The sequence below is a fragment of the Corapipo altera genome, unplaced genomic scaffold (assembly GCF_003945725.1).
Source record: "Corapipo altera isolate COAL_440 unplaced genomic scaffold, ASM394572v1 48b, whole genome shotgun sequence".
NCBI classification, from domain to species: domain Eukaryota; kingdom Metazoa; phylum Chordata; class Aves; order Passeriformes; family Pipridae; genus Corapipo; species Corapipo altera.
In genome coordinates this window covers 1,726,255-1,798,343 of record NW_020884884.1, presented here as the reverse complement: position 1 = coordinate 1,798,343, position 72,089 = coordinate 1,726,255, and the positions used below count along the sequence as shown (strand labels likewise).

At 40.8% G+C, this 72,089-nt stretch overlaps 1 protein-coding gene and 1 long non-coding RNA gene across 5 annotated transcripts; both read left to right on the top strand.

The window, feature by feature from the left end:
* Nucleotides 1-32,311: 32,311 nt before the first annotated feature.
* LOC113946280 lies at nt 32,312-46,625 on the top strand. Its single transcript, XR_003527377.1, has 3 exons — nt 32,312-32,597; nt 46,223-46,386; nt 46,519-46,625. It is a non-coding gene; the product is annotated as an uncharacterized LOC113946280 (long non-coding RNA).
* Nucleotides 46,626-55,329: 8,704 nt separating this feature from the next.
* Nucleotides 55,330-58,422, top strand: LOC113946274 (acrosin-like). 4 transcript variants are annotated; one of them, XM_027641339.1, is made up of 6 exons: nt 55,330-55,521; nt 55,782-56,012; nt 56,305-56,570; nt 56,850-56,995; nt 57,464-57,709; nt 57,740-58,422. In XM_027641339.1, exons 1-6 carry the CDS (start codon nt 55,436-55,438, stop codon nt 58,226-58,228), a joined length of 1,464 nt encoding a protein of 487 aa, XP_027497140.1. In that variant the 5' UTR covers nt 55,330-55,435; the 3' UTR covers nt 58,229-58,422. The 4 variants fall into 4 exon arrangements, with proteins under 4 accessions (XP_027497140.1, XP_027497139.1, XP_027497142.1 ...); XM_027641341.1 differs by having other exon boundaries at nt 55,331-55,521; nt 57,464-57,752; nt 58,053-58,422; XM_027641340.1 differs by having other exon boundaries at nt 55,331-55,521; nt 57,464-57,862; nt 58,073-58,422.
* The last annotated feature ends 13,667 nt before the right edge of the window (nt 58,423-72,089 follow it).

The window sequence follows — 72,089 nt, the reverse complement described above, 5'->3', positions numbered from 1 at the left end:
TCCTACAAGAACTCCACATACAAAAATCACATTTTATTCAAGCTGTTTTGTATGTTCACTGTCAATGCATCCAGAACTCCCTCTTGTGAAAGCAGAAGCATTTTTAATTGTTGTGGTGGATGATCCTAATACGTATAGAAGTTGATAATGTAAAATTGTATGTAGGTAAATCACCCAAATGTAGAGGAATTATAGAAGTTTGTAAGAAACATCAGCACAATACATCTAGTTTTGTATGAAGGGTTAATTTTGACAAAAAAACAAAGGGGCAGCAAGGATTTGGGTGCACACTCTTACTGCATACATGCTTACAGAGGCTGCTAAGATGGCTGTATTGGAAATTTTTAGGGTCTGATCCTATGAGGCAGATTTCAAGTCTTACTAGTTTTAGTGAGCAGCAGGGGTTGTCAGAAACTTTCAGGACTCACACCGTTGACCTTTATACCTGGTATCAGCAAAGAAGTATAGGAGGTCTTCCAATTGGCTTTAAAGCCTCTGTTTCAAATCTAGTCAGAAGACACTTATTGCTGTAAACTATTTGCCCATCCCTAAATAAAGTGCTGCATAGATAGAATCATAGAATACTTTGAGCTGGGAAGGGACCCATCAGGATGATCCAGTCCAACTCCTGGCCCTGCAAAGAATTCCCTGAGAATCATATATGCCTAAGAGCATTGTCCAAACACTTCTTGAACTCTGGCAGGTTGGTGCTGTGACCCTGGGGACCCTGTTCCAGTGCTCAACCACCCTCTGGATGAAAAACATTTTTCTAATATACAACCTTAACCTCCCCTGACACAACTTCAGGCCATTCCCTTGGGTCCTGTCACTGATCACCACAGAGAAGGGATCAGTGCCTGCCTCTTGTCTTCCCCTCACGAGGAAGTTGTGGACTGGGATGAAGTCTCCCCTCAGTCTCCTCTTCTCCAGGTTGAACAGACCAAGTGACCTCAGCCACTCCTCGTACAGCTTCCCCTCAAGGTCCTTCACCATCTTCGATGTCCTCCTTTGGACATTCTCCTAATATCTTTCTTATATTGTGATACCCAAAACTGCACACAATATTCAAGGTGAGGCCACCCCAGTGCAGAGCAGAGTAGGAAAGTCCCCTTCCTCAACCAGTTGGTGATGCTTTGCCTGATGCCCCCCAGGACAGAGTTGGCCCTCCTGGCTGCCAGAGCACTGCTGACTCATATTCAACTTGCCATTGACCAGAACGCCAGGTCCCTTACCACAGTGCTTCTCTCCAGTCTCTTGTTCTCTACTCTATACACCAAGGGTTTCCCCATCCCAGGTTCAGAATCCAGCACTTCCCCTTGTTGAACTTCATATGGTTGGTGATTTCCCATCTCTCTAATTTACCGAGGTTTCTCTGCAGTGTCTCTCTACCCTTGAGTGAGTCACAGCTCCTCTCAATTTAGTGTCATAGACAAACTTACTTAGTATTCCTCTGAGTCCCACACACAGATCTTTAATGAAGATGTTGGAAAGAATGGGGCTGAGGATGGAGGCCTGTGGAACCCTACTAGTGACCAGATGCCAGTCTGATGTCACCCAATTCACTATAATTTCTCTGTGTCCAACCCTTGAGCAGGTACTCACTCATCATGTAACACAGTTATTAAGCTGTGTGCTGGACATTTTGTCCAGGAGGATACTATGAGAGACAGTATCAAAAGCTTTGCTGAAGTCCAAAATTATTACATCTACTGACTTTCCTAGGTCAATCAGGTGGGTTACCCTGTCATGGGAGGAAATCAGGTTTCACAATCAGTACTTCCCTCTCATGAAGCCGTGCTGGCTGTGACTGACAACTGTGTTATCCTCCAGGTGTTACTTCCCAAAATATTCTTCTCCATGATTTTATCAGGCACTGAAGTGAGACTGACAGGTCCATAGTTTCTGGGATCCTTCTTCTTGCCTTTCTTGAAAATCCAAACAGTGTTCACCAGCTTCCAATCAGCTGGGACCTCTCTGGATTCCCCTCAAGAGAGGCTTTGCGATCACATCAGCTAGCTCCTTGAGGATTCTCAGATGAATCCCATCAGGCTCCATAGATTTGTAGGGGTCCAGCTGGATATTATTACATGAGTTTGATGAAGACCCAGGTAAACATCTTCTTCCTACCGAGACTGAAGAGGTGACTGAAGCGACAGCAGACTATAGACCTCAGCTCAGCCTGGGCAGATGTGAGGAAAGGTGTAGGGAGCTTCTCTCAGCCATGCCATATTTTGGTGAGGCCTCATTCCTACACCAGGAATTTTGAGGAGAGGGATTTCACACTGAACTCTCACCATCCTGCGTGAAAACCCCTATTGGGGCCAAACCCACTGGCTGTAACTGAGGTTCAACTGCCAGAGTCTTGGCCTAAGCCCCTTTCTGTGCAGTCAAACCCACCGCTCCTGAGGTACTAATCTCACATTTATAAGACATAAATCTACACTAAAAAAAAAAAAAAAAAAAAGTACTTTTTTTCCAGTCTTAAAATTCTGCTTCTAGTAACCAAGCTAAATATGACATAAATATCCTGGACAAATATGTGGTTCTGGAAATACTGAAACCCTGGCCCCATGACACGGCTGCCGGGATTCCTGCCATTTGCTAAAAAGTTAAGCTGGGAAACACTTTGTCCAATTACTAAAAACAATGAAGATATAAAGGAATTATAACCTAAAAACAGAGGTGTTGAAAGAAAGAACACAGACTCACGTAATAGGCAATATTGATTTAATTAAGGCAGCAGAGTAAAATGTTCACAAGCTTGGGTGCCCCTGGTGTGTGTGTGCATGCAGGAGGCAGGTGGGTGTGCATGTGTAAGCAACCATGTACCACTTGGGAGTGGTTTCTGCCCAAAATCTAACATAGATATCAGAGACATGAGTGACATAAACATCAGCTCCTCTACTCTAAAGCTGCTGCAGAGAACAGTACTGGCATGGACGCTTACAAGCAGTCACGGCCTAGACCCCATCCATGGAAACCATTTCTTGTTTTGCGTGGACACTGAGATGGGCTTTAGTGCTCTGAACTTCTGAACCCTGCAGGAGATCCGAACCACCGAACCACACTTTGGCTGTTTGTGAAGAGAGTAATTTATTGAGCTCCGTCCTGGAAGAAACCACAAGATGTTCTGAAGGGCTAAATTCAACAGCTAAAAATATTCCTCCAGAAATGGATGAAATGAGAAAGACTTCAAGATTTAGACAGACGTGTGTTTCCAAGGGCAGTATTTTGTTCAGCTCTCAGAAAATAGTATTTTAGTGCTTTTGGTAACTGGAACAAAGACCTGTTCAGCCCCCATTGCATAACGTCCAAATGACCACAGAACAATTTCTGGTTGCTCTTGTCAGGTGATAAGCAACAGCAATAACATGTTTGGGAGTGTTCATTCCTCTAACGGGAACCTGCAGGCCATTTCTGAGTGATGTATGCTGGAAAGGTGAATAAACAAACAGATACATCTGCTGAAAGTTAAGTGATCTGCAGAAAGTGAGTAAAAGGAAAAGGAGAAAGAAAGAGGGGGATTTTAGGTGTTTATCATGGAAATTATGTGACCACAGACAAAATCCTGTGATTCTTTTTCTTTGTCCCTTGGTTTCTGAGCCTCCCAGGGATACCTGCACAGTATTCTGAAGATTTTCTTTCACACTCATGCAATTTAGAAACTAACTTTAAAATAAGTTTCATGAACTTTATCATATATACTAATACTGCAATGGGGAATCTAAACAAATCACCAAGCGTCTTGGGATTCAAAATAAGGTGAGTTGGTAAGAGTCCCTGTGAAAAGCAGCGTAGTATGAGAGTAGAAGAAAACTATAATGAGAACCATCTTACTTAAGTATTGCCAGAAAAACCAAACAACTATTCTCAACAGCAGACATTTTAGGGACCTTTCCACCATACTCCAGATTTTTTGGCTGGTCAGTTTCTAGATGAATCAATTCCTGTTTCTCTGGAAGTATGTTGAAAACCACAGAAATAGCTGTTAATCTTTGGGAATGCTGAAGTCCTAAGCATCTCAAAGCTCCCAAACACATTTCAAGAAGTCTGAGCCTTTTCCCACAGGAGTTCAGGGACTTTTGTTTCTAGGAAAGAGCAGTTATAAATGCACTCAAAACAGACTAGAAAAACAGACATAAAATTCAATGCAGTTCATTACTGAGCTAAAGTACTTGGGGAGAGGGGTTTTGTCACTCCTGAATCTTTAGCTGAGGTCCAGCTATTTGCTAACAATTAGCTGTGAGGAAGAGCATCCATGCACAGAAAGCAGCCAGCTGCAATTTATGTTCAGAACCCTGAAAAAAGTTTTGACTCTTTACACCATTTCAGTAACCACCCCAGTACAATTTAGGGAAACTATAGAGAGAAAACTGAAAGAGAGGATCAAACCCAAGTTTTCCACAAACAAAAGGTCCACATGCCACATTTCCACGTGCTGGAAATATATGTTTAAAATCATTGTCAGTCATTTTGTCCTGTCTAACAGAAGCACTCTCTCAATAAGACTGAGGAAATTAAGAGCTTACTGCATCTTTTTCTACTGTAGAAGAAATAGAATCCCAACAATGTTGGTTTGTTGAGGAGTTTCTGGGAGTTTCTGTACTGTCCAAATCTGATCACTTATTAAATTTTGTTTTCAAGGGACTATATTTTCAGATCAGCCAATACTCAGGAACTGTAAGGAGACTGGCTTTCAGAAACAGGCTTTCTTGTTTAAATAGCTAAGTTAAATTTCCAGGTACATGCACACTTTCACATCTGTCTACTTTGCTTAAGTGACACTTTGCTAAATTTTGAAATTTTTTTCCTGACAGGGACAATTTTGTCCCTTATGCTTTGGAAAAACTGCACTGAGTTTCTTACTCAGAGAAAGTTGATTACTTTGCTTACTGTTTTATGAAAACACTTGCTATTATTTTTGTCATTTTCTGTTGACTTGACTACAGTATATCACAAACAGGAAAAGATATTCAAATTTAGTGAGACAAAGCAGAAGTACGTAAAGTATGTAAAACAAGAGGTAAGAGGAGTTACACAGGTGAATATATTCTGCATAGGACATAATCATATACTGCGTCCTACAAGGGCGGTGTTTGACGCCAAGAAGCTTGCAAGTGTTACCAAAACACAAACATGATGATAATAATCCACTAATTTATTAATTTCTTGTAGGTTTGCTTGCTTGCTTGCTTCCACAGAACCATTTGGGTCAAAAGGGGCTGCAGAAGATTGTTTAGTCCATCCACTTCCTCAGCGAATGCTTTTCATGTCATGTCATGATAGCTTTTACTTTACACATATCTATGTATATCCATATCACTCTTTTTGTGACTGATATTTTCTTTCCTTCAGAAGCCTCACAAATATGGGCTGTCACTCTTGTCATCCATATCTTTACTGCATTGATAGTCGCATGCCATTCCACTGACTTTCTGCCTTTTCCTGTGTCCAGCTACTCTTTCATCTACATTCTCCTCTCCAAGGCTCCACTGCAGGTCCTTTGCACATCTTCATTGTTCTTTTGCCTTTCTCCAATTCCCTCGGCTACCACTTTGTATGACTTGCTTAGCTGTTACTCTTAATCACACTCCACTTTCAGACTTTTCCTTATCTGGGAGAGATTGTACTCTGCATCTGATTTTACGCTAGCAGAGGAAAATCTGGCTAGTAGGCACACATGCCCTCCTTTTAACGAAAAAAATTCCTCAGGTTCAACACAAGCACCTGTCTAAAGCAAGCGTTGTTAAAAAGCAAAAAGAATTTTAAAGAGAGGAGGGAAATGAAGGCAGCCAGGGAAAACATAGCTTCTTAATTTTGCTGCAAATTATCCTCCAGCACTCCCTTCTCCCAAACCACCTTGAGCAAACAATCAGTACGCAGCTTGCACTACGCTGGGTCAATAGTACCACACATCCAGCTGGGCCTGGCACGCAGGTGTTTGGGTTATGTGCTGCCAACTACAGGTGGACTGATTGATGTTGCGGTTGTTTTTTTCTTGGGAAAGGGGCCATGCAGGAAGGAAGGTGAGGGAACAGGACTGGGTTGGGCATGTTCTGCACTGCAAAGCTCATGGTCCATTGGCATTGCAAACCTCTCTAACAGACCCAGTGCTGTATTCAGAGCCCCTTTCACATTTCCTTATGCAACCATGAGTACTGGACAATCTGACACTTTTCCATAGGTTGGAGGTTACCTCTGAAGTGCAGTTCCCTTTGGGTGGGATTAGATGGGCAGGAGAAGTTGTGCTTGCTACCACAAATCCTTTTGAAATACGACCTCACTTCTGCAGCCCTTCTCAAACACTTACCAGCTCAGGAAGAGCAGGTCAGGTCATCACAGCAGGGGCTCCATGCAGAACACAACTCAGGAAACAGCTATTGTCCTAAATTACATTCTGTTGCCTGGGTTATTCCTGTGTTTTTGGTTTAAATAAGTACAGATAATGCCTCCTGAGTTCCCTTTTCCCTTATCCTATCTCACCAATGCATTAGAAACTGACTGTATCTGAGGGTTTCCAGCTGTCAGCAATGGAGATAGGGCTAAATCTCTTTACTAACTTTACCAGTCTCAACCTGAAATGTTTTTGTGACTGAAGAAAGTTAATGAAACCTTTCTGGTGCAGCTATTAGTCTGAGTTAAGAAAACATCTCTGCACCGCCCCATTAACATATCCTCTGAACGTTACTGCAATAACAAGCCCCCACCCCAAGGATTCCCATTCTGTTTCTTCAGAAATTAAGGTGTTACTGTAGATGAATTGTCATCTAACAATTAGCAGAAGGGCTTAATTCAGGTTTCTCTGAGATGTGATCTGTGCATTTACATGAAGAGGAGTAACGTACCCGTGACATTTGGCACTGGAAATGTACAAATGTCTCTCCAAAGGTGGTTCAGTTTCCAAAAACAAGCTGACAACTTTCAGCTGTTGTTCTTAGGATGACAGAATAGGTTAATAGAATTATACACACTGACATCAACATTATCAGTGCCTGATTAAATGTGTTTGTATTTCTTGGAGCAGAACAAATTTTATAGAAGCTTCCAGTTCTTTCCAGGTACAGGGTGGTACTCTCCAAACAAATGCTATTATCTCCCACTGTGTGTTGGGGCAACTTCCACAAGTCTTCATCTTCTTTTTTCCCTTTCATTTCCGCTTTCATTCATTGCCCCTTCTCTTTTATTCCCACTGAGGGAGGGAGGATGTTGGCAGCCCACCTTCACAACCTGTCTCCTTGCAGCTCTCTGGCAGAAGGGGCAACCTCATCTAGACAACTGTGTTTAGCTATTTAGTGAACAAAAGCCAAAGCAGTAAAGCTGTGGTATGGGCAGTTCTCAAGATCAAATCTGCTGTTTGCATGTGCATTGCCAGCACTTCTACATCAATTAATGCTTTTCTGCAGTCAGGTGTTTTTCATTAGCAAGAAAAAAGAGATTCCAGGTGATGATTTTATAAATGTGTTGACAAATGCCAATATTTTTTAATTCAAGTTATGATTAAAATGATTGCAACCTCCTAGGGAATATGCTAGGAATGCTCTTGATGTGGTTAGGAGGGGGAAATACTGGCAGAGGGTGCCAGAATGAACTCTTTGATTCTGCAGAAAAACTGGACAACAAGCCAGAAGGTAGTTTGTTCATACACACGTTGTGGATATGTGGCTTAGAACAGTTTACTGCATACACAGGTTAATAACTGAACCATGGAGTTGTATTTCTGATCCAGGTTACATTTTAAACTAAATGCTTAAGTTCAACCGCTGTCCGCAGTCTGAAGCCCAAATCCTACCCTTCTGGTATAGATACTGTTTCCTGTTATCTACAGGGTTTTCTTCTCACCATTAACAGTGTACCAAGCAGCACAACTGACAATTGCCATATTCTTCTTCTGTCATCTTCCCTTTAGGATACACACATACATGTGTTCCTGTCTTTATGGCTGCATTAGACAGGGCCACAAAGGATGGTTCCTCTCATTTAAGCAGTCTTATGGTTTCTGACAGCTCTGAGGTCTTGTTTGTACTTACAGGTCTATTCAAAATCTATGTCTTGTGTTATACTATCTGCAGCCCTTGCATACACTTCTGACAGTGGGTGTGTAGTTTAGCTCAGCTAATAAGCAAGGCTGTTCCCTGAACTGGCTTACGGGAGAAGCTCTGTCTGTGTGAAATTGTTTTCTGCCTCAACACAGACACAGTAATGGTAACATGAATCCCAACTTGGCCCCTTCATATAGTGAAGAAGTGTCACTACTGTCTAAGAAAGTGTAATACTTTATCTGGCAGTTGTTTGACAACTCCAGTAAGTTAAAGAAACAGCAGACAAGAATTTGTATGTGGGTTGCCACCAAAACACAGAAGGATTCCTTCCCTAATCAGAAAGAGCTCCTTCATTTTGTCTTCTTGATTTTTATGCTTTTCCAAAATTTTTTTAGTGTGACCCCTGGATGTTAGAAAGTCAGCATTTGGCTGACTAACCTCAACACTGGGATGGTGTCATTAGTAATGCTTGTGCTTTGAGTGCTGGATTTTTAGGTCAAGGAGTTTCACAAAGAACATGAGGTGCTGTTGCATCCAGGGTTCAGAGGTCCTGCATGAAGAGAATCAAGTAGGAAACAGCAGAGAGCTCTGAACTAAGGTCCCACATCTGCCGTACCGTTGATCAATGCTGGTATCTGTCACTCTACATGTCCCTAAAAACCCTTTTGTGAGATTCCAGTGCTGTGGCAAAGCACCTTTCCATTAGCAATTGAGAGACATAATCTGTTCTACAAGTACTACAACCCAGCAATACTATCAGCCCGGCAACCTGCTTATGTGCACATTCACAATCTTTCTATTAATAAACTAAGCTATGAAACAGCAGATTACTTTCCATAGGTGAACACCTAACCTGACAAAAAGAAAATGAGCATATTCTAAAAATATGGTGAAATTAATGTTTAAAGAAAACACCAAAACTCATTAATTGTAAGTTCTTTTGAAACAATAGGGAGAAAATAGTACATTATTTGTCAGTAGAAGTGCAAAAGAATAAAATCACTATGGAAAGAATTTTTACTTTCAAAAGCAGACAGATGCTCTGTTGTGGTTTTAGAGGAGAAGGGAGGAAATGTTGGTTTGGCCCATTTTGATCTCTAAAGGCTTGTAAATCAGTGATAATAAGCTTTCCTAGTCTAGCCTGGGAGAGGCTGTCCTGGAGTGATTCACATTTCAAAGAGCTCAGGATAAACAGTGCACTACTCTCCAGTTTGTTCCTGTGGAGTAAGCAGGACAGTACAAATTGGGGAAGACTGCTATTTTAGGGTGGACCAAATCTTCCAACAACCTCAAAGCCAGAACAATTAGTAAAGTGGAGCTCAGCTGCTTTCATATTCCGGCCAAAATCACTCCCTTGTTAAACTCTGGTAATTAAATAAAGGATAAATAAACTAAAGAAAGGCAAAGGATGACTGTTCCCTTGGTTTTCTTACTGGGTTGTGTCACAGGATCTGTTTCCTCCAGGACCCTCCAGATTTTGTCCCTTAAAAAAAGTCTGTCTATTCAGTTGAACTCTGCAGAAGGACATTGGTCCTGAGAAACAGAAAAGATTTATGGTACATAAAATTCATCTAAAAGAGGTAAATGCCCCAAACCCTTTGTGTACAGTGAAAAGCCATGAATAAAACTGTCTCAAGGTCAGTCCCACAGTGCTAGCAGGACAGAAAGCACTAAAGCTCTGAGGCTCACAATGATGGGCCAGCAATATCAACTGCTTTGGCTACTCCAACCAACACTACATCTTGCAGGGTAGACCAGAAAAACTTAATTCTTAGGTATGGAGGATGGTTTTCCAGTATAACCTAATGGCTGCATTTATGCCTATAAATAACTATATATAATATCCATGTTTTCTAACAAAACTTCATTTCCAATACAGAAGGAGGCCCAAGTGTGTCTCCAGTTGAGAGGGAAAAAAAAAAAAAAAAAGACATCCAAATTTCATTTGTATCAGCACAACTGATAAACAAAAAAACCCAAAACACAAAAACTTAAACAAACAAGAAAAAGAGATTTTTTTTCATTGGATTAGCTAAGAACAAAGAACAAAATCTCAAAGAGATTGCAATACTAGATAGACACTGCAGAGTTTTAAAGGCAGCCAGCTGGCATAAAGCAGGTATGGGCAAAAGAAAGTAAATGGTATAAGTTCTCCACCATGAAAGTACAGGGATTTTAGCATCCCTGGAATAGAAACTATTCCAAGGAGAGTAAAGGTGCATGTACACCACAACCTGCAAAGACTGCAGAGCTAGTACTGACTGAAAAGCTGTAGTGGTTACCATTTCACTGTCCCTATGTGGCTCTGGACTTTGCCATATGGATCTCAACATCATACTGCATGGCAGAGGCTCCACATGCCCTACACTTCACATCTGCTTATACCATACCTCTGCCTTAAATACCTGACCAGCTCACTCCAATCTTTTCATTAGGATCTGGAAAACTGACATAATCAAAAAATCAATTCATAGAAAAAGAATCTCATGGTAATAGCTAGAGGAAGACATCAAGGAAAAGGTGGGTCATTAGTAATCAAAAGCTATGATTTTGCATTCTGTGTTTGGTCTGCATACAGCAAAAAAAGCACCTTGGAAAGAATGAAACTCTCCCTCCCTCATATTTATGTTAAGGTGTGCCCAGAGACTGCAGTCAGCATTGAAAATGTGTTGTGCTAGACGTTCCACAAACATAGCAAGAGATAATCCCCCATCTGAAAATAATTTGAAATCTAACCAAAAATACAAAACAGAGAGAGGAGAAACAAAGACACTGAGATGGAAGAACTTGGCAGCAGTTAGACGAGTCAGTGGAAGAGCTGGAGAGAGAGTCATGCCTCCTGCCTTTCAAGTGCCCTCACTGCTAACTCATGCTCTAGCATGAAGTCAGGCAGTTTATATGCCACAAGCCTATTGCTTGTAACACTGTATGTACAATTGCTCTCTGAAAGGCTCAGGAAAATCACACTTCTTTCATGAAGGCATAAAAGAAAGATCAAAAGACAAAAATAGATTGTGTGGAAGGGTGTTGATTCACATTTTGGAACAAAATTCATATTCAGAGCATGAAAAGCTTTAAGGTAGCAAACAAAACCGAATTATAAATATTTTGTTATCCGTGAGATTATATCTATGTAAAAAAAGACCTGGCTCTTGGTCTATAAGGTCTATAGAATAAAAGAAAGCAAAAACTGGTCCCCTTTCTTCATTTCTGGTTTTTTCACTAGAAGAACAAGGAGATTATTACTGAATTACAAGGCAATAAATTCTGACACAACTACTTTATGGGCATATGCTGAAAAAATCTTGTGGAATTTGCTTGTAAGGGAGGTCATGAAGTCAAAGAAAAGTTGGTCTTTTAGGAAGGGCTGAATAACTTCATGAGTCATTACCACTAACTCTTGGTATTATGCAAGAAAATGTATAAAAATCTTGTTTAGAGTACCAGATGATTCTTCAGATGATTCTTTTAACAGAATGAAGGACTGTGACTAAGGCATTGGGAAGAAGAGTTACTGTGTGATATTTATGCATTTCTCCTAGTCTGGTTTGCTATTACATGTTCATGGTCTCCTTTTTTCCGTGAGTTTACCCCTTTGGGGAGAGATTTTATCCTAATGCTGACACCCCAACACAGCAAATGTGCTTACATACTGTTTCAAATATACACTCTATCTTTCCATCACTAAAAAATCCAAGACTTCTGTGCTCTACCTCTGAAGACTTGGCAGCATTATATTTTACACCATATTATTGCTGACTATAACTGCAGTACATCCCTTAAAATTACGCCAAAATTAAATATCAGGTGTGAAGTTTGTCATCCTTACAATGTCAGGTGCAAGATTTGTCATTCTTACAACATTCACTCAAAATATCAAGAGAAAGTGAAAACAGAGATTGACATCATTTATTACACTTTCAATGAGCAAGTTGTATGCTGCCACCAAACCCACTGTAGACATCAAACAGTAGTTTGTGTTTTAGTAGTCTAAAACACAAACTCTGGAGATGATGAAGTATACTGTATTTCTAGAAAGCTCACCTGGGTGCTCTGTAGTGCCTCTGGAAGAATGTGCTTCTTCCCACTGACAATCTATGGAAAACTATACCCCTAAACTTAAATGGTCCTGAACCTCATATTCTTTGGCTGCCTAAAGTGATTTAAAGTAAATTATGCAGATACCCATGGGTGTGTCTGCTGCCTCTCATTTTACTCACACAAGCAATATGACTAATTCTATTTTAAGGCAAATCAGTCCCGTTAGGTCATTCAGTCTGCATCCTGTATAAAACAAGACAGGGAATTTTGCTCAGTTCTGTAGTGATTTCAATGAATGTTACTTGAGAAAAGTCTTGCTTTTAAACTGCTCAGTCCGACTGCCTCAGAAACAGTCACTCCAACAACCACTGTGTCAACACAGATTTTTATCTAGACATTGGCACTTCTTCAAAAATCATTTTAAAAAAGTTTGGGAGTGACAGGGCTCCTACACCCTCTGCAGAACCATAGTAGGAACAGACCCACTCATTAATGATGACTCAGAAAATATAAAGGCAGAAATTATGTCTCCATTTTACACAGAACACCAGAGTTTAATCATCACCACCTTCTTAAAAGCTAAAACTTTATTTTTAAGACATGAATTCTTAAAGGGCTCACCACATGCTATAACAAAGTTGTGTAACTGTACTTTGCTTTACCCAAATGAGTTCACATTGTGTAAGATCAATATCGCTCATTTCAGCAACTGATTTCCCTGTGGATCTCAGGAGAGGTAGACTTCAATACTTTGTGACTGTCTTGGAATCTGGATCATGATAGGGATAATCAAGATTAGGCATCGTCCCTATCACAAACCTCCTTCCCTCAGGAAGCCCCAAGTTTTCAGAAACTATGCTGAATTGAACTCCAAATGGGGATGTGCTTTAGTGTGGATATCATGCCACAAAACTTACTCCAATTTCAGGGACATGAACCCAGTGAGTAATTTCAGACAAACTACAGCAGCCTAAAAAAGAACAAAGGGCTGATGTACATAAATAATAACTTCATCCTCTGAGACTGAAGGCACTAAGAGATGTTGAAGAAAACATGAGGTTTTTCACCTTAAATAGAAAGGCTAAAACATCATAGGCTGGAATAGCAGAGTCATTCTGTGGCAGGACAGAAGCAAAACACTATCTTTCAGCTGACCAGAACTCAGAGATCTCTCCTGTCCTTGGAGCAATTTGGGCATGAAGCCACAGCCAAACCCTTGGTCATATGGCTGACATTTGGGTTAGCCATTGCCAGCTGATACTGAGCTCTGACTAGAAATATTTTTTTCTCCAGTCTTAAGTCTGCCAGCCTTGTTAACACCCTGCATAGTCCCAGTTCTTTCCCAACCTGGGCAGAGCAGACGCCATTACTCTTTTTACCTGGAGTGGTAGATGAAAGTATGAATTTAGGCAGTCTGTCTGGAGTAAAGCAGAAATCACACTATCTGAACATTTTCATTTCAAAGGGTTGAGCGGTTGCTTTTCTTCCAGCTACTCAGTTTTCTCATCTTTTTAGAATTCAGTTTTCTCTGCTTGGCTTTTGCTTAAGACAACAGTTTATGCTAAGTTTGACCACAAACAGTTAAGCCATTTCTGAGAATGTTGACAGAAAAGTACAAGCATAAATTTGTGCTTTTTTTTATGTTGGCAACATTTTTAGTTTTGAACAGCTCAGCAACTCAGCAGGAAGTGGAAGAGAGTTAAAATTTGACCCTAGGTCAAAAATGTTTTTTGATGATACAGTGAAAATCTGCTTTTCTATCACCACGTCTGTAAGACACAACGCTTGAGTAGCAGCTGATCATCCAGCCAATGGGTCATTCTGGTTTTCATTGTTTTAGTAAGACCTAAGGCCATGAAATTGTTCTTAACTAGCTCCGCTCTGAATTTTATGATGTGGTAAAATCAGTTATTTAGGAACTACTGGGTACTATAGTGTACCTTTTTATTGCTGTCTAGGTAGTACCACTCAGGTCCTTGCAAACTGTGTCATTCAAGTTCTTGAATGGATGATTCAATTAAGGGTTGAAGTTTCTTTAGGCCAAGATTTAATCAAACTACAGCAAAGTATGATTACTTCTTCTCTAAAAGAAGCTAACTATATCAATTTTGCCAACACATCCTCCTTCAGCTCTTTTATTTAATCTTATCCAATTATAATCTTAGCTCACGTTTGTTGGAGTTACATAGGAAACCAGAATTACACTTGTTCAGGGAACCAAATGTTAAATGGGAAGAAAGGGGATTTTTTATATGCTGTCTTGCTTTGTGAGAAGCACCTATTACTTCATAGCTTTCTTGTTCACCAGGTGCCCACATGGGTGAGGTGAGACACTCAGACCACCAGCTTTGCCATCTTAAGATCTGCTGGCAGGACATAGATATAAATTATAACTCACACCCAGTGGGAAGCAACATGCAAACACAAGATAAAGCAAAGCGTACGAAAGCACTGGCAGAAGCGTGGGTGTTGAGAAAGTTAGCAGTTTTCTTGTCTGAAGGAACCAGGCCAGCAGATAATTCTTTGGAGTGATTTCTTCCTCCTAGAAAGTACTTAAGTGACCTTAAGCTGCTGAGCTGGCAGCAAGAACAGCTCGAGTTCAGCGGATGTGCATGTCTGCACTGCGTGATTCCACCACAGGGACCCAAGACCTTGGGAAGCAGCTTTAATTGAATAAAGCCATCCAGGGCATGGACAGCACTTGCGTTGAATTGTTGGAACAGCATGAACTGAAAGAAGCGCTGCGGCCTAAAAGCCATAAAACTGTACTGACCGCATCTTCCAATGATTTTTTGGCGCTGAATTACACAAAGTTGTCTTTTCTTGTTGTGTTGCACAGATATATGACACAGATTATTCCTTCATTTTTCAAAAGATCATACATAAAAATTATCTTCAGAATGTCCCTAGATGTACTGCTGGAAAGAGTAGCATAAAATCCCTTACAGAAAGGGTTTTCCCTTTTTATCCCTTTGCAAAGAAATACATATTTCTATCTCTTCAGTTTGAAATGAATATTTATCCAGAATGTATACATACACACATATATAATTTATGTGTTTATATACGTTTACATTAAGCCTATTTTTCGAAGAGTTCTGAAAACTATGAGAAAAACTACTGAAGGAAATCTTCCTTGCATTTTTGTCTTGTTTCACCATTCTCAGTGTAGCAACCTTGGGTTCCTGTAGCTTTTAGGTTGACTACAGGATGAACTATTTGAATTATCATTGATAATAGCTCACATTGACAGTACCGAGTGCAGAATAGTCAGTAAAAAAAGCTATCAGACCCCTTTCTTTTTATTTTACATCGCCTTATAACTTTCATTTTCATTAAACACATTTTTAATACTACACAGGTGCTCGAAGCAAGAATGTCTATACCCAGCTTAATTATATATGGTTAACAGAAAAATACAAGAAACCACTTAAATTTTAAATCTTCTACTGTCTACACCAACATTACAGGAAATGTTTAGAAGAAACTTCCACATGGAGTTGTGCAAGATAAAGGTTCTTGTGCCTTTTTCTGACTGCTCATAGAGTGCTATTTCATGGGGTAAATGGCATAGCATATTGTAAAATTCAAATTAGCACATAATATGCAAATAATGAGAAAGTTTTTGTATCAGACAGCTGGTATTATAAATAATTATAAATCCTAAATGTTTTCCCTATAACTTTGTTTCACATTACCTCTCAAGTTCTTCCCCCAGTGAAATGAAGGCTAACAAAAGGAAATAGACAAGACTTGTAGTATAAACCAGCTTATAGTTCCTCTGTCACTAAATAAAATCATGCAAGAAAAATGAAAATGTTACCTAAGCTTATTTAAACAGTACTATGGGTCATACATTATTCATGTTTAACTTCAGTGTCAAAATACTTGCTGAAAATTTTGCCTCTATATTAATCCTTTTGGCTAAAAACAGGTTCTGTGATGCCATTCCAGCAACACTGGTAAAAAAACGTGCACTGTTTGGATGAGTAAAAGCAGTAACAGATGGAACTTTCTAGTGTAAGGTTCTTGTAAGGCCTTAGAACAGCTTGATGAAACATGCTGCGTTATAAAGAGCAAGTGAAAATTAATAAAAAGAAGTGAAATGCTGACTATTAAGTCAACAACTGTTATGCAGCAAGATACAAGAGTATCAATTCCATGATCCTTAGATACAGTAGTAGATGCAGTTAAGAAGGGGCTGGATGCTCCTGAGTGTTGACAAAAGGCTGCTACCTCTGTCCCCCACTGTAGAAGGAGGCCTGTTGCATCTACATCAAACACCCTTATGGAGTCTTGCAAGGGTGCAAGTCTCCCTGAGCATCATCCCAGAGGTGCAGGCTGTGCCTGCCCCAGGAGATTGCATCCCTGGCACATTGAGGGAAGCACAGTGGAGCCGTGAGTGCGGTTACAAGTCACACTGTGTAGCTTTCAAAGATGCTCACCATCAGATTCAATAAATAATAGTTAAGCTTCTTTTCCTGGACCTTCAAGAAATATCTCAGTGTTTTCGGAAGGTAGAAGGTTATTTAATTCAGACGTTCTTTTTCAGCACAAATTACGTTTATCTGTGAAATTGCCCTTCATCTTTATCCCAACTGTCTTCAATGGACAAGTTAGGGAAGTTACTACTGGATAATTTCCTGCTTCATTACAATGCTTTAAAGCTTAATTTATATTCACAACTATGCTGTATATAAAAAAATCATGGTAATGAAAGTTAACCTGTAACATTTCAACAAAGTCAACAAATATTGTTTCAAGAACCTCAAATATAAGTACTTAATAAAAACACTTCTGTAAGTCCAAACTTACCCATACTTGAAAGGCTGCTCGGTCAGATTTTTAAACCAAGATTGTCACTGAGGTACCTTAGAAGCTGTGGGTTTTAGAAGCATATTTTCATTTCTTTCCATATTTTTCTTTCCTTTCCCCTAAAAGCATTTTTCTGCTCAACGAAACACAAATAGTTGATCTTTATCAGAAAAAGACAGAAAGATATTCTGGAGAGCATCTAATGAACTTTCAAACCACAATTTCTTTAATGAAATTTCTTCCTTGGCTCCAATTTTCCATCTTATTTATCATACAAATACAGAAAAAAAATTAGATGTAAAAGCATAAAAGTATTTTTGGCTCTGTTACTGTATAATGCTGCATGAGCTATTTGACTACGAACAACTGTAAGTGACATTGAGTGAAACACAAAACATCAATCCTCCTCGTGGGAAATAAACTAGCCACTGTTTGTAAGTGTGAAAATTATACACTCTCACTCCTCCATATTCCATTCTATTGCACTGTTTCTTTGACAAGCAATTCATGCTGTCAGATGCCTCTGGAAGTTCTACAATGCAACTATACAATTTTTCAAAGCATATATGATAGGTACATTCCTAATTGCACACTGCTTCTCAAGAAATCATGGACTGTCATTAGAAAACAGTCGGTGCAGCAAATGGCTGTTTAAGTGTTGATGTTGCAGTAGGAAATCTGAAGGAAACAAATGCATTTAGTTTGCAATTCTGCATAGGAAAAAACCTCCAACAATGAAGACTAGACCTTTAAATTACAAATCTATTCCTCTATAAAAGCAGCAATTCATCACTTTTATCTTGTTCAGCCTAATCTAGGATTTGTCTCCTTCCTGGCCTAACCCTAGATATCTGAACCAAGTTTTCAGATGCTGGGATGTTAGACAGGTCATGTAAGATTTCAGAAACCCATCCTCAGTTTGGGATTCTTACTAGGAGCAAACCCCAGGGCTGACCCTTACAGAACACAGTTATATGCAGTGGCAATTTAGGGGGGAGTTCCTCCTTAGCTTTTATGCACTCTGCCTCAGGAAAATGAAATCTATTTTCAGACACAAGAGTTAGACTGATAGGAGGCTGAGGGAAAGCTGTGCTTAAGAAGAATCTGCGAGTGTTTGTTACTTGGCCTTATCAGGAAGCTCTACCCATTTTCCTTTCCACTTTCTGGCAAATGTTGGCGACTTTGGCTTAACACCTGGAACTTTTATGGTGATATATAGGATAGACAGAATACCTTCTGTCAGGGCCTTGCCCTTGGAGTAATCTGCTCTTCGTGAAGATACACACAGTACCAGCTCCGTTCAATGAGACATGTAAGGATCTTCTCCTGTGTCTATCACCATGACATATGAGCATCTTTATGAGGGTTGCAACTATTTATCATAGTTTCTGTGAAATGGCATTAGTTACCCCTTTTGACTGAGACAGAAATTGAGATATAAAGAGAATACGTCTTCAATTTCAAATGTTAAGAGCTTAAATACTTATCAAACATTTCAAGTAGGTTTGTTTCCTTTTTGGTTTTAGTGAATTGATGTTTCTTCTCATTCACACAGAGGAATCACTCTTCTTCCGGCAATAATTTCCCTATGTTTGTTGTATGGAAAAAATGAATTCCAAGAGTGTCAATTCTATGAGCTCTTTACGAGCTCATATTTTACTTTATTTTAGTTAAAGATTTTGCTTCAAACTGAAGACCTAGACAATGGAAAAGGAGGAAGATCCAACTGATATTCCATATTAACTTTAATGGACAACCATCTCAATCCTTTCTATGTTGCAATCCAACCTGTTTGTCCTTTTCTATCTGCTTAGTCTCTCATACACTGCAATAATATAAATAGCATTTTAAAAAATGGATTAATCTGGTGGCCATTACAAGAGGTCAGGCTGTGGACACCATGAGCTTCAGACTGGAGTGCTAAGGGAGTTACACAAGGGAGAGATCTATGCAACCAGAATAGACTCTCTCAACTCCTTCCAAATGCATTGATGATAGATTGTGTGCTCTTTTTATTCATGTACACAGTGATCTCAGCTTTATTCAGCCCTGTCTTTTGAGTGCAAGCATTTTAATGTAATAGATTTTAAATAACCAAGAGGAGTAGGTAGCTCACTAGTCTGATAAATTGTCTCATTTTTGATAAACATCTTCCAGGGCCAGTCTTTGAAAGGGATTCAGTGTTCCATTATAAAGACTAGGGAGTCAGGAGAATAAATTACTTACTCTCACTTCTCTATGCTTCGGGTTTTCAGTTTTCCTTTCAAATACATCTGGTGAGAGTCTCATTTGCAACCTTTGCCTGCTGCTGAGTGCTGAAGACCTCTAGCAAGGAAGCTGTAGTCTCTGAAAAGGCTTGTGTGTAAAACAAATGCCACTCTTGTTGCTACTGTTGAAGAGCTCCTTCTGTAAAAGACCTGTGTAGCAAGTACGCACAAAGGGATTGTTTGACACCATCAATGGGTGTGTTTACCAGCTCATGATGCATTCATGCCATATATGTTTGCAGATGTTCTACAGCCTGATTTATGAATATCTTAATTCAAGGGGCATCTGTTGCAAACAGTAGAAGAGGGCCCCCTTGACATAGTTGCTGCTACATTAGCTCTTGAAACTTAAACAGGCTGTGCCTGCAGTATTCTCCCCAGTCATCTCTCTTGATGCATGTTTCTACTTTCCAATTTTAAACTTCAAGCTGTCTGCTGAAGAATGACTCAGAGAAAGGATGGGTGACTTACTATGGAGGAAATTAGAAGTCCAGTCATAGTCAACCCAGACTTTTGACCCTGAGCCTGAGTCACACTAATTGTATGTGCTGTAAACCCCCCACACACAAAAACATGCACATAATCAAACAATTACTTTTTTAAAAGTGTCTGGACTTTCATGAAGGTCTGACTCTGGCTTAGTCTGGAACTGAAAAAGGAGACAAAAGAAGAAAAGGCTCTTCCTGCAGTTTTTCCAGTCCTGTTTAAAGAAAAAAAACTGCACAAAAATCTTGGCTTTACCATAACAGTAACATTGTGCTTGGCTTCATTGGGCTACTTAGGAGTCCAAAGCCTATTAAGTGTGTTTGGGATTCTCAGCTGATATGGTAGGAACCAGGCTTCTCACTTCAAAAGGCATTGTCACAGTTCGTCTCAGTCACTGGCATTCTCAAAAAAGAGGGCAAAAGCTACAAGGGTCTGAGGGACAAGGTGGTTTTCTGCCTTATGATTTTTTTTCTAAATAAAAAAAAAAAAAACCTGTGAGTAAAACCCTTACCCCATATAAAATTTCAAAGTGCTTTTAAAATCAGATAAAGAGCTGCTTTCCCCACTTGATGAAGGGGAAACTGGAGGAAGCTATGGAAAAGATACACTTGCAAAAGGTCTCAAAGAGAGCAACACTAAAAGTAAGAGCTTCTGCCTCTCATAGGCTACCCACCAATGCTCTGTATACTGTGAAACACTGGCCTCTCCTCAACCAGGGAATATCCAAAGCAAATTATACCTTTAAGATGAATCTTGCTGATTCAATGATAAAATGATCTGTCAGAATTTTTTGTGCTACTGTTCCTTTACTTAAAAGTTCCTTTTAAAAGGCCTTCTAATTTGGCCCCATCTGTTGTCTCTGACAGACAAAACCTCTGATCATCTTAAGGGTAAAACTTGGGTGATGTATCTCTTTAATTTACTTCTCTCTGCTTAAAACTGAACACAAAGAGAATTTTCTGTTGGTGATGTAAATCATGAAACATATAGGAGATAAAAGACTACACAGTCATAGTTGCTGGAACAACTCCAGTATTTAGAATTTTCTTGGGTTTAATCTTTTTTCTCACCATTTTAACTTCACAACATCTGAGGCAAACTAGCTCTGTGTAAGTTTCTCTAAATGCCATGATAATGAAAAAGAGAAAGAAAGTTGTCTGCAATATCCCAGAGAGGTTGTGAAAATCAGATTGGAAATTGTGTCTTTCAGAGTGTGCAGGGATCTTCTCAGCTAAACTCGGTGGGAGGTTACATCAGGCTAACTGAGAGAATTACTTAACTCTTTTCTTAGAAATGTTTCTCCTCTTCTCTCCCCTCCCTGCAGTGTATACACAGTCACCATCTCCTCTTCACATAATCTTTTTCAGAAGATTAGAGAGGAAGTCAGAGTCCTTTAGAGGCTCTCAGGACCCATCCTTGATGAGAGGCAGGCCGACCGACTATCCAGACCTTTCTCAGCAGTGCTGTGCTTTGTAACTCTAAGTGACATTTAAGACAGGTCTGAGGAAGGAAGGTCAGACCCCAGGATGGGAGAGGCAAGGGGAGATGCCCCTGCTTCTCACAGAGAAAACGTATCCATTGCTTCTCAGACACAATTTTTAATATCTGCCTGCAGCAGCACAATTATACCCAGGGTCTCCTTTGCAGTAACAACAATGAGGAAAGATGTACTTTATTACTGTTAAGAACTGAATGTCATTAATCAGTTAGCACACAGCTGGGCCTGCTGGAATCAGTAACTGCTTTCAGCCCACATCCAACAATTCCTGGGTCAGCCTAAAGGAATAGTCCTGCAGCGTGGTCCCAATATTATTTCTTTTGTTTTACTTCAGTTGCAGCAGTTGCAGAGAGCGCTTCACTGTCTGGATGACATAGCAGCACTACCCTCAATTCTCATCTCTGACAAGGAAGATTGTAAATCCCTTAATACTCTAATGAAGAAGCATTTTAAAAAAGAAAAGTGAGCTTTAGAAACTTTAAATGGGGCCTAGTATGGTTGCCTTTAGAAAGAGCAAGCCTTCAGCAAAGTCCCAAGTAGAGACGTCTCTGCCACTCCTGACATCTGAATTCTTCCAGAATCAGAAGGGCTTTTTTAGTTTCATATCAAACCTGGAAAAAGATTAAAAGTTTATTGTCTGCTGCACTTTTGTTGGGGTTAAATGAAAAAGGAAAGACAGAAAAATCATGAGTTTACCCTCTCCATATACTTTAAATCTAACAAACTGTCTGCTTTTCATTGTGACAGTGGGTATCCTTCTCTTCTAAAACTGTTTCTATCAGTGTAGCCCTGAACTTTCTTTTATGCTGCTGCAAATCAGAGTAGAACTGTTATGATAAATTTGAGATCTGGCCTAACATGGATCTATTCCATAGACACAGACATTTATTCAATTATATGAGATCTACTTCTTTGGATGACTTTCTGGGAATAGGAGAGCATGGATTTGGAAGAAGTTCTATTTCTAAGAAGATCAAAACCCTAGGGATAAGATATTCATAAGACTGCAACCACTATATATTTAAACAAAAAGAACATCTTCTGCCCACAGTGAAATGTGCTGATGGCTCACCAAATGAGGTATCTGAACATTGGTTCAAAGTGAACCACTTCTATAGCACTCAGAAGATATTATAGGAGTTTTCTACATCTATAAATAAGTGACCTGTAGTGCAATCGACTGTTTTCTGGAAGTGAAAGTCTGGTGAATACTTTCGTGGCTGTTTGCTTAGAAAAGGTTTCACCTGTGAGAGTTAAAGCAGTCATCCCAAAAGTGCTGAATTCTTTCCTCCCTTTTATTAGCATTCCAGTCAGCAAAACCGTAGACTAGTCATACCCTACTAGTCAGACTACCTGAACACAGAGCAAATAGTTCATGACAAACTTCCAAATCTGAAATGAAGTGACTCACAATAACTGAACAAACTGAATAGCTGGCTATTCATAAATGACTTACAAAGAGAACAAAGGTTAACCTTTGGAAAGTCATTTAGTACTCATAGTTGGCCATGATCTCTTTTTTTGCCTTTTAAAATAACAAGAGTGATCAAAAAAGCAAAACAAGCCTTGAAAGACAAGCAACCTAATCTCAGAGAGATGAATCTTTAGATCATGCATGAAACACCATTGCTGGCTCGGCACAGCAATTACTTTGTGCAGTTCTATGAGAGATGGGAGCTGTGAGCCAAAAGTAAGAAACAAGGCCAGAACCAGCACCAACTTGCCACTAGCAGTAAAAAAACATAAAGAGGCTGCTTTAACTATGTATTTCCAAATCCACAGCATTCTCCCTCTACCAATTACTCCAGCTTTTGTACTCTTATTCTACCTGACTCCATATGGGTCTTTATGGTGTATTCAGCTGAGCCTCTGAGCAGCTTTTTATAGCGCACCAAACAAAGTCTCTCCTTTGTAATCTTTTACTTCATCTATCCTTTCTTCCAGAAAGATGGTATGTGGGAATTGAATATTTGAGACACTCTTGAGCATGATTCATGATTCCAATTGAGTAATACATAACTATCTTTCTCCTCATCTCTTGCATGACTTTTCTGATGTTTTGCTACCAATGTAGGCTTTCATATCTCATCTGAATCTAGCCTGGGATTCTGAAGAATTATTGGTGAATAATGGTGTTACAATTTTCATCTTTTTATAGAGAGTACTTTCTCTGTTTAGAACTATATAATGAAGGCAAAACATTTGTGATACATACAATACTGAACCTAAACTGCACATGTGTCTGCATGACCCTGCCCAAGGATGGTCTGTACCTACCTGATGTTGTGAGGGAAGACACCATTAAAGATCTAGACCATTGTGGGGGTGGAATTTCACCAAGGGTTTTGTAAGGGTCATCTGTCTTATTATTACAGCTACATTCATGATTGGTGAAGCAAATGATTCTGTCTGTCAGTTATTAGTACTCCCAGAGCTAGCAAAAATAAACATATCCAAAACACTGTCATCTTTTGATTTCCTTTCACGTGTGTTTCAAAAGCCTATGTCTTTGGAGTTAGTTTAAATCAACATATTGAATGGATTTTAATTACATATTTTCTTCTTCTTCTGCCACAGAATATAACATTAAAAAGACCTTAATGCGCACTTTATATTTATATATGTGTGTGTGTGTGTGTGTGTGTGTGTGTGTGTGTGTGTATGACATTTCCTTCGCTTTTCTCTAATTTCATAACATGTGGAATCATGGAAATTCAGCTCCCACCTCATTCAGTTTGATTCATCTCTGGGGATGGCATTGCATTTATCTATCCATCACTTCAAAGGTTTTGTTGTAGAGGAGTTGGAATGTATCTACAGATTCACTTGACCGAGATGAGTCTGCACACTGCCGTTTAGGTAGTTAGCAATAGCTACAGATGCTCCCATGGATCCTTTCCTGATATAGTGAGTTGTGTTGTGTCAATTCATGGATTCAGCATATTCTTGGCCTGGGTCGAAGTATAAGGACGATCACAAATAAATCTAAAGTCTGGTAATCTAAACCATCCTCTCTACAAACATCAGATCAAACTCCATTGAAAGTCAACAGCCAAACTGAGGTGATTCAGTTTTATGATCTCAGACAGTTTGTTGACAGCAATATCTAACCTCTTAAAGGTCTCTTAGATGTGGCCTACTAGCAAAGCTGTTTCTGAAGTAACAAGATTGAATCCTGACAGATCAAGAAATCTCAGTGTTTTACCATGAGCAGCACCTGGATTTGTGAAAGGCACTTTACATAAAATAAAACAATAAATCTTTAACTCTGCCCTTCAGATTACAAAGAACTAAGCCATGATGAGCAGCATGGGTACTGTTTAGATAAAAGAGGAAACTTCACGTGTTCCTGCCTATAGAGGACACAACAGAAGTAAGATTCCATTCCCCCAAATTACCTGACCAAACCTTGTATTAATTAGCGCTTGGATAGCAAGGTGCAGGTTTACTCAATGCCCTAAGAGATCTTAACTTAGGATATTCAGGTGGAGGAGGGGAATTAGAAACTTCCCTTAATTGTTCTGCATGTATCTAATGAACATTACAGCTTTGTAGAATTTTGGCAACACATACTGCTGGGGTATTATTTTAAACTTTGCTTCCTAAATCAAATAGCCTACTGTTTCAAAGCAATTTTGTTCACTATCCCAAGTATTAGCTGAAGCATTAACAAAGTGGACCACGGAGGGCTGTGACAGAGACGGCGTGTGGGCAGCACTTTGCTAATTTGACCTCTCTTCACAGAAATGAGAGGAAACTGTGATCTGAAGCTGACATTTCCTTAGAACATCGCCCAGCTTTCCTAACACTGGGACCACAATTCACTGATAACAGGGCTTTGAAGTGTCTGGAGAAGAGCCAGGAAACATTGGAAGTATTCTTCAGAGAATATCTGTTTCAGATTACCCCAATTTATAGTAAGCCACACATGCTAACTTTAGCATTTCTTCTGCCTCTAAAGCTTTTCGTCTTCTGGATGATTGATCTTGAGCCTTTTCCTTTGGCTCGGTACAGCAACATTTCTTGTCCAAACACTGCATTCCTACTTGGCATCCAGTTTCTTCCCCACCGTGTGTCACTAGGTTCACTTATCTTTCTCATCCTCTGACCCACATTAACTTTTGTAAATATATGATTTTGCTGGAGTTGAAGTAGAACCTGTGGCAAACACCGTACTGAATGTGGCTAAAAAACTGTTTGTTGTGGTTGTTTTATTTTGTTCATTCACACCTGCAGCACTGAGTCTTCTAGTTCTGCACTTCCCCTCCTCATCATCAGAGGCCGTAGAAGGATAACTCATAAGCAGGAGTTAGGTTTTTCTGTCCCATTTGAATTTAGTTGGGGTTGTACACCCAGCTTTCATGGCAGGTAATGCAAATCAATAGCAGCAGCTTTGTAGGGCAAACCACTTGTTGCTGAGGATCTGACATCCACAGTTTCCTCATGCTAAGTGTTACCTGATCCCAGGTACTGAGTGCTCATTTGCAGCCACATGATTTTATGTGAATGTCTCCCAGTTTGGTTTCATACAGAAAGAAACCGGATCACAAGCATCACAACCTTGTGCTGCTGCAAGTTAATGTTAGTAAGAGGTGACAGCTGGTAAGGTTCTTCTGATCCAGACTGTAAGGCCAATCAGAAGCACCATTTTATTCTTCTGAATTCTTGGCTAAAAAGGGTGCCAGAGCAATCATCCTGCACAGCGAAATACAGAGCAGTTACAGCAAGTTGTGGCTCTGCAAGCATCCGTCACTTGTCTAGCCACCATACAATGTCTGTGGCTCTGACTGAGCACCTCCAAAACAAAGTATGATGCATACATTGCCTGCTCTTCAGCCACACCATGGGGCTGCTGGCAAACCTGACTATCACAGCCCAGCCTAGACATGATTTCTAGGGCATGAATGTTGATAGCTAAACAGAGACCGTAAAGTCCACTTGATAAGTCTGTCAAACAATCAATACCAGCATGGTTTAGCATCTAACCCATAGTGTAAAAGAGTCTATACCTGCAATGAAGTTCTGAGACACTCTTTTGCCTCTTCCCTGGCTGGAACTTAATGTCAATTAATGTTACACAGAGCAAGAAAAGTTGATAGCAGGCTACTCTACTATCAGGTACTTGTCTTGGGAAGACAAGTCAACATTTATATAAATTCTTGCTTTCAACACATCATATAAAAATGACGGAAGTCATCCATTTGAAAAGCTCCCTTTGTCAAGTACAACAAAAAATCTACTTTCCAATAGGAAGACAATATTTCCTTTTATCACTACTGTAAATAGCTCAGGATGCTTTGAAATCTAAACAAAGTAGAAATTATGATTTGGGCTTCCAGACTGGTACATTTTGGGTTGCTGTTTTTAGACCTGTCATCTACTGACTTTGATAATTTACTCTGTCAGTAGTAGCATAAAAAGATTATCTGAAATGGTAGGAAGACCAGCTCATTCTTTGGCAGGGAAGGGACTATACACAGGTAATTGCTTGTTCATCTTCCTCACAAGCCATGAAAAAAGCACTCATCAGTTTGTGCATCTCACTAACATCAAGGTTTGCGTGCACTGCAGTCAGGAACTGCAGTAGGTTGGCCATTGCTGTCTGGAAATTTGGTAGTGTTCTGGAAATTTAAGAGAGTCTTTTCAAAATGGGAAAATCTACATACAGTTTGGGGAAAAAACAAAACAAAAAAAAATACCAAACAAAAATTTCCAGAGAGCTCCAATTAAATCTGAGGTCTGCCACTAAGCAAAAGACAACCTCACATACTTCTCTGAACTGGGACTAATGCCCCATATTTCCTACTCTTCAGCAGTCTCAATCTTATATAAAATACTGTTTCTACCAGTTTGGTGGGATTTTTCTTTTTAAAAAAGGTTACTGCTGAACATGAATACAGATATTCACCCGAGTGCATAATGCCATTAAGTTTTGGGAGAGCACAACTTCCCTGCTGTTATCATGTGTTCCTCTCATTCTCTTTTTCTTGGGAAATTAGACTATGATTTCACAAGATGCTGCCTCCTGAAATTTCTGAGTTTCCCTTACTATCACGAAAACAGCCAAAAAAGTAATAATTTTAGAAAAGACAAAATATTGAGTGAATCCATTTTCTATACTGAAGCAATATTTTGAGACCAAATTTACCTACATTTATTTTCACTGAAAGAATGTCTCTCTTGATGCATTTTATTTTGAACTGAACAAATATCTAATTACAAAAGTGTGATGGATGAGAGCTGATCTCACCAAAAGAACTGCAAGTCTTTCATTTCAGGTTGACCTGACACAATGTTGGGATTTTTTCCTTCCATTTTTCAGCTCAAATATAATTGTTCAGACAGTCATTTGGTAGAAGACTAAGGAAAAAATTGGCTTGGCTATCAAAAGCAGTTGTGGAAGCAAGCACTCCTGTTGGGACACAAATCTATTGAGATAACAGGTACCTTACAGTCATAAAATGCACTCTCCAGCATCACCTAAAAAGTTCAGAAAAAGACTGTCCCTCTTCCTGATTTTGATTGCCATCAAGTACAGTTTCCAAATTTTACCAGTTACAGTGCCTGAAAACTTTAAATTGATGACAGTCTGAGACCGTTGTTAGATTGCTGTCAGAATGACAATTTGGCACTGAGACTCACTTTCAGGACTTCCTGTTCAAATTCCCTAGATGAAGGTAAACTAGCACTAGAGAAGAAATGGAAGGTTCCAGGCAACTGGCATGTGTCTGCTTGATCCTGGTGGTCTTGCTTCACCATGTGTGTGGAACTTGATACATTTCAGTACACTACAGTCTGTGAAATTTTACTGAAACTTACAACCCAGAATTAAACTACCTTCTAAATTGCAAAAGCACATTACTAATGATGACAAGCTTCCCACACTGCACTTAACTCTTTTCAGAAGCTACCATCTAGCACATGAGTATGTCATAAACTCCCTGAGTACCATGATGTCAAGTCAGAGAGGAGTGGTTTCACTGAGGTCACACAAAGGTTGCACATGGAAGGTGAAAACAGAGTTTAGTTCTCCTGTGTTCCAGTAAAGAGCTTTGACAACAGACCATCGTCTCTCGCTGATGTCAGCCTCTGTAATAAATGATGTCTCCTTGGTGGGGAACTGCCCAACCTGACATCATTAGCAGATCTGGAATTGCTAAAAGGTTTAGGGCTTCATCATGTTTTGCTTTTAATTGAGCATGAAGCTGTCTTGGCAATAAGACCATAAAAAGCCTTACACCCAAATAAAATCTGTTTGCATTGGCTGGTCTTCATGAAGTGATTCAGAACAACAAAGCTGCAACTTCTTTCTTCATGTCCGCACAGTTGTCAGGACTAAATATTGTGGGCTGCATGCCTTTGAATGAGATTAATTGCACAATGTTTGTGAAAGTGCAAAGCATTTGAAATGCATCTTGTGTGGGAAGAAAACAAATGGATCGGCCCTCCTCCCCTTTTTGAATCATTTGATCCCCTATTTGGATCACTATAAAAACAGATAAACTGCTGAGTAGGACACAAATAAGTAGGGTCATTCTTGCAGGGAGCTGTGCTTATGTCATGTTCACCCTGGATAAAACTAATATATCCTCATACAGCTTTGGAAAGATTTCTTCTTCTTTCCCAAAATGAATAGTTGACAGTCCAGGAGAGAAATCTTTAAAAATAAAAGCACGTTTTTAAGTTTAGGTAAATAACACATTAAACCTTGAATTTAAAATCGTCTTTAATGGTACCATTTTTCCAGTGATCACTGTTCTTGCTAGAGCATGCCACTCTTAGTACCCCATGCTTTTTAAGATCAGAATTTTACAAATACTGAAAGATGTTTCCTCCATTCCCACCTGACTTCTGGTTCCTCAGCTCATGAGGGCATTCCACATGATCCATATGCCACATGCTTTAATTTCCAGAATGTATATTATCCATAATTGATTTAATCCCTCAGCATTGTGAACTGTAATTTTATAATAAAATAAGCGAGTTGTGTCTGTTTCTTGTTCTCCTCAGCCCCACAATACATGCATTTTACACAGATGACAAAGACATTTTAGTGTAACATCATCAGATTTATTCAGTTAAGAGCCCTGTTCTACCACACAGATTTTTACTGCTCATTTCAGCAAGAGTAAGGTCCCAGTCTGCAACTGTGCACTAATAGAGAATTTTCACAAATTTCTTAAGCCTATCTGTGAGGTGCCTTCAAAAGGAGTGCCTTGCCTTTACCCCATGAGAATCCTTGTTGACTTCTCTGTACAAATTCCAGCAACAGTGTGGCCCTGCAATCAGCTAGATCAATCAGCTGAGCTAGAAGAATGGGAGCTCTGCTAAAAAATAAAATAAAATAAAATTTAGAAACAGGTTCTTTAACCAGATTATCTTGCTGCAGGATTGCTATTGCCAAAGCATGGGATAGGCATGAGTGTGAGCACACAACTAGGTGCGCTGGCAACAGCGGAATAGTCACTTCCCTTACAGCTTGAAGACAACTCAGCCTTGGAGGGTTATCAGTAAGAAACGTATATTTCAGATGTACTGGGCTGAATCCTTTGCTGATAAGTCAATAAACTTAGGTCATTGCTAGAAGGGTCTGGACTAAAAATTTTTCCTATTATAGCTAGTCTTCCCCTGAAGCTGAATATATTAGGTAGTTCTCCAATATAGGTGAAATATATCCTCACCACTCCTGTTTTCATAGAGGGCAAAGCAAGAAGATGTGTTCTTAACCGCACGCCTGACACAGCAAAACACATTGTGCTTATCTGTTCGTCAGCCCACAGCCATGATTCAGCTGCAATTATGACTCTTTCCCTGAAATAACAATTTCATCTATCATTATTATCATTATTATTACTTATTACTGCACTATTTTTTTAAATGGCAAATACCATCTACCTTTGTGGAATGTAGGAAGGCTGTTTTACTTTTGATATTAGAAAGTTCTCTTTCAAAGTAAACATTGGCTGAACCTCAGAGTTGGTATACTGTTTAGGAATGCAGTCTTGCACAAAGCCAGAGGCTTTTCAGGGTGTTACAAGAAACCTCAGGCATTGCAGTCATCCCCAGGAATCAGATGAAAATGCTGTGTACACGTGTCAAAATGCCAACTTCAACTGTGTGAATATGTCAACATGACTTGAGCTGGTAGGAAGGCAGGAGCTGTATGAAACAATAAAAAGCATTGTTCAAAAGTCTGTTTTCTAAAATGGATTAACTGCATTAAAAAAAAAACTTGAAAAAATAACACACAAAAAACAAGACAAAAGAAAAGCTGAAATAGAACTCAAGAATGAGACCCTACTGCTGCTCTTTCAAACAAGGTTAATAATTACGAGCACGCAAAGAAAGAAGTCTGGAGTGTCCTACACTTTGTTCATTTGTAATTAAGACTCCGGTGTTATTTTCATTTTCACTCCATCCCATATCCTTTGCTTAAAAGTCAGAAAGTCTCACCAGCTGTCCCAAGATGGTCTTAGAACAGACTTTGTGGAGGAGAAGCAATCATTTCTTATAGGACACAAACTTTACACTATAAAATCTCCAGATCTAATCACTGTTTCTTCTTTCCACAACGTAGCTACTCTCTTCAGCATTATGGGGACTATTCTCCTTACCATTAACATACTGTAGAATAGTGACAAAACCTAGCTCTGTCCTGTCAGGTCCCTGTACTGTCATGTCCATCCAGGTGCTTGGAGACCCCGTGTCCCTTTGCAGCAGTGAACTCGGTCCTGCTATTCAGGAGCTGGAGAGGTAACAGAACAGCTGGAGAGGAAAAGGAACTAACAGCACTTCCACAGTCTCAGGTCTCTTTGCACAACTTGACAGCTCATCTAGAAAAACCAGAATATATGAAGAGATGGAAATTTAAGCTCCTTATTCTCAAAGGGTAGTGTCTTAGGCCTCCAGAGTCATGACATCAGCAGTAGAGCCAGGCAGAAAATGTGAAAGACATAGAAGACAACTTTTCAATAAAACCATTAGGAACAAAAGATATTTTAATTCTGAGTTGCTGTCCCAGCCCCTTAAGAGCCAAATATCACAGCTACCCCTCTTCCTCCAAGATAGTGTTTAAGCCAGGCTTTATTTTGCCATGATGCACTTTGGTGTCCACCTCTCAGAGGTGAGGTTGGCAATCAGAAGGCATTCTCATCAATGCTTGTCTTGATGAGATAGCCAAGGTCAGAGGAGCCTGGCTCAGAGGTAACCCAAGCACTGCAGCAGTATGCCACAACCAAAAGGATGCTGAAAAAAGCTTGGAGAATCTTCAAGGTCATATGTTTTCTGTTCTGATCTCTGTTTTCCGTTTCTAGAAAATAACCCAGCATTTTTTTGCACATGCAAACAAAAACACATTTCTGTCCTGTATTTCTAACAAGACTTAGTAGTAATGATGACTCAAAGCTGAAATTCATGATCTAATTGGAGACTGAGCCTCTCTGACTGATAACAGTAACATGAATAAGATATATTTGATGATGCTTTCTGGCTGGCAAGGGAAGGATAGACAATGTTTATGAGCCTCTCATTTGCACAGTGGTATAATGTAATGATGGAAGGCTAGAATTTGTCTAAGTGAAAGGTAAGATGCAAGATAGTTCCACATCCAACCTTCAGGCAAAAAGCAGAAGTCTATCTGCATAGAGACAGTAATGAAATGGCTCAATTGTCAAATAAAAAATTAAAAAGCAGACATTTGTAGTTAGGAAAACAATGGGAAAATTAGATAGATGTGAACAATCCTGTCTGGAGTAGTGAACCGGCATAGCAGCTAAAATCAATTGGGTAAGATGTTTAACACGAAGAATCAAAACTGGAAAAAAACCCACCCATTACAGATTGACCAAGAACTACATATTCTTGAAACTCAGCATGACTACAGTGATTTGGAAAGTGAGAAATCATTTGGAATGGGATTGAATGGAGACCCCACATCTCCTGGTGTAATTATGCTAATTCCACAGAAGCTTACCCACTACAAATTATCATTATAATTTCTTTAAAATGTGAAATGTGGTTCCTAACAGATGCTATGAAGGTGTCAAACAGATCCTGCTGTGAGCAGAACTGCATGACAAGTCACATGAAAACTATCTGTTTCGGCAGCATAACCAGCAGAACATGCAATCATGAGTTTTACATTTCATGTTTCTCACTGAAATTAGGTAACACTGGAAGAAGAAAAGTAGCAATGCCAGAAAAATGGGTTGTCTAATACACTTCGTGGCAAGAGTTGTTCAAAAGATTGCGTCAAATCCATTCTATCAAAGGATTTTTAGATTAGAATTGTTATGCTGAGCACCAGTGAAGGACTTCTGGCTTCCTGATGTTTGATTCTCCCCACAACAATATGTCCTGGAAGTCCCCTAGGGCACTGAGACCTCTCATTCCTGCAAGATAGCCTGATAGTATAGGATGGAATGGAACAGGATGGAATTAGAGAAAGTTGAGGTAAGCACTTTTTGTGACAGTTTTTCTTCTCATTCTTCTATTTTTTTGACTCTAATCTAATATTCAGCCTCTGAAAATATTAAAGAAGGTAAATCAAATGTTGGACTTGTGCCTCCTCTATAAAAAGTCAGAAACATTTCCCTGGTTTAATACATACTCTTATTAAAAATCTTCTTAATCAAACAAATAAGAGGAATTTGAAATAACTTATAAAATGGGTAAGTAATGCATATAGATGGCATAGATATTGTTACAATCACAAAACTAGCCAAATTCTAGCATCTCAGTTCAGAAGGGCAGGGAGAACTGTACCAAGCATTAAAAAAGACAAAATCCATAATGCTTCTGTGAGACAAAACGTCCAGTAACAAGAAGTAATAAATTCAGGTCCCCTAAAATATCCTGCTTTGGAAGCCAAACTATTTAATTTGATTTTCCTTTTTTAATACATTTTCATTTGCATATATATATATGTATATATATTTGCTTTCAGAGGGAGGGAATCATTGTTTTTTAAATGCAAGAATTCCAATACATAAATAAAATTTGGCTTCAAAAACAATCCAAAAAATCCCATGTTCAGATAATGAAATGTTATCTTTCAACCTTACTGAAGTACAAGATAATTTTTTTTTATTTTATTTTTAATGAAACTTCACTGAAACAAATTTTAAATTTCCATTGGAAATTTTTCAATATCCTCTGCCTAGTCAGATATACACAATTCCATCTCTGCAAAGTAATCTTAGCTTTACTTCAGAGCACTTTCAGATGTCAAAGGAGCAGGGAGTAGTTCTCAGAGCAGCCTCCTGTCTGTCAGAGTGTCTTTAGCACTGGTTGGCACGGAGGCAGATTTTGGCCCTTTTTCATCTAACAGCTATTCAATGCAGCATATTTGTTATTCTTTGCTGCCAAGGAGACAGTCTGCTTTTCATTTCCTCTGAAGAAGAGCGTAATACTATGAGTAAAACGTCAGATATAATTAGGCAAAATGGTTGAGTGCCTGACTGAGTGGAGATATGGAACTGTCCTGGATATGAAAAATAGCCATACACCTGAGATAGAAACAAGAGAAAGAAGAAAAGTGCTGCACTCCCAACTGGAGCATGCAGAGGCTATCACATGTTACCCTTTTCTTGTGCAAGTAGGATATTTCCTAGGGATTGCACAAACTGATTAGGTGTCCTCTCAAAATATCTGGCAAACAAAAAAATTAAAATAAAATAAAATAAAATAAAAAAATTAAAATAAAATAAATAAAATAAAATAAAATAAAATAAAATAAAATAAAATAAAATAAAATAAAATAAAATAATAAAATAAAACAAACCACACACACAGATCCTGCTTTTTCCCTACGCAATGAAATAATATGTACCTTGAGATGGAAAACCTGATTTCTACACATTTATAGGTTTGTATACAACCTGGACACAATTCTCCAGTACTTTATGCCAATTACATATGCTTGCATGTGAAAAATGTCCCTTAACTCACAGAATGAGGAGTTTGTAAAAAGTCTTTTGCTGCTAACAGCAAATATTAATCGATTCATTACTGTTCACAAGAAGTGAACGTTTTGAAACAAGAAAGTCTAAATTCTCATATTCCTCTGAGCCATCACATGCCTCATAGACCAGGAGGTTATGGAGGGCTGGAGTACCCTCATGGAAATGCAGGGATCCTTCAGAAGAAAGCAGAGGAGTCAGCTATCAGGTAACTGAAGCTCCCACTTCATCAAAGCTGGACAAAGACCTGCAAGGTGCAATTAGAAGTACTACCAGTCCATCAAAACTCAGTAAATAGAGTATTGCTATGGCTAGTAAGAGACCACAGGTTTCATACTGACTCTACAAGCCTTATCTGGACTTGTCTCAGCCTGCCTAGAGCTTTCTTTAGCTTTATTCCCTTGTAAAAGTAACTTTTTAATGACCAGGTAGCAATTGTTTTATCTGTTTTATTTCACTTCTCTTTGGTTAATTATGTTGTCCAGTCATCGTTTCTATAGATCCAGTTGTAATAAACAGCTTTTATGTACTAATGAATGAAGTAAACTTAAATATTGTCAACAAGATAATTTAGGTGTAAAGGCAAGGTATGGTAGCAGAAAGCTTAAGGGTGAGGACACAGGTCACAGTGTAGATGAGCACAGGTGTGGGATAACAAGAGAGAGGTCATAAGACAGCACTGGCAGCTCTGGGGATGCAACTGTCTCACTAATCAAAGACCTGCTGACTCAAAGAATGTGTAATACTGCTATTTAGGTGAATAAAGTGAACAAAACCAGATGTACTCCAAACAACAAATCTGGGTGTAATCTGGAGATGCAGACTAATGAAAAAAACCTCTAGTGTTAATATATGCTAGAAAAAAAAATTCTAAAAATAGTCTCAAATGTACCCTAGAGTAAAAGGAAAAGGCCTTCAACACCACCTACATAGCCCTATGTGTGTATAACTTAGGACACTGATGAAACACTAACTCCTCTTCTAGACAGAAGCCAGTGAGCCAAAGAGCAGGGGGAGGGAATGTGCAAAGGAGTGTGCATACAGCAATTTTAACTGCATTGTTATTGAGCTATTGTCTGGAATTGTACTCTATTTTCCTGTCCTTTAATATTTAGATCTGGACTAATAATTATTCATTAATTATAATGATAGCAATTCAGTCACACAAATAACTTTTGACATTACAGAAAATACATTTTCTTCCAGCAGAACAAAATTTTGAATGTAATGCTACTTTTCACTCATGGATGATCTTTTTACTTACCCTGGACACCCACGGATGTAAGAAAGAGCAGCATGTCATTCTGCATTAATGTGTGACAGAGCGATAAATTCAGCACTGACAGTGGGAGAAAGATTGCCAGTTTTTCTTACAAGGACATACTGGCATCTTGTTTTCTGGGCTGAAGTAAAGTGACTCTGCTTGTGCTTTCCAAGCCTGACAGCTTCAAACATGAAATCATACCATCGCTGTTAGCCCAGCAGTGAGCACAAGCCCTGCTGAGAGCCAGGTTCAGACTACCCCAGGTTCAGCACGGCCCTAACACAGCCACAGCACTCCCAGTTTACAGCTGGCTCACATCTGGCTGCTTCAGAGAACAGGCTTCTCTCTGCCTGCAAATCAGCTCAGAGTCATGCTCGAAGATACTGCCCAGAAATCCAAAACACTCATGAAAACTTTTTGTATTCCCCATTTCCTTTCTATTCTTTCTCTCTTTTGCATCAGATTTTTGGGTATGGCTCCTCTCCAGGAGGGCACATGAACACTTTACTAGCAAGAACACTGCCTACAATTTCACTAGTGGCTTAGGCAGTGACGATATTAGTAAGAAATGCTATGTGGAGCTTTCTGTGACAGGATGGCCATTGCTAATCATCCCAAAGCAGCACTGGAGGTGAGGAAGAAGCACACCTCAGCCCACTACAACTCAGCGCAACATGGTCCTCAAGTGGATTACCTTCTTCATTAAATGTTCCTGTGCAGGACAATGCCTTTCAGCTACAAGAGGCAGTCAGATCTGTTGCTCATTTCAAGAGTATGTTACCTGGATGAGCAGTGACTAGGGGACACTTTCAACTGCAGCCAAAGAGGATGATGTGGGTCAGCAATGAAAACTGATTCAGTCTAATAATTGTCATAGCTGAGAATGTCAGGAGGAGATTTACAATGGTTCTGCAGTCTGGCTTTAGCCTTTAAAATTTAGGGTGGGGACTGTAAAGAAATTGGCAGCTGATAACAGAAATGGAATGAAATCAAAATATCTATTCTTTGTTTATTCATCATCTTGAAATATTTATAATGGTCCAAGTATCCCTCCACCCACCTCACACTAGAGCTTTTAAATATGTGTCCAGATTCAAGACTGGCAGCATCTTGAGTCCATCTCCGGATTAACCCAAACTCTTCTACTTTGACCATTAACAGATACTTTAACAAAATGAGACCAGAACCTAAGCTAGCATCAGCTTCGTATTCGCTGTCTAAACCCAAACTAATATTAGGTGTTATAAGACTAAAATAATCCCTAATGAACCCAGGAAATGGCATCCTGAATGAAGTCATGCAAGGCCTGACTCCAGCCAACAGGCCTCTGTTCTACATATATATATATATATAAATACATACATAAAACAAATTTGGGGCCAACTGCCCTTAACAGAGCAATGTATACTACGGGACCTATCTAACTGGATTTCAAGACTCCATCTGACTTAGGTTTCTCCATTCTCTAATTATTTTCTTTAAAAAGAACTGTACACATAGAGTCCATATTAAAATCATGAATGTCCATAATGCTCCTAGAGTTTACATCTGCAGTTTTCTTTGTTCTCTTTAAGGTGATAGCTGCCAGTAGGAAGATTACATGCTGCCTTGAATTTTCCCAGAATATTTCTCCTTGGATCCAGCATTATGGTTCAGCCTCTTGTACACATGGAGAGGGCAGCTGGAACATTTCAGATACAGATGTGAACCTCCCCAGAGTTAATTATTCACATTATTGTTTGCATCTTAGATTTCAGTTACCCAGCTTGTATTAAAGTCCTACATACTATGCACTAGCCTTGGTGTGCCAATACCTTTTGGGAATTTCTGGCTGTAACTACTGCTTCATATGTATACTCCCAGACACTTTTTGGTTTGTGCAACTGGTAGTGAGATTGTGAACATATACACAGAAAAAAAAGTCTACTGGAAAAGCAGTTATTTAAACAATTAGCAGCATAGAGGAGATTAAGGATAGCTCTTCTAAAACACTTTAGCTGCATTCCTTGTTCTCCATCATCCCCATGCATTCCCTCCCATTGCTGATCTGAAATTCCTAGCTCTGCTGGCAGTTGTCTTTGTGTACTGTTTTTGCTGAAATTGCAAGACACTTTGTCAAAAGGTTTTTGAAGGATGACACTTTTTCCCAGACCTGAAGGAACAGCTAGATCGTTCCCTCCCACATCCTCCATGCACTTGCTACAGAAGATCTGTGTGGTGTTTATGATGATCTATTTCAGAATTCTTTAACATTGGACACTCTGGCCTCATAGTCTGACAACTGATTGATAAGCCTTCTTTTGTGGGCTGAGAATGACTGACCTTTTCCTCTGGGATTCCCATTATAGGGTAGCCCTGTGTCCTCTTTCTTGGCCAAGTGCCATGGGAAAGACAGTTTGCAAAGACAGCTCAAAGAATGATGTATGAATTTAAAAAAAAAGAAAAGAAAAAAAAGAGGAAGAAGAAAGCTTTGAAAATCATTCAGCATGACTGTGCAGAGATAGTTTAATATACATGAGTCTTTTTATCATGTAAGAATTCTTTCTCACATCTCTGTGTTGACCCTGAATGTTAAGATGAGCCTTGCTTTAAATAGGTTTCCCTGGACATGTCTGATCTCTAAGAACTCTTTAAAAACAGTTATCCACTGGGATCAAACTCCAAACAAAATCCATCACACTCAAGGTATGGATTTCCAACTTCACAAGCCATTAGTTAAGCTGGAAGAAGAAATTGCAGAAACTTAGGGTCTCCCTAAGCTCTTAGTTATACAATCTTGTCAATGCATCAGAGGCCAGTGAGACCATTACTCGGGAATGGCTAATGGGACGACAATAGGAAGGAAGAGCCAGTTGCTCAAGATGTGGGAAAGTCACGCATGATCCCTGAGAAACTTCTTAGATTCCCTCTTATTTAATGAGGTTCTTTTCCTTCACCAGTTACTGCAAAGGTATGGATTCATGAAACAGCTGGTAGCTTATAGAGCTTCATTACCTGATTCATATCGATATCACATTCCCCCATAACTGTGCAAAAGTCAAACTGAAACTCTGAGCTTCCAGAAAGGTTAGATAAAAAGAAAAAACAAAACAAAACAACCAACCAAGCAAACAAAAAACTACTGCAATAGTTTGAGGTAGGAGGAATAATGAAAATAATATGGCAAAACTTGATGATGCAAAATATTCAGTCCAACTTCTGTACAAAAGAGGTGACTGCAGTTATCCAGACCTAAAATTTTCATGCTAGACAAGGGCTCCTATAGCATTTGTTACATATCTAGTCATTAAATACTTTCCATGAACAACAATTTCTCAGAATCCTTCGATGTTGAGGACCCCAAAAAACATTGTATAAGTGGGAATTAAGAATTTAAACATGTAGACACTTTTTCAATCTCTGTTTGCATGTTTCAGTTACTGGATTTTTTGCATGGATTTCTGTTGGGTTTATCCTGGACTTGTTATATTTATATTAGGTAGAAGTATTTCATTAGTTCTATGGCTTAGGACCTGTCACAACAAGGGAGAACAGAGGGAGGTCTGGGAAAGCGTTAGGATACCCATTGCCTTGGAGTATTGCTCAGAAATCTGTCAGTGTATATTTTGTCAAGTGTTCAAAGATGGGCACAGATCGAGGGAGATTTTTTCCCTCTTACGCATTAACCAAATACTTCCCCAGACACAGGAAGATGATCATCATACTATTCCTGATGAAACCCAGGTAAACACAGTGCCCATATTGCTTACAAGTTCAAGCATTTAGGGAAGTCTGCAGAATGGAGACCTGAATCTAGAAACATTAATATGTGCTTATTAATATAAAGTCCAAACATAACACCATTCAGAGATCAAGTCATCTGTTGGGAGGTGTGTTTACTATCTGTTGGCCATGATCAGCAGACCAGAAAACTTGTCATTGCCATAAAGACCTTTGTGATTCTACAAAGAGGAATCATAAAAAATGAAACACCCTGCAGTGTCATTGCCACAACCCATACTGGGTTCAGTTGTAGGGTGGTCAGACTTTTATGCGAGATCAGTAAATTCTGGGACCTGTCAAAATAACTCATTCATCCAAAGGTCTGCTGAATGCGCTACTGCTTTCAAGCAACCCTAGAAGATCTGCCAAGGAGGAACTTTATAGGTTGGATAAAATAATACTAAATCCTATGATGTGGGTCTAAAAAAAAAAGAAAATTCAGCCATATCAGAATTTGAATTTGAACTTTACACATAGGTGGATCACCTGATGCTGAACATGATCACCTGTAGAAACATTTAACTCTTCTTTTACCTCATATGATTTCAGGTAGAAATGAGTATATTTAAATCTAGATTTAAATTTTTACCAAGTGTAAGGGTTAGATGTGTTTTCTAGAAGGGTCATGACAAGGCACAGATCTGAACTACCTGGAAGTCCTTATTCAGCTGTAGATTTTTTAAAAATATATCAAATCCAGCTATTTAAGTTGTCAGAGCACCAAGCTCAGAATCACAGGCATTTGTTTGAAATCCAGTCAGTATTAGCAACCAAAGTGAACAACAGAGATACAATCTAATACATTTTCTTTCTTCTATAATTCTTTTTGAAATTAGAGGTAACTTCATGAGTTAGAGGTCTTTATGAGCTGAGTTTTGGATTTCTAGAAGGAGAGAATAAGTAATTTCACTGAACAATCAATAACAACTGCAACAAAAGCAAAATGACAACAGTGGATGGGAAAGAGTGGGGAGAGGGGTGCTTTAAGTCTTGAATTCTTTTATGTTGGCTTTTTCCCTGCAGAGACATTGACATCTCATATTTTTTATAGTGCCTGACAACATCATTTTAAACCAAGACACTGCTTCATCTGACTGGCCCAGCAAGTGAGACTAGTGCTGTTTCCAATAGGACTGAAAACAGTATCAGACTTTCAAGAGGGGTAGTATGCTGTGCCAAGGACTTCATCCAACTGGTAAGAGGGTATTGTCCACAGAGGAAGAAAGAAACCAGTATTCTTTGGTAAAGGACCCAAGTGTACCTGACAAGCAGGGGCACCTTTCTCCAGCATCAAAGGCAATGGTGCAGCACGAAATTCAAACATCTGAGAATCTAATGGCTGAAAATTAAAATAAGCTGTCAGTCTGCTAAAAAAGATTTTTAATTCAAAATAAATCAGACTAACAATTTGCAGATGTTTGGAAAGAAAATGTTTAAGTTACTCACTTTCAGAGCCTGAGCCCTCCTTACCTTCAGTATTCTGCTTGCATTTCAATGGTTGTGGTGGCTTTCTCCCACTGCCTGCTCTCTCTTTATGCACAGCACAAACCTCATCGGTCGGCAGGTCTCGTACTCACCCTTGACCTTAAAATCACATCATTTCTATTATCTTCAGAGTTAAGCAGTGGAGATCAGGAGAGAAACTCAAGAGTTGATTATTCCTTAACAGAAAGAATTTATGAAGCCAGAATATATACATATATATGAATATATGTCAAACAAAGAAAAAATCATATTTGGAAAATAGCGATTTGGTCAAAATGTGAAAATCTTAAGCAGCAAAATAGAGCCTTAGAGAAAGGAGTAGAGGACACATCTCTTCAGGGATTTATGCCAGCACTTTCTAAAAGCACATGTACGAAGCCCACCTGTGCTAACAAGCCAGAAAAGGAACCTCGAATAAAATCCTTTAAGCTCCCATCTCAGTTCAATCCTTCCAGCTCAGAGACAAGTGGTATGGCAGGAGGATAGGAGGAAGACAGGTCATCCCCCATCACTATGCTACTGGCTTTTCCTCTCTGTCCTCTGTCCAACCAAACCTTAGGTGATGAAGGACATGGCTACCATCTCTTTCATCCACCAGTATTTCTTAAAATACGCTACCCAGTTTACACCTTTTCTGCTGCCCAGATAGGGTCTTTCTTCACTTTTTTCCTCCATGATCAGAATTTATGGGAATTTTTTCAGTATTGAACATTTTAATTTTTTTTTATAAAAGCTTATAATAATAATAAATTTAGCTCCCTGGTGCATCCAGCTTCCTCACTGAAACTGGAAAACTAAATTTCTCTTTTTCAGATGGTCATTTTCCATTTTGAAGTTTTCACTTGGCAAAAGTACTCAAGAAAAGAAGGGTCAAGAAATGTATCTTCCTATAAATTCTACTCCTGAATGTGGCAGGGGTGGGAGATAAAGTCCCAATAACTTACTATGAGCATGTATTATATTTTTAAAAATGGATGAGAATATAAAAGCTGAGAAAATTTAAAGTTTTTACCAAGCATTTTGCCTCTCTGATGAAAAAAATTTTGTATTAGTATCTTTACGCTAGCGTTGGTCTAGTAAAAATTTTTCTTCCTCTGGTTCTGTAACCTGGGAAAAGACCAAGAAGGGAAGGAGGGTCTGTCATACAACCAGTTCATCCTGGAGGATATGAATGCAGCTGGTTGTGTCAAGGCACTGGAAGAAACATTGCTCAGATGACTGAGGCTCAGTGCACTGGTTTGTCCCCGGTGAACATATCACTGTGGGTCTTTCTTCAAAAATTAACTTTGGAGCCTAAATCACTCTTGAAACATGTTCAAAATTACCCTGGATGCATTTTACAACATCAACAGTAAAATTGCAGAGAAAACTTTTCCAAATCAATCTCTTATGCATTTGTGCCACCTAGTGAACAAAACCAAGTTGAAATGCTTTTGTGAGGGAGAAGACAGATTTGACATTTCCAAAAATGCTTGCAAACTGGTTCTCAAGAGTGCTTTGGTAGTTCACTGGGTTACTGCCTTTGTCCATCACTGGTGGACTGCCAGTTTCAAACCCTAGGACTGCAAATGAATGTGAACTGGCAAACCAGAGACACCAAAAGATTTTTTGTGTCATAGGAAAAAAATCAAATAGCTGGATCTTACTCTCATCATCTCACAATCCCATAAGTGACATTAGCAGTAAGTGTGTGCAACACACTTACATTAGCAGTAAGTGTGAGCAACTCAGACTTATTCTGTTTTCAGGTATATAGAGTGTAACACCCAAATTAAAACAACTAGTGTCCGCTGTTCTGCAAGGGGAACCTTAATATTACTCAAATTAATATCCACTTGGACTCTAAAACCATATTGGTATTATCCTGGGACACAGTTTCCTATATAGTCATTGCTATTTTGGGACCATAATACATTATGAAGACATAGCATTATTCATAGTAATAGCAGCCTTGAGGCCCCAGCCAAAAATAGGGAAACTTGAGCATAGCAATGATTTACAGTTTAATCCAATAAGAGGGGGGAAAAGGAGAAATCCTCATTTTACAGATGAGAGTGATGAAGTTACTAAGTCGGGCAGAGCATGCTTATGCTGTGTTTTTTAGGCCTGGTGACAATAGTGAGTTAGTGTCTGAGTGTATACAGTGTATATATGCATACCTATAAGGTTCCCTTGTCTCTGGCATCATGTTCCTGCATGGCTTCCAGGACTGCTCAGACCAGGGGCTTGCAAGGATTCAAAATCTACATAAACCTCCTAAAATGTGAGTTGATTTTGATTTAGTTTGTGTAATTTAAAGCTGTGGGCCTTGTTTCCAGATTCCAGGCCAAAATCCCTAACCAAGTGTTGTTTTGGTATTTTGCTTTCAGTCAGTGTGAATATTAAAAAACAGCAATCAGATCCTGTGAAAGATGTTGGGTTTGTTTATCAGTATTTCCAATGTAGCAACTATCCTAGCACTAACTTTCCTCCCACAGTAATAAACTCACTTGCACAATAAGCAACAGGTCCACAAGCTATGAAACAGTGCCATCTAGTGCATAATAGAGGATAGAATAAAGAAGCTTTTTTCCCAAGGGAAAACATCCTGAAGGTAACTGCTGCTGAACACATATTTAGTACACAATTTCCTGTTTCAATTGTCTGTAAAATTTAGGTCCGGAGTATGCAAATTAATTTCTATCTGTTCAACTTTTCAGTTCTTTCATTTAAGTCTTATGCAGAGAAAACATTTTCCTTACAACAAATTCATAGCCACCCCAAAATTAGGCATATATTTATCACAGCAGTATCAGTTTCACAGCCCATGTATTGAATTCTACTAGCAAAGAGTAAAGCAATCAAGGAAAAATCACTAGTGGGTCTCAAGTAATGAGACTGGTTGTGATTGCTCATTAAAACCTTCTGATAAGGCATTTAAAAGATCTAAACATACAAATTTACAAACCACTGTTTTGCTTCTGAGAGCAACACTGTAATTAATTCAGAAAGCCTAAAGATGCCGGTTATAGCACAGAAGACTGTAAAAATAAAAACTTCCAGAGCAGCACCAGATGATCTTCAGCACACCTGCAAGCAAGCTCATACTAGAGAAACCAGTGGATCATTTCCCCAAATTCTCCACATCTCTGCCATGATAGTACATAGTGCTATGCAAGGAAAACGAGATGGTCTACTCTAAGACTTTAATCTATAGGATTATGCTGCATTGCAAAATAAAACCACTCTTTACGTTGGACAATAGCCAAGTTCCTGCTCGAGGTACGATACATTGCAGTGTGTGACAGTCATCGAAAAGGGATGTATGTCCATGTCCCCATAGCCCCATCACAGAATGGTCATTCTTCCTTAGTACTCATAGGAAGCTTTCTTCATCTTCCTGCTCCTGGATCTCCCCTAGATTCTTCAGGATATTGTTTACCACTGTGACTTAAAAGGTGTGTATACCCCATAAGGAAGTACAACCTGTTTATAAGGGATAAAATACCAAGTTTGTCATTGCAATCCTCTGTTAAAAGTTGTATTATTTTTGGACCCAGATATACATTAATGTCTTCAGCCACACTTGTCTGAGCAGTGATTTCAGCAATTTTCACATGGTGTATTATTCTTGTCAGAAGTATTACTATGCAAGAAATGTACAGGCTGTTACACTAATAATTCAATAGGCAGATGTCTTCCTCTGAACCTGCAGTGATCCAGCTTATCCACGTCAGCAGGAAGAACCCTGGTCCCCCTGGAAGTCTCTGCCACTGCACAAGGTGCACAGTCTTGACTGTTTGCCCTGATTTAAGGATTCTGGGGCTGTTTCAGCTAGACCAGAAATGTCAGCTCAGGTGTCTTGGATTAAGTCCAGGTATATAATTGCATTCTTCCTGTCTACATTTCCCTTTTGCTTTTTGTTGGATAAACTATTCCTCATGCTGCAGCTTAAATTGTGTTTTGCTGCTCTGTATGCTAAAAAGCTGCCATATTCCACCCCAAACTTGGCTGTATTTAAAGGATGGATTAACTGTTCTTTATGTATGCAGTTTGGAACTGAAGTGCATGGTCTATTGTGTGTTTTAGGATCATTGTTATTTAAAATAGTGGTTTACCACTGGTATCTTCTCCTTCTACTCAAGTCTTGAAAAGTATATGAAAAATAGACCACTGCAGAGAGTGGGTTAACATCCACAATTAACCAAAAATCAGTGTTTGGTTAGAGTCTGATCATTGCGACATTTTTCTGGAGGGGGCTGGGAGGGAAATGGCCTCTTCAGAATTAAGGAAAAAATAATCCACTTACATCATAGAAAGCTGGAATCACATCAAAGGCTGTGAAAGCTCAGAAATTGGCAGCTTGAAATCCGCTAAGAACTGAAATGAATTTATACCTTTTTTTAATAAAGCTGGAACAATGATTCAAACAACTTAATCCCTTAGCAATTTCACAACCTTTTGTTACTCTTCAGAAGTCCCTCTCTTGTCATGGTGTGTCAAATCACCCATTTAAATCTTTTGCATATTTGAGACCAAATTCTGCTCTCCTGAGTGTTTGATGCTGTTGAATTCAATTGCACTGCAGATGTGCTTGGGAGAGCTGCAGAGCTTGGCCTCTGGCCTTGACACAGAGGGAATGCCAAAGTGGGGCAGCACAGCCTGAGGACAGCACACAACTCTGTTCTCTGCATATCTGTGTTCTACTGTAGCCCTTGAGAGAAAGTCAATTAGCCTTCATTTTTAAAATGGGAGTAACACCAACCTGCTTTCCAGGAGAGCTGAAAAGCTTGAGCACAGCCATGTTACAAAGCCTGTTTGGTATCAATGTGCAAAAACAGGCTCACTGGCCTTTTTGATTTAAGTGCCTATATATATACACATGATCTCTTCAGCCTGAAATTGTCAGTAGAGCATCATGTAGATGCAGGATGACTGATGTAGCATCTAAGTTCCTATCTAAAGTGTAGGGCATGGTCTTCTTGGTGCCAGAATAGATCCTCTGCTGGACCTGTGGTGCAAAAAATGCTCATACCAAGCTCCAGGTAGTGAAAGGGCACTAAGGCACATGCCTAGGGCCCCTTCAAACCAAGAGGGGTATGAGTCTCAGCACAGAGCAGTGAATAAACCAGATGTGATCCCAGTCTATTCCCCCTTTTGAAGGTACCTCAGTGCATAGCCAAGAAGGTAAAATGCATGAAGAAAAGAAGTAAAAGGAGCCCAATACTGTAGTTAGGCATTTGAGGTGCTCAGCTGCAACGAGAGCGACCTGGGCTGTTTAGTGGCCGATTGGGTGTTGCATTAGCCACTGGAGATAAAGAAAGCAAATAACTGAGGAAGCAGTGGGATCAGCAGCCCTAAATTACCCCCTTCAGATCAGTAGCTTGACCACTGCTTTAGGTGCTGGTTTCAAGCTGTTAACTGTAACCCTGATGCAGCCAGACCAGCTCCTGCTGGCGCCAGTGTGATTTCTGGAGCAAACACCACACTTTCCCTGAAATCATGAGATGAAGCTTTACACACACAAGCACACACATGCCTGTGTTAGTTTTCTACAATGTTAATCCTGTTTGATCCCTGCATATTCTAGGTATAAAGTTACTTTTGCACATTTACTCTGTTGACAGCAACCTTTACCAACCAGCAGTCCTCTGTTATCTCCCTGCAAGAGCTCAGGACTCCTGTACTGCAAAAATAACCCCTTTGAACAAGAGTTAGCTCCTCTGCAGAGTTGCCAGTACTGGGAAGGCAATGTACTGAAGAAGCTCCCAAGTGTACCTCAAAAACTCAGGTAGTAGGAGCAGAGTTTTGGTAGTGCTTCTTGATTGCTTTAATCTCCTTCCTTAAGACTTTGTGATCTTTTACCTGTCCTTGTCTGTGAAAGAAAAGCATTTTTTCCTCATGTGTTTACTCTGTCTGGTAGGAAGCATACAGCTCTGGCAAGCTCTGTGTATATTCAGGTGGACTGCATCACTTTGGGAGCCAGGAAGAGGGACAGAGAACACCCCAAGCAGCTCTGCTAGAGCAAGGTGAGACACAGATTGTTCATGGCTTCCAATTTGGACTATTCCTGAAAGCCAAGATGTCCAGTTCCATACACTGAGCATCATGACAGTACACAGAGGGAGGTAAATCTCTGTGGAAGGCCATGGCCCCTAGAAACCTCATCTGCTACCGATGAACATCTTGAAAGATGATGAAATAGATTAAAAACTTGCCAAAATCTCACAAGAGCCCTTGCTAATGCATTTCCTTCTGGTTTAAATATTTAGTGGAGCAAGGGCTAGAACCTGGTTCTCCCAGATGCTCTCCATTGGAGAGCATCAGTCTCCCAGCAGTTGGGTCATTCTCACCCGGGAAGCACTTATGGAAAACTTTAATTGGTAAAATTTTGGTTTATTTCTACAAACACTTAAAAGCAATAGACCATGTTAGTGAACCAGGGCTTAGCCTCCCTCTAGTTTTAAATTCAAGGTCCTAGTCTGGTTGACAGTCATATTCAAATGACAGTGACTGCCCAGTAGCAATGTCAAGTGAAGGTGCTTTACAAGCACGATAATTACAGCAGTTAATTATTTGCACAATGTCATAGGTGTGCATAGCAATACATCGTTTAGACAAGTCCCTACCCCAAGGACCTTACAGTCTAATCTGGACGGACACAGTACAAATAATTAAAGAATGACCCATGGAAGTAAGAGCAGAAGCGAGTCTGCGTTCATAATCGCGTTCGTCTGCTATTATGACTGTGAGACATGCTGACCCCTCTGACTAGCTCGTGTTGTTGCAGGATTTGTTTTCCAAATACGTGGCAGGCACAGCAGCTCTGGAGGCGCAGCAGGACGGGGCAGCGGCTCCGCTCCGTTCCTGAGGCTCTGCCGCCCTCCCGCGGCCGCTCCCGCTCGGCCCGCTGGCCTCGGCAGGCGCTGCAGCCCACCCTCCTCTGAGAATGTCATCTCGTATTGGTGTGCATGTGGCGCGCTGCAATCCCCAGTATCATTACTCTGCCAGCTGAGGTACCCCTCAGCCCCTTGTGTGTCTCAGAAAGTGAAAAATTTTCCATCCAGAAAGCATAATTTACTGCCTTTTCCTTCAGAGCATAGGTGATTACAGAATCATAGAATCACAGAATATCCTGAGTTGGAAGGAATCCACAAGAACCATTGAAGTCCAGCTCCTGGCCCTGCACAGAACAGCCCCAACGATCATGCCATGTGCCAAATTCTTCTTGAACTCTGTCAGGCTTGGGACTCTGACCACTTCCCTGGGGAGCCAGTTCTAGTGCTCAATCACCCTCTGGGTGAAGAACCTTTTCCTAATACCTAATCCAAATCTCCCCTGACACAGCTTCATGCTGTTTTTTTCGGTGTTGCCGCTGGTACCCAGATCATGAAAAAATCCGATACAGAAGTTCAAGGCCATGGTACTGTGTGGTCAATAACACATATCCATACAGGGACAAGCTAACGCCCACAGCAGAACTATGAATTTCTGGAGCTCTTATCTACATTACAATTCAGGCTTACATGAACCATTTAAAATGAAACAAACAACATTCAAATAAAATAAACAGCATTCTCAAGCCAGAGAAAGGAGAGGTAGCTTTTGAGGAAACTCAAAAGTAAGTTCTCCACTGACTAGTAATTTTCCAATTTCTAAACAAATCCTTTTTTTCTAAGAATAATAATCCATCGTCATTGTTGTTGTCATTGTTGTTATTGTTATTGTATTTTATTGGGGGGGAAGTATTTATTTATTTACATTCCAGGCCTCCCTAATATCTCCCGTTTCCACTGGAGACTACAAATAGAAGTACCATCCTGCAGAGGAGGAAGGTGAGTCCTGCCCCAGCAGGATCCAGTCTGGATCCTGAATAAGGTAGAAGAGAAACTTTTACAGCCTTGGTGCACTCACACCTGAAAGGCTCTTTCAAATGCACGTATCTATTCTTGTGCAAGCTGAACAAGAATTCCCTCCTTTGACATGGGTACCCTCTTTTGATTACCTACTATGATTATGTACCATGATTAGTTACAAATGCCAGCAACATCTTCTGGATTTCAAAGAGCTAACTCTGAAAAGCAGAAAAGCTGCATGAGTGAAGAACTGAATCAGCTCACAGCAAATGAGGAAAAAGACTTCGAAGGACTTGGGAAGATTTCTTCAGGAAATTTGAAATAGCAGCAAGAAAAGCCACAGAATTAGTACTTTGCCAGGGAAATCTTCCCTTTTTCTTATAAGCACCCCCGACAAAATTTTTATGGGACCATGAAGAATTCTTGCTTGCATTTCCATGAAATAAAAAAACAAACATATTTACAGGACCCAACAGGTCCTTTGTCCATGCATATGCCCAGAAAATGACAGTTCAAAAGCCTGGGTTATCCCAGTCACACAGCTCAAAGGAAGAGATCAGGGATGTCCTAGCCAGCTGAACAGCAAATGTTTATTGCATAAGAAAATTGTGGTGATGTAAATATTGTTAGGTTGCCAAGGAAATTGTAAAAAACTTCACACCCTCCATAAATGTGTACACATCTTTGGACAAAGACGTCTCTATGGCTTTGGGACAGAATGTGAGAGACATGCTGAGCCTTAAAATATGCTTGAAACTTTACAGTGTGATATTGGAAAATCCAGACAATCCATTAACCTTTTACATATGTATGCATACACATATTCATATATGGACAAAACCAGCAAGCTGAATAAAATACTCAACACCTACAATTTAAATGGACTTTATACGCACACCTGCTCTTTAAAAATATTTTTTCCATTATTACTGAAGTATACTTTAAATATGCATTTTATGAAACAAATAGCAAAATCCCATCATAAATATTGATCATGTAAAAATGAAAGTATGAGGAAGATACAAATTGTTCCAAACTCAACACAAAAGTGTGAAATACATTTCACTTGCTCAGAACAAACCAGCATAGGAAATTTCTCATTTCTGTAACAATTCTGTCCGTTTCTGTCTCATTTTGTTTTTCTTCTACTTCCTCACCTCAAGACTGTGAAGAAATACCCTTTATACATACACACGCACTCTTACCATACTCTTGATTTCTCCAAACCCCAACAGAAGAATCACCTACAAGTAATTATTTCCAGTTTCCAGAGAAGCTTCCCACAGTAATTACCCTCCCATTAATGATTTATTACTTTTTATCCCTCGCTTTTTAATTTGTACCCTAGAATGCCAAGCTTAACATTCAAAATTTATTCCTTATTGCTTAAGTCAAATCTGTACATTTCTTTACCTATGGCAGAGACAATAAGAATGGTGACAATTGTTCTTCAGTACAAGAGCAGACTAGTTTATGCATCCCTCACCTAAAGACGCTATGCATCACCTGACTAATGCAAACACAAAGCCTGTTTCTACTAAGACTGTATTACAGGCTCTTTATGTAGTATATGAGCAATATTAGGCACCACAGAATAATGCTCAGCTGCAATAAGGATGAACCTGAAGAACTGAAGCTATAGATGGCAGGAAATCATGCAGAGCTTCCCACGCTAACATCAAGCAGACTGAATCTTTGACTTTAGGCTTGTCACAACTGCACCGAATTGTCCTATAAAAATACACTAAGGATCGCAGTTTCCTGAACTGTACTCAACACAGTCATATTTCTAGGGAAAGCTATGTTCATAATTCAGTTGGCAATTAAGTTTTTTCCCATTAAAATATCATCATGTGCCTCTTGGAATGCCTGAGCCTCACATTGTGCATCATGCAGAGTAACATCGTGCTACACACATTAGAATTAGCAGTGACCTGTGTTATCTGTGTTACACATCTGTGTTATCTTGCCATGCAACAAAAAACAAGTGTGATCATACCTGGCAAATCAGTGTGATCAGTTGTGTAGTAAATCATTTCTTTTCTTGATGTATTTTATCATTTGAAGGATGTAGTTTAGCAGAAAACAGCAGTAACCGATCTTATGAATACATATGACATGTAACCTAGCTTTTCCCAGCCATTCTATGCTTACAGACAGTTGGAACTCATTGGAAAATATTTTACATTGAAGACAATCCAGTTCCAATATGGAGCAAAAATTCAACCACTTAAGATTTTTCTAAAAAATAGAAATTTCCAGCATCTCTTTTTCTGTGTGTAAAGAAAAAAAAATATTTTGCCTATGAGAAGAAAAACAATTAGCATTTTTTTCTCCTCTCTCACCCCATTTCCTCAGAAAGTTCCAGAGGTGAGCTAATTGAGGTGTGTCCCAAACATAAAGCACTGCCAAAAGTCAAGGCCAGTATGTTCTTAGCAGAAATTCTGTTTGCTCCTTTGGAGGATGAAACCACAAATATCAAGTGAGGGTTCCCAGATAAGTTTCTGGAAGTCTGGAAGACCCAGCATTGTTGTCAAAGTTTTCTGACAAACCCGTGCTGAGGAGAATTCTGATGTACTTTAAGAGCAGTGAAGATCCTGACGTATCACCCCAGCAATGTAGTCAGTTGCTCCATTTAGGTTGGTATCATCCCTATTACAACTCACCAAACCTAGCATTTCTCAAAATAAAAAGCCATGTGAAATCTTAAAATGTTTTACCATACCTACACTTCATGACTCCATCTGTAGAAGAAAATCACTGGAAAAAAACACAGTCACCTATAGAAATATTTAGAAGTGTAACTTCCAAACAATTCTCCTAATTCAAAATGATTTACATCTTCTTGGATGCTTCCAGCTAAGAAATTAAGCTAACTTGTCAACATCAAACTAAATAAACAGCAGATTGTTCATTACAATCTATTAAGACAGATTTTTATTTATTCTTAAATTTCCATGGTGATTCTTTGAAACAGTTGCATTCACAGCTGCTCTTCAAACATCCACATCCAAAATGTGGAGATATCAGGAAGTCAGCTAAGATTTGATGTTGTCTCCCCAAAATAACCGAAGAACATAGCATCTTATGCAACCTGGGTAGCACAAAATTTTCCAGAATTTGAAAGATAACATACGCATAAAACTGTTTCCAAGAAACATATTTGCAATAACCTTAAGCAAATATTACATGAAAGAAAGCAGACTCTGCAACAAAAAACACAACTAATTTTATAGTAAAAGTCTACTCAAATCAATCATATCAGAGCACATACATAAAGAGAGCTCACATGATCCAGGGTTACAAATATTATTCAGTATTGCTAACACTCACTAAATACTATTTATAATGTCCCCCCAAAAAAATGGAAAAAAAAAAAAAACCCATGTGATTGCTTTAACACCATAAATATTAAAATGCCCATCAACCTACAGAGTTACATGTCTGCAGCTGAAACATTTCTTAAGTGACCTGGGAATGCTCTCCACTTATCTTTTGTGTCAAAGTATGAGTGTAGAATAACAGTCTCCATGGGCAATAGGTGAAGAGTTATAATATTGAGTATTCACAACTTTCCTGAACTTCCAAGAATGTAATTTAGAAAGTTTTAATATGTTTAGATAGATGACTGGAGCCATGTGAATTTGGCACTTTCTTGGGCACAGTTCTAAAATTCAGGAAAGGAAGTGTTCTTATGTAGCTGTCTCCTTTATGAACGTCTGCCCAATTACGGTTGAAAAGAGACATCCAAATACACTCGAGGTTTTCAACTGGGTGGCAAAGTGTTCTCTGCTGAAAATAAAAAGGCCATTGCTGCAATTTGGGCTGCTTTTGGCTGCAGGATCCTCTTTCATCTTTGGTATGTCAGAAGCTTCTTTCAAAAACTAAATGTCCAAAACATAAATGTGTGGATGAAAGGGCTGAAAATGGAAGATTGGTGAGAAGAAAAGAAATTAAGTTGTTTTTAGAGTTGTTTTTGCTCAAGAGACTTTTGCAGTTGGTAATGCTAGGCCTGGGAAAGATCAGTGTGGGAAAATCCCATTTATTACACCTACTGATGCTTATCCTCTGCCTTTTTTTGAGATGTAGGAGATAACACTTACTCAACACAGTTGAGGTCCCTGCTGGGAGAGAGGGAGACCGTAAAAGCACAGGGGAGAACACAGCCTTGAAGTTATGCATATGCAAAAGGTATTGTTATAAAAGCACCAGAACAGGTCTGCTGCTGCACTCTTTCACCCACTGCATGATTTTAGCAGTGTATTTAGGGTGTCTGACTTTGGAATAAACTTTTCTTTAATACCTTAGCCATGGTTTGGCCATGTGGGTTTACTTGTGTGCATATCAATTCTTACAGTAAACATTTACCTTGGGCAGCTATTCCAGTGGTATCCTGCGAATGACTCTTGAATCTACTCTCAGGAGCAACTAGCCTTGGCTTTAAAAACCAAAATAGCTTTTTATCATTGGCTCCTCCCAGTCAGATACATAATCACAGAAGCAAATTTAGAAGCCATTCTTGGTTTTTCCTGATAGGTCAAGTGTTCTCACTGATACATCAGGACTTGAAGAATTCTGTATGACCAAAACAGTGCACCAGGCAATGGTGAATGCCATAATTGAACTGCTCCAGTCTCATAGCTTGAAGTTCTCTCTGCTGAAGCATATTTTCCTACTCTTGCATTCTTTCCTTAACAGAGGATACCTTTTTATTCTTGTGAAGGGATGAACTTGTGACTCTGAGATATTGAGATATTGACCAGAACTACTCTACTTGAGATATAGAGGAGACTGCTCAGATACTCAGCAGACCCTTGAATGTCAAGATATCCACTCTTATTCAGTGAGTCAGGAAAACACAAAAACTTAGTGGGCTGAGGCTAGAGATAGTCCAATGATTACACTCCCTCTAGCTATAGTTCATTCTATAAATCTATTAGTGAATTCATAAAAGGCACATTCTGAGGATCTATGCCAATTGCCTCCAAAAGACAGATTACAACAATTCACATGCAGAATCTGCATGAAATTACCCTGTAATATTTGCTTATTAGCTCTGGAAAAAAAAAATAGACTGGTGAAATCTTTACACACACATTCCCCCAGGAAAATTATTTTAAAATGTTAAATTTCAATAAATGAAGAAGTGCTTTTCTTCAGTTCTCTCCTTAGAGAGTACCCATGTATTTTCATAAGATGGCCAAGATTTGTAAGCTTCCTGTTTTCTGCATTATGAGGTGTAAATGGTAATTTCTCCTTCTTTTAAGGAGCATTCTCATCCATATTGAAAGGTCCTCTCACAGCTACCTTCTACCTTCTCTTTCTAATGTTAAACACCAAATCCATTCACACTATGATTAATCTTACGAGACCGTGTTTCTTACAACCCTGATCCTTCTCAGCCTTATTCTCCAAAGGCCTCTCATTAGCAGGTATCTTACACTAAGAGTGAGCCTCAGAAACTGACACAGTGTCAGTGGAAAAATAACAGGACACTCCAGCCCAGGTATGGCTCTGGAAGTGGTTTTCCCTCGGCCACCAGTAATGCCACAGAGAATAACCTCTGGTCACATCAGGGGAGAGAGTGTGGGGGCTTTCTGGAGTCCACAAACAGTTGCTTGCTCTTGACAAAGGGCTATGCTGTCAGAAAAGGAAACAGATGTGTTTCCTTACACAGTCCCCTCTGCTGTAATTTTTGGCTGTGATTACCTGGACACACATGAAACCTCGGAAAGTGAAGTTCTTGGAGTGGAGATTGAAATGGAATACTTTAGTTAATATAATATGACAATTTTAAAATTAAATTACTTTTAATTTTATATTTCCTCTTAAATGTTCATTACCCTAGTGTGACAAACTAAAGTTGTGTCTGGACCACAAGGGAATAAGACATTTCCATACATGTAACTATGGAGTTTTACCAAAATTATTCTGTGTTTACTCCTTGATGTTTAGGCTCAGGGGAGCCAACCTGTCTGTTGTTGAGATACTGACAGGGAAGATTGCTACAGGGCTTGGCCCAATCCCCTCTCTCTCTGCAGGGGGGTGAAGGTGCCACTGTACTCTTCGCAGCTGCCAGTCCAGGATGAGGAGGATGGAGTCTGTCAGAGGGTGTTGCTGTGGCTGTCTTGGCCAGAGTGGACTGTGCTGCATCTTTGTTTCACTGCACTTTGTACAGGAAGGGTGACACTGCTTGGGCACACTCAGCTTTTTGGGTTTGCACTTCACTGCTCAGCCACCATGTCTGTAACATGATTGGCTCCTCCACACCCAAACACACACATGCTTCCTGCAATAGCCATGTTCCCTGGTTGTATGTGTTTGGGGGTGGAGTTGGTGGTAAACAGCTGCAGAGAGCAGAGTGGCAGTGAACTTCCCAAAGAGGCTGCGATGTAACATCTGGTGTCTTCCTGGGAGCTGTCAGCAGGCAGTGCTGGGAGCCAGGCACTGCTGCCTGCCCTGGGACCTGCACACCCTCATCTCTCAAGAATAGGGGCCTAAAGAATGCTGGAGAGGGACTTCTTACAAGGGCAAGTAGTGATAGGACAAGGGGGAATGACTTTCAAGTGAAAGAGTGTAGGCTTGGATTAGATATTAGGAAGAAATTCATGACTATGAGGGTGGTGAGGCACTGACAGAGGTTTCCCAGAGCAGCTGTGGATGCCCCATCCCTGGAAGTGTTCAAGGACAGCCTTTGAGCCAGGCTCGGAGCAAGCTGCTCTAGGTGTCCCTGCCCAAGGCAGCAGAGGTTGGAACTAGATGATCCTTAAGGTCCCTTCCAGCCCAAACCATGCTATGGTTCTATGATTCTATGTTGCTCCTGCCCCCATCCCCACGCCAGAGGCCCCAGTGCCCAGAACACAGAACCCACCACGCTGTGACATCAGCCCCGGGGACGAGGCCTTCACGGGCAACGCGGCTGCTGCGGGCACTGCATCTGTGGCTGTGCTGGTGCAAGGAGCCCTCACTTCTTGCAGCTGACACATGCCTCTGGCAGCCATGAATTGGCTCTGCCTCCTCATCCTGCTGGCCACATGCGGGCTTGCGCACGGCACCTGGGACAACTGTGGGTAAGTGGCCCCACACTGTGGGAGGGAGCTTGGGCAATGCTTAGGAGGGGCCGCAGGAGTGGGCCTGTTGTCCCCTGTGGCTATGCCAAGGCTTCCCAAAAGCCATGGGGGAGTCTCAGTTCCTTGCCAGCAGCCAGATGCTGACACGGACAGACTCATACCCCGTGGGCTCTGCGGGTCTGCTGGTGGGGAGGGCAGACGGCTGAGCTTCAGCCTGAGCAGCAGCACAGAGCAGGGCAGTAATGACTTTCTGCTTACAGACCGGTGTGCGGGCTCCGAGCCATGGGTTATGACTACGGCGCCAGTGCTTATCAATACAACTACTATGGCATGACACGTGTCGTGGGTGGCACAGGTGCCTACGAAGCGTCCTGGCCCTGGCTCGTCAGCCTCCAGCATCAGTGGATACCAGACACGGGGCATTTGTGCGGAGGGTCCCTCGTCCACCCGCAATGGGTCCTCACGGCAGCTCACTGCTTTGACGATGTCACGTAAGGAGGAGCAGGGAACAGGGGGATCCTCACAACACCAGCAGGTGCCCTGTCACCAGCACCATGTCTTAATCCCATCCCCTTTGCTTGCTGTGAGCCCAGCTGAGAGACTGGGCTCAGGAGAAGGCTGGTCTCATGCCACTGCTTCCTAGCAGCCCCAGCTCACCATTCCCACAGCCTAAGGCATACTAGGGCAGTCAGTGCCCCATAGCACTGAAGGCTGGCAAGTGCTGGGCTGCTGCAGTGCATGGCTCTGCTCCCTCTCACCCTTTTCTCTGCTTCTGCCTTCCAGCAACATCAGCCTGGTGTACGTGGTGATCGGGGCCACCCAGTTGACTCAACCAGGCCCTGGGGCACAAGTCCGCTACATTAAGCAACTGCGCCTTCACCAATACTATAATAAAGTCAACATGAAGAATGACATTGCCATGCTGGAACTGGACCATCCTGTCCAGTGCAGCCCCTACATCCAGCTGGCCTGTGTGCCCGACCCGACACTGAGAGTGTCAGACCTGGTCTACTGCTTTGTCGCTGGCTGGGGTGCCACCACTGCAAGGGGTGAGTTTCCAAGAAGGACTTGTGCTCTGAGGGCAGTCTCAGCACCCTGGGGAGACAGGTTGGGCTTCCTGACAGCAGAGGCCAAAGCCAGAGTCCTGCTGCAGGACGGTGCCTCTGGACAAATGAGCTTGGCTTACGCCCAAAGTCACACAGCAGGGACACAGCACTCCAGTGCCTCTCCAGAGGCCAAGCCAAGCTGTAGCGATGGGAATCAGCCTCAGGCAGGGCAGGAGAAATGGCAAGGAGCTACTGAGTGCTCATTCCTTTCTGTGCTCATAGCTTCAAGAACAAGCGATCTCCTGCAGGAGGCCCAGGTCCACCTCATCGATCTCGAGCTCTGCAACAGCAGCCAGTGGTATGCGGGGAAAATCCACAGCTCCAACGTGTGTGCTGGTTATCCACAGGGCATCATTGACACCTGCCAGGTAGGAAGGAGTGTTTGTTGAGGCACTCGGCCCCCAGCAGCACAGGCAGCCCAGTCAACACTGCCCAAACACAGCCCCGGGTGGGCCTTGACCGGCCAGTCGGTCATTCTCCCAGCCCCACGTCCACAGCGCTGCTGAGGCTGCCCTCCCATTCTCCATCCATGTGTCCTTGCTCAGTGCCCCCATTGGTCTGTCACTCTGCCCAGAAAGTCCATCCAGGTAGGCCTTGGATCCAGATGCCAACCCTGGAACATCCATCCTTTGCACATACAGAATCACCGTGCAGACATGAGAGAGAGCCCTACCTTGCAGGACCCCAACCCACTCACAGTCACTTGGTGTGCTGTGAATACGTCCCTGGCACCTTGCTCTGCTGGGAATACAGCTCAGCTGTGGGAGAGAAGGAGACAGCCCCATTGCTGACTGGGACATCCCAACATGACCTTAATCCTCTCTACTCCACTGCAGGGGGACAGCGGTGGTCCTCTCATGTGCAAAGACAACATCGCTGACTACTACTGGGTTGTTGGAGTGACCAGCTGGGGAAGAGGCTGTGCAAGACCAAAGCAGCCTGGAATCTACACCTCCACTCAGTACTTCTACAATTGGATGTTGGCTGAGATGGCTGCAAGCCCATATAGAAGGACTTCTCTAGCAGCACAGGTTTGGGGTCCTTTTCCAGCTGCCCCACAACCCACTCAGTATCCATGGATGAGACCAACTGCCGCACAGCCACCATGGACAAGACCACCTGTCACACAACCACCATGGACGAGACCAACCGCTGCACAGCCGCCATGGACAAGACCACCCACCACAAAGCCACCATGGACGAGACCACCTGCCACACAGCCACCATGGACAAAACCAACCGCTGCACAGCCACCATGGACAAGACCAACCGCTGCACAGCCACCATGGACAAAACCAACCGCTGCACAGCCACCATGGACAAGACCAACCGCTGCACAACCACCATGGACAAAACCAACCGCTGCACAGCCACCATGGACGAGACCACCCACCACACAGCTACCATGGACAAGACCAACTGCTGCACAGCCACCATGGACAAACCCACCTGCCTCAGAGAAGCCAAAGCCACTGCCAAAGCCAAAGCCAACATCATCGGACCAAGTTAGCTCCTGCCCATATCCAGACGATGAGCTGGTGAAATTCTTTACTCAGGCGAAGGATCTCTTCGAGGAGATCTTTGGGGAAAACCCAACTTGAGCAGCAGGACAGACAGGATCCAGTGTGAGCTGCAGTACACCATGACCGTTTCCTGATGGTGCAATGCCTGCTGATCCAAAGGCCACCTCAGTGCCAAAAGCCTACTCTGTCCTTCCTACACTCCTCTTCTGCATGCAGGCAAACATTGAAGTTGACTTAGTTGTTGAAATAAAGTTGCCTATGTTCACAGTTAATCATGTTTTCAGTCCAATTCTGTCTCTTGGGAAAAGCAAGGACGTCCATGCTCAGCACATGCAAAATGAGCCTGAAGTCAGACAGGCGGGCACAAAGGTACAGATTCATTCCAGAAGCCTGGACAGACAGAAGGGTGCTCAAAGCCACCATGGGATGGAGGAGACTGGCACATCAAGGCCAGGAAGCAGATAGGAAAAAAAGTTTAGTAAGGCTCCAGTATTTGTTGAAAACTCCTAGCAGACATTGCTGCTTCATTGTACTCAAGATAAATTCCTCCTATGTTAATCATTTGTGAGAAGAGTGTTGCTGTTTTACACCACTGACACTGCTCCTGTATGCAACTTCCCCCTTTCCCCAGCGGAAAGAGGGATTGCATTTTGCAGTGTGGCTGTCAGTGCTCTTGCATTTTTCCATTCTTATGGTCCAATTTTGACACACCGGAACCTGAGATGCACTTTGTTTTCTAAAACTGTGTCAGAATGAATTTACAAAAAATAATTAAAGAGGAAAATGTAGGGGAGGGAGGTGGAAATACTGAGACCTTGAGTCATGGCATCTGTCAAACACAAGCAAACCTCAAATACCAAACCTTGGGGTCCTTTGGGGCTGAGGGAAGCCAAAGGCTCTCACAGCTGAGCTGCTTGCACCCAGCCCCAGCACTGCTCCTGGCTCGTTACCTCCCACCCAGCCCCCCAGCCAGTCCTTCCCCACTCTGTCCCAGTGGGGCCCCACCAGCTTTCCCCAGAGCAGACCTCAGCTCTGGTGTCCTTCCTCCCCAGGGAAAGGACCTCAGCTGTGCTGTGATGGCCCTCTGTGCCCCAGACACCTCCTGTCTGCCAGCTGTGCTCTGTGGGCAGCTCTGGGCCAAGCCCTTGCCCTCCTCGGGGTATCAGAGATACTGGGCCCACACCCTTTGGAAGCACCTCACCTGCCTGGCTCGGTGCTTCTCTCCACCCCTCCCGGACAGGGATGGGACACCTCCAGCTTCTTTGGGCAACTTATTCCAGTGCCTCACCACCCGCACAGTGAAGAATCTCTCCCTTATCTGCTCTGAATCTGCTCTGAATCTACCCTGTTTCCATTTAAAACCATTTCTCCTTGTCCTATCTGTACGGACCCTACTGAGAAGTCTAAATCAAGTAAACCAATACATTCATATCCTTAATCAATAATCTGCTAAATCACACTTGGACTCAGTGGAAGTCATCCTCTGCATTATGCCTAGCACCAAAATGCAAAGCTGCTGGGGAGAAAAAAAAAAAAAGAAAAAAAAGACTTAATAATGCCATGTACCACCATGGCATGAATTCCACCTGTTCTCCATCTCGAGGCACCACATTCCAAAACATCCTTCTGCCCCCATGCATTTGTAGCCCATACCCACTTTCCATGTTGCTGCATCCCTCAGTACACACTTCCAACCTTCCTATCCAAGTCACTTACAGCTCACACAGGTGAAATTCAATCTCTGCTAATTTTCCAATTAATTCTCTATCCTGCTTTCCAACATTCTCACCCCAGCTGACATGAAAAGCAGGCACCTAGTTTTACATTGAGATGGCAGAACAGATGAATGCTTAATGACCTAAGTAGTTCAATTCATTGATGATTATTAAATCCTAGAAAGGTTTCCAAAGTGAATAGCAGGCAGGTTCACACCACACAGGCTAAATGTGACACCATGAGCTTTAGTTTAGAATTAGTGAAAAACTTGCTAATGTTTGATTTCCTTCAAGGGAAATAGATGGTTTCAACAGACTCTAAAAATGCTTTTTTAAAAAATCCTATTAGTCATGCCTAACTCAGCTAAAACTTAGCACAAATTGAGTCTGTTTCCTGGAGTTCTTTCAGCTACCTACAGAGCTGCTCTGCCAAACTGCCCTGTCTTGAGCCTGCTGTTTTTGAATCTGTTTCTTGCAATATCCTGGTCATCGGAGTGCAATAAAACCTTCAAAGACTGAATTGTTACCTGTACTCAGAAATGCATTACAGGTTTTCATCCTCAACCTTGGAAAGAAACAGTCTTGTTCAATAAGAATATTTACCAGAAATTCTTATAGATTAGGTAGATAGATAGGTAGATAGATAGATAGATAGATAGATAGACAGATAGATAGATATGGAACTAAGCGGATTTTTTTCACTTGAAACCAAAACATTACCAGTGCATCAAAAATTTCCCCATCAGGTCCACTTCATGGTAATCTTGGGAGCATGTGATGAGCACATTGTTGACATGATTTTAGAAAGCAAGGCAGAGTTTTGTAATTGCCTATTGCAAGGTTAGATTGTACCCCTAGTTCACTGCCAGGGTATAACCTATAATTAAAAAAAATAAAAACAGTGACCCAACAAAAACTCTCAACATCAGGGAAACCCTGTGGGTGATGTATTTCGGGATGGTCTATGGGTTCTTTGGATTGTTGGAGTCAACAGCCTGCCTAGGAGTACATTTGAGGCATATAACAGCACTCCCCTGAAATCCATGGTCTGTCAGGTCAGATCTCTTAGACGATCTACATAATTGCATAAATTGCTTTCACTTCCTGTTCTCTATATACAACTCAAAAAAATCAAAAAACAGAGTTTTCTGGATTTCTTTCCCCATCCACGGCGTGGGGCTGGCCCAGTTCTAGTTCCTTCTCCATCTGAAGAACCATTGCGACGCCTTGAGGGATGGGGAAAGGGAAACTCCAGGGGTATCCCAGGGCTTTTTCAGGCCCTGAGCCTGGAGGGGAGAGGTGCTTCCCCCTCCCCCCCCGCACGTGGCCCCATGGCCGGCAGGGAGACAGGTCACAGGACACCGGGTGTGGAGAGGAGGCAAGAGAGACTTTATTGTGGGGGATGTTACATTTATAGGGTTTAGGAGGATTCACAGAGTAACCAATTAGAAGTCTCAAGGGGTTTGCAGGAACACCCAATCACAGGAAGAGGTTAACAAAGGCCAATGGGACACACCTCAGGACACCTTCCCAGGACATTCCTGCATGGATAACAAAGGGGGTGCTGGGAAGAAGAAGCATGTCTTTGCAAAGACACCACCAAAAGCCATTTTAAAACCTGTTTAAACCACAGTTTTCCCATATAATGCAGGTTTAATGCTACAGAGTTTAGGCATCATTAGCCCATATAACCTATTCCATAACACAGACATGTCATTACATTAATTAACGTACTAATGCTGATTGCTTAGGACTGCATAGCACATTAGGGCAATTAGTACTGCAGTGATTTGAGTTGGAAGGAACTTCAAAGGTCATCTAGTTCCAATCCCCTGTCCCTAGTCAGGGACACCCTCCGCTAGACCACGTTGCTCAGAGCCCCACCCAACCTGGCCTTGAACACTTCCAGGGATGGGGCATCCACAACTTCTCTTGAAAACCTGTTCCAGTGCCTCACCACCCTCACAGTAAAGACTTTTTTCCTCATACTTAATCTAAAACTACTCTCTTTCAGTTTAAAGCCATTTTCCCTTGTCTTGTCACTACGTGCTCTTGTCCATCTTTCTCATAGGCTCCCTTCAGGTACTAGAAGGCCACTGAAGTTTGCAAAAACAGATTGTATGGAAGTCAACTTTTAGAAATCTTCAGATAAGCAGGCAGTGCATTGCAGACTTTACTGATATTTCCTTTACCTGTCCCAGATGGGGCACTAGGTTTTAATTTACCTGAGTTTGAGTCCCAAATACAGAACCAATTTCGCAAATGAATTCTGTAAGAATCTGATCCAGTTCTTTCCAGTAAAAGGTTGCTGCTAAACTTCCACATTTATTAATGGAACAACCACATGCAACGATAAGGTGTCCACACACAGTGAAGGACAAAACCAACAACATGCTCTACCTGCAAGCTATGTTCTACTTCAAAGAATCACTGCAAGATGCCCCTGACCAGAGATAGAGAGGTCAGCTGTGATTCTGCCCAGATGTAAGACTCACTGCTGCCTGAACTCACATTGTTTTGCTGTCTGTGACATGGAGTATTCTTTACAGGATTTCTATGAGCAGATGAATTCAGCACAATCTCTGGAAAAATAATTCCCATGAAGTACAGTTAAAAGAGTCATGAGAAGCCCTTTGTTTCCACTGTACGTTGGGAAAATCTACAGACTAGGAGAGGAAAAAAATCCCAACTCTAAAAAAAATCCCCTCTACAAAAATAAGTGAGGAACTTCACGAGTGTCACTCACTGTAACTGTACTCATGAGTTTTACCAGTGTGTTGAAGTATAAGCTTGATGGAATACTTCAGTAGTTCTTTTCAAAGTATTTTTCCACAGAGACTTGTATCTTTATGCAATTGTAGTTTTCATAACCAATCCAAACATTCTGTGATTAATACTCACAAAGAGTTGGTTCCATACATTTTGATGACTTCATAATACTGTGAAGCAAACCACAAACATGACAAACTCCTTAGCTCAGGTACAATTTAAACCAAACTAAAAATGCCACAAGATATTAACTTCGCATGTGACATCAAGGGAAGTTACAACAGTTGTCAAAGCTTAGAACATCTCTATTCTGAAGCATTTAATAAGCAATGCGTAAGAGTGGAATTCTCCATTCTACCCACAAGGGTAGAACCAGTTCCACTGTTACCTAAAACCATGTTATTCCTCTCCCTATTTGAAACTGCTTTATAATTTCAGGGCACACAAGACTGTGTAGCGGCACCAAGTCACCACTGAGCCTCAAGATGCCATCTTTCTTTTCTGCCCCCATGTCTTTCATTTTTTCTATCTTTCTGTCTCCAATACACACTAGTTTTCATCTAAAACTTATATTTTGGGAATATAAAAGAAAGAGCATTGCTATTTTATCCCCCAAATAATACAGATTTAGTCTCACAGTCTCTACCAAAGCTTCACAGAGCAGCAGCATGGACAAGGTTCATGAGTGGCACAACTTATTGGCACAGACCTTCTGTGTAGCCACACACAAAGGAATGAAATTGGCACTGTCTGCCTGACCCTGCCTTCTCGCATCTCAAGAAAAGTATGAAAACAGACACGTTTGAAAATAAAAACATTTGAAACTTTCACCTTGAAAAGAGCTGTTGGTGATGTGGCTGCGTGTCTCAGAGAAGTACAGCTGAAGAGGTCTGCCCTTGGCCAGGCACCCCAATGGGTTGAGACTGGAACTTGCATCGGGTCAGGAAAGGTGTGGGTTTTGTGGCTCACCTGGCAGAGCAGGCTCCACTGTTTGCTCAGGACACCCCACTGAGTGGAAGGCACAGAGCAGCCATGTGATGGAGAACCTGGAAAGGGAAGCACTAAAGTAAGACATGGGAAGGCTTGAAAGGAGGTAGAGCACAAACCCCAAAGGAACCAGATTTCAGTAGTGTCACTCCTGTCTACAGCTGTCATAGAATCATAGAATCATAGATTCATAGAATCATAGAATCAGCCGGGTTGGAAAGGACCTCTGAGATCATCAAGTCCAACCCTTGATCCACTACCACCATAGTTACTGTCCCTTCTTCCAGTGAGACATGATATAGTCCAGCAACTGGAGCTATGATCCAGTGGTGGCATAGGGTCACCTGAAGGTTTATTCAAAAGTTGTCAGATTCGTACTTGCACAAGGGAACACTTAATGCAACACAGGGTTACAACACTGATCCTACAGGAAAGCGTAGAGTGATAGACCACCAGGTCACATGGAGAGGAGCTTGTTGCAGGGCTGCCACAGCCTACTCTGCAAAGGTTTTTCACAGTAACAGCAACAAGAAAGTGTTCATTACAAATTATTTCTTCAAGGCAGCTAAAGGCAACAGACACCTCAGACCTCCATCAGACACTGCCTAGGTACTTCACACATTTCCATGCCCAGGCAGAACACACAGAGGCTTCAGTGCATATGCCTTCTCCTTGAGGAAGAAATCACAAGAGTTTTGATTTTTTCCCCTGATCATTCAGAAGGTACTTCATAAATAACTAATTCTTTTTCTCTTACAAGGGGATTAAATGCATAAGTATCTCCCAAGGAGATGATAACATGTAAAAAACAATCTCATTATTTCAATGAAAAAAATCTAAACAGTACTGGTTTAAAGAGTTTTGCAAAGTCACTGAATGAGCATTTTGTTGATGTTTATCACTTCTCCTAAAAACTACCTCAAAATCTTATTGCAGTTGGAAAGTTTAAGAAAATATGGCTGTCTCTTTCATTGTTTTCTCTTTTTTCCCTCCCAGTATTGTGCAACTTTTTCATTCATTCCCTCGTTAGGCTTCCCGCACTGCCAAGCAACACCACCGGTTAATTTTCCAAGTGTCCACTAGAGGGTTCATTTCCACAGGGCTCAGCTGCACAGCACGCAAACTTCTTCAGCAGCATCCGCATCCCTGTCAGTCAAATCACACCATTGCGAGCATCTATATGCCTTTGTGCTGTTATAGGGTAGTTATATTTCAGCAACAGCTCGGTTAGCCGAACTGGAGATTAAACCACCGTTAAGGGATCTTATTCACTTCCAGGTGCAGGCAGGACTGCGCCCTTGGAGCACACACCCACCACCCTCCCCATGCACCCCACTGGGGCAGCTGGGCTGGCCTGTGAACTTGTACAAACCTCAGTGCCACCAGCAGGCACTGAATCATGGCAAGCCTCATGTTGTTGCAGAGGTTTATTAACCTGATGAACTCATGGGTGACTTCAGCTTTCATTTTGGAGAAAGGAGGTTTCTAGTGCTCCTGGTAGGGGGACAAAACCAATTGAAAAAGCTGAATAAGCATATCATGGAATCATTTAGGTTGGAAAAGATCTTTAAGATCATCAAGTTCAACTGTAAACCTAACACTGCCAAGTCCACCACTAAACCTTGTCCCTAAGTGCAACATCTACATATCCTGGAGGCTAAGGGATCCTCTCTGCCTCCTCTGTAGCTATGTACCCTTTCAGCCAAAGAGATTTTTCTACACAAATGTTGTACATACATCCTTTGCATCCCTTCTCTGTCCACAGCCCCTTAGACACCCCAGACAGGGAAGGGAGCCGAGAGGTCCTGCTGCCAGCAGCGTAGTGCATACAGCTCTGGTCTTTAGCAACGCTTAAGCTCACTCAGCACCAGTTTCTTCACTCATCCATGGGACAGAGGCCGTGCCTTTCTCCTCCATCTGCTCTCTTTCTAATGTAAGGCAGCCTTTATCCCCTAAGAACCACACTTTCAACATACCCAAGCATGCAACAACCCAAACTTCTAACAAAGTGTATATTATCTCAAAACAACAACAAAAAAAAATCCTATAAAAAATTAGGTCAACAAAAGACATACAAAAAAAAAGAAACTGAAGGCAGAAAAAACTGATCCCAAGGATGAGTTTTCTCTGAGTGCTGTGAAACACCAGACACTTCAAAAAAATCTGCTAGTTACCTTGCTACTCTTTCTGATTTTTCAGGAGCTGTAAAATGAGATGAATAGACTAGTTGTGAGGACTGAGATTGACCACTGGCAAATGATTTCTTGTTTGTCTGTGAAGGGAGAGGTTGATCTCATTAAGGGAATTGGGGAATGACACAAATGGGAGGCCGGAATGGGTTGAATGGATGTTGCCAGTGCATCAGAGGTGATCTCTGTCCTAGGAAGACAAAAAGAGCCTGTAGACACAGATAGCGCAGAGGTTGGTGCCTTTGCTCAGGGTGAGCACTGAATGGACCTTGTTTGCAAAAGAAACGTGTGTCAAGGACATACAGGCATTTATAACATCCAGAGATTAAGAGAGTTCAGAGTATACAATCTATTTTTACATACAAAGAGCAAATTCTTAAAGGGTTGTTAATCACCTCAGATGTGAACTCAAACCATAAAGTGAACCCAACAGCTACTAGGAAAGGTTGATAGCAAAGCAGCAAACTCATTGCCACCAGACTGCTCCAATAACTTGCACAAATTGGCTCCAGTAGCTGTGTCATGGATTTGATTGAAACTGCTGTGTAGGAAGAGGTTTCGTCATGACGTCTTGCTATTTGGTAAAAAGTATCTCATTATTCCTCTGTTTTATTGGTCTTCTTCAGCAAACAGTAACTTTTTCTTGGTTTTTTTTTAAGAAAGACTCTGCAACATTGACTTCTAGCTGCAAATCTTGGCTACAGTAAGCTAGTTTTCCATCCTTTCTCAGCATTTATCTGCTAAAGTAAGGAATGCTTTCTGCAAGGGAAATCACTTCCACTTGAAACTGGTCCTGATACTGCACTAGAGAAATTTAAGGAAGGGAACCTTCTTGCCGTAGGAGAAAGAAGAGCTAAATGAGGGCTCTCCCAGCCTCCAGGGGAAACTCAGCAGCATTGGCCTGTCCTGAAATTAGAAGGTGCATGTAACTTGTGTCCAGGACATTCCATTCCTTGCAGGGAAAAGAGGTCATATTTTATGACTAGCAAGTAATACTTCAATCATCTGCAAAGAAAATCAGATATATCCCTTAAAGAAGAGAAAGGGCAATAGAAAATGCTTGCCTGTTACAGCTATGAGAGTTATTGGGTTCAAACTGTTACTTATCGTAGGTGAACTTCTCTAAACTTTCTAGGTCATTCACTGCTATTAAAATATCTTAAATGTCAAAAATGCTGGTGGATGCTTCTGTCACAGGCATTGTTACCACTGTGCCTACTGTTGGTAGCATGCAATGATGATAACAATTAATCTACTGTTTTCTAGAACAGAAAAGAAACCAGGACTGTCATGCATATAGGGGAAGAAATGGCTAAAAATTGATTTCAACAGACTGCAAGATAATATTTTTGAAGTTCCTGTAATTAAAAGGACTAGGTTTGGGGTGGTGGGTTTTTCTGGTTTACTTTTTAACTTATAGTTGTGTTTGACCTTTTGAAATGGCCAAGTTTTCTCCCACCTCAGAGGCAGGCAGTCCAAAAGCAGAGGAATGTTCAGAAAAAAAAAAATCAAAAAGCTTTTGAAAGAAAGGTTTCAGATGAAAGGAAATGAGACGGCCTTTAATTTCCTTAAGTAGTTCCCAGACCCTGAATTTTTTTCCTCTGCTCTGTCCTGCTTTCTAGACTTATACCTAAGCCTATAGTACAGGGGTAGTATAGGCTTATATACTGCAACATGCTGCAGTCACTGATCTCTCTGGTGACCAGTGACAGGAGCCAAGGAAACGGCATGAAGATGTGCCAGGGAAGGTTTAGGTTAGATATTAGCAAAAGGTTCCTCAGCCAGAAGGTGGTTGGGCATTGGAACAGGCTCTCCAGGGAAGTGGTCATGGCACCAACCCTACCAGAGTTCAAGAGGTGTTTGGACAATGCTTGCAGGGGCAGTCTTGTGCAGGGCCAGGAGTTGGATGATCCTCGTGGGTTCCTTCCAACTAAAGATGTTCTATGATTCTGTGATTCTATGACTTGGAATATTTTACCACTTTTACTGTGGAATAGCTCTAACTCCCACTGTAAGTTCTTTTTTTGTCCAGTCTTCCCTGCACGTTGGTCTCACCTCCATCACCACAAAGTATGTCCCACCAGACATGTTTAATCTTTTGCTAAACAACTCACCTTGGGCAGACCGTTAGTGTCCCAAGGTAGACACTGAATAAAAACCTCTTGCCTTGTCTGAAATTCGAATATGGAAAATAATGACTGTAAAGAAAAAAACCTACCTCTACCAACAAGGATCTGCTGCAATGAAATATAAAATAGCCTTCCAAGGACTGTTTATATCTCCCAGACTTTAATGACGTCACCCAGAAATGTATCTTGAAAATGCTTTAACTTCACACTCACAGAGTTTAGTGGTAAACAGGAAGATAACTGAAAAAATCCTATCCCCAACAGCAAAAAGAAAATGTGTTCCTTCAGGCTATCCTCTTTGTAACAGAAATCTAATTTAACAATGATCACCTCAGTTGATCAGTTTCTTGGGATTTTCAGACCTGAAAATTGTTGTGTCCATCCGAGGTAATTGCAGCATTGCTTTCCTTTCAATAAGTAATGTTTTAACACCACGTGTTTTCAGCATTGCCCACTAATAACCACAGTGGTTTATTAAATATGTTATTAAGTAATCTTGTAGGCTTCTGCTTGCTAGACAAATATGTGTTATTGTATATAATACTGCAAATTAACTCCTTAAAGGATATTTTTTCTGAAGAAATTTCACTAAATAGGTTTTTAAATCATATTTTGGGGGAAAGGGAAGTTAACATCAGCACAGTGAAAATATCTTCCTTTACATACTTCTTTAGGCTTTGCTTCATACTTCACTTGAAGGCTGGCCCTAAGGTCACCAATTTATTTGTTATCATTTCCTTATATAAGGAATACTACGAGACGAAGTGCCAGTCAGCCTACATTCAGCCAGCATCAGTTTCCTTCCCTGTGCTGATTCATCTGTTTTTATCTAACAACATTTTGAAACATTTGGGTTTATTACTTTGGGATTGTTTGTACTGAGCACACATAGGTGCTGCTGTTTTGGGCGGGGGTTTTAGCACACATTAACCTGCCCGTGCTTTGAACAAATATCCTCTCCAATACTGACTTGAACAAAAGGATGAGTCAGGAGTCCAGCAAAACATCTCTCCCACATCAAAAAAACTATAAAGCTGCCTCCTGATCCCAGAGACAGTGACGTGTGACTCCCTGTATACAGGACCTCAATGAACTTGGATCTTCAACAGACTGAATTCAACCACCATTAGCAAAGACCTGACTCTGCATCTGCAGGGGGCGCTTACCTGAAGCTGAAGTACTGCAAATGACAATGTGACATAGGTGACAATTTGGCCTGTAACATCTCGAATAAAGAGATGAAAATGAAGGAGGTAATACTATGAGCCCATGCCCTCCTGGCAGAGGGGCAGCAGCATGCACGGTTCCGGGTAACTCACAACCTGCTCCACGCCACATCTCCTCCTGTGCAGCACTGGAGGAACAGCCGTGGTACTCAACAGTGTAGCATTACCAGTCTCAGTCTGCTTGCAATGAATGTATAAGGATAGAGAACCACAAATGTATTTAGGACTGGCAGTGAGAAGAGAAAATGCTGGTTTAAACAAGTGCAGGACACTTTTGTTTGAAAACACTGGTAGTTTGAAAAATTTAGATTATCCTGAAGCCATTCTTTACAGAAATCATTATTTCTTCCAGTTTAGGAAGGCATGGATCAACGGCAAAATGGAGCTTCACTGGTAGCATGATTCAACTCACCTTTGACCACCACTTTATGTTTCTTCTATGAATCAGTGTTATTAATTATTACTGACTCAAGAACAAACCCTTTGTTGATACCAAAAGTCCACGAGTTATCATAAACTTTAACTTTGACCATGATCCAGTGCCTAGTAAGCTTACTAGGATTTTAAATCTATTGCTCTTCAGATTAGACTTCTTACTGAGAATTTAAGGTACTATGGAACAGGCTGTCCCTTGATCTATTCCATCATGAACTAGGATTAATTCCATTCGCAACATCAGTATGAAACCACTGCAAGATTTAACTCAGTACAAGTATCAGGCTTGCATCTCTGACTTATATCAAGGCAAAGAGAGCAACATAGAGCCAGGCTCTTATATCATGGCTCTGGAGATCATGCTGATCTTCAAGTCTAAAGGTGAAGAAGTCTAACTCAGCCCTCACTGTTCCCACCAGTATGAATTTCCATATAATTTCTCTGTTTTACTGACATCTCACCTTGGGGGATTTTGCGTATAGATGCGGGATGGGGACAAGAGATAACATTCACCTTTCATTCCTCAGAAATAAACCCAAAATCTAAGCAGGTTGCTTTTAAAGTCTCTAAAACAAGCACTGAGTTGGACCCTGCTTAATTGCATCAGGCCCAGACAGATGCATATGCAACCAAAGACTTCACTAAGATAACAATGATACCACAACTCATTCTGATTTTTTCCGTTGAATAAAAACTAAATGTGATTCAGTTTACATTAAGTTACCTTATTTCATTCTGAGATGCAAGTGTCTGACTGAAACTGTACAGGGCAGCTCATCAGAGTCATGATTTTTAAGTTCCATGCAAGACCGATAGGGAATTACCATGTAAATGTATGATTCTCTTATCACTGAACAGTTTCTGATCAGGAAAGTAAGTCCAACAGGAGCTTTCAAATGCCAGTAGTCTGTAATTTCTTGCCGTCTCCCAAAATCTCTCTTGGTGTGAAGAAGTTCAGCTTTCCAGAGGGCAACCTGTCCTTGTGTTGGTCAAGTCGACCCACACGGGAAGAATCCAGCTGACTCCTTGGAGCCACCACGCAGCAGGACTCTCTGTACCAGCCTGTCCTGCGCTAGAAAAGAGGAGTAGCAAAGATTTTCATTGTTTAGAAACGCTGCAGTCTTCAAAAAATACTCTCCCAGCACTACTCTGACACAAAGACGTGTCTCAACAGGCTCATCTTCAACAAATGACATTAAAGCAGAGAAACAAGTACTCAGATATTTGCCGTGATTTCTATTTTAAGATTTCTCTTTCATCTTATGTTTGAGGGAGCTCTCCAGCTTTGGTACAGCTGCACTCCTGGTATAGTTTCTGCAGTCCTATTGAAACCCATTCCATGACCAGAGAGCTCAAGGCCTGTCAAAAACTTCCAGCAGCAGCACTGGGATTCCCAGCCCTGACTGTGCACTCCAAAACCCAGAGTCTGACCCAGAAGGTCCCTGGGCAGCATAAAGAGGAACTGTATGCTTTCAAAAAGCAGGCTAAATAGTTCATTACTTTCTAATTAGGGAACCTACATAGATTAAAACAGATGCTTAAGTTGTTCTGTGTATGGCATACACAAAGCAGATTTCTGGCTGCACAGGGTGGTAAACAGATAAGAAACAAGGGAACTGCTCCAGGCAGATAATAAAATCCATGATAGTATAGAGCTGTGCTCCCAGACAACTGCAATTCAGCATGATTTCCATAGAAGTAATGTGGTTTTTTCACGTAGGACTTCATGAAATATTTCTTGAAAAACATTAATTGAATTATATTGCCAACCCAAGATCTACAGAAGGGTATCTACCCCTGACTGCCACAGGCCTGTGACCAGGGACCAAATAATTTCCATTTTGAATCCACAGGTGAAGCACAAAGCTTGGCACAGGTACCAGGACTGGGAGCCAGTCTGAGTGCTCCTTTCAGAGCTGAAGAATAGATTCATTAACTTATTAGCCACGTTGCTAAGCCTAAGCTACTTATAGAACCACTGAAATCAATGAGATCACCGATTAAAATAGACCTACATGCATAAATCCCAATGTACTAACTCATAACTGGACTCAGCATCACTAAATCTGAGGTCAAGACAAAGCAACCAAGAAACAACAGTAACACATGCTCCTGACAACCCTTTCACCATAGCTAGCTTGACTACTCACACCAAACACCATTAAAAGCAAAACTCACATAAAAAAATACCAAAATCAACGAGAAGATTGAGAATTTGGTCTACATTTTAAAATCTTCAGGCTCAGAAGTGGCACTCATTTTATGTTTCTAATACATCTGGCAAAACAGGGCTCTGACTTTTGTTCTCAGGTTCTCTCCTAAGAAAGAAAAAATTAGTAATTTTTGGAGCAATAAACTTTAGGCTATTTCTATATGGATTAACATTTTTAAACATATACCCCTTAGTATGGGGTCAAATAAGACTTCAGAGTTTATTTACAATGCCCAGCGGAGCAAACAAAATTCGACCTTATTAACATAGTCTTATC

What these genes read in the sequence shown, in the direction of transcription:
- LOC113946274 (XM_027641338.1), top strand. Translation starts at nt 55,436, where the DNA reads ATGCCTCTGGCAGCCATGAATTGGCTCTGCCTCCTCATCCTGCTGGCC. An exon ending in CACTGCTTTGACGATGTCAC is followed by an intron (nt 56,013 to 56,304) that starts GTAAGGAGGAGC and finishes TCTGCCTTCCAG; the next exon opens with CAACATCAGCCTGGTGTACG. An exon ending in GGGTGCCACCACTGCAAGGG is followed by an intron (nt 56,571 to 56,849) that starts GTGAGTTTCCAA and finishes CTGTGCTCATAG; the next exon opens with CTTCAAGAACAAGCGATCTC.